Genomic DNA, 71,617 nt, shown 5'->3' on the forward strand with positions numbered 1-71,617 from the left:
TGCATCCACCATGCAGTGTCTACTGGGAACATAATGTTCTTTTTTGGAAACTGAAAAAGGCACCGATACGTGCATATGAGGAATGCACCCAATATGTGCCCTTAATGTCCTCACAGACATGAAACATGTCCGTTTTGTCTCCTACCTGACACCATGTACATAGACTACACTTTCTGAGACAAAATAATCAGCGCTGCAAGCCATACATTCTCTCTCATGACGCCAGTATTACTTTTACATGCTCGAATTAGACATCCTACAAATATTTGATCTTGTTCTAAGGAAACGTCACTTAATTACCTTCATATGAGTACCTTGCCACTGTGGCTTGGCCGGCAATGAGCTATATGATGTGCAAGCAAGAACTCTAAAGCTGTCGCCATAAAGTTTCCATGCTGTCAAAGCAATGCAAGTCAGTTGGCTGTGCTCACGTCAGTTGTTACACCACATTAATGCTGTCAATTAATGCTTGTAAATGGGCCCAAATAAAAATGAAATGAAATAAAATAGGCTCGACCAGATTATCGGTCGGTACAGGCACCAGCGGGAAATAGACTCTGGCAGGACTTTTCGTTTGGGCGTCGCCTTCACTCAATTCTGCGCACAGTTGATCGGCGGTGTGGAACGCCCAACTGTGAACGCAGCGAAGCGTCTCAGACGACATGTGTCTTGCGACTATGTGCTCTATGCACCACAGCAGAAGACACTGGCAGGCAAACATTGTCTGAAAGTATGACTTTGTCCGCAATGTGTGATCATACAGAATCATCAACAGCTGCGAGGGCTGCTCTGGACTGTTTGAAGATCATTGGACTATACGCAAGGCATTAAGAAAGCCACTGTGTTAGGGCATGTATGCACTCCTTCTTCCTGCACTCATCATCTTTCATCACTGTTGTCTGTCCCCTTTCCTTTTTCCACTGTGCACAGCAGCAGGCTTGAGCATGCTAGTCCAGGCCGACCTCTATGCCTTTCTAATAAATTACATATCTATCTCATGCACATGCAAGCCAAGCCTGCAGGATCGACTACAGTTGCATGTTGCGTTGTTGTTGATGTCAAAATATCTGAGTCTCTGGATGGGCAGTACTTACCAAGCACGATTTCTCCAGGTCTCAGGACAGTTTCAAGGCGGCTGCGCAGCGGGGTGTGCCGCCAGACAAAGGAGTCGTGGCATGACCCCCTGAAACGGGGGTCGATGTCCAAGATCTTCATGTCGCCATCACACACCTTCAGTGCCATATGTGAAGGAAAGTGGTGAAAAAGAAAGAACTCTGATAAAGTATTGCAAATCACGCAATGAATCTACCTGCGCCGCGATACTAACTGAAAAACCTAAGTGAAATAAATTGTTGCGGCAGTTTGTTACAATATAACATGCCCATCTAGAGTATGCAATCAGCTGCCTCAATCAAAGCTACTCACAACGGAAGGAAGACCAAAACAGCCTTACCGAAAAACAAACAACAGAAAACATGCACTTTGAAACGTAGCGCACATCACGTGACGCCTTCAATAAAAATTGCACTGAGAACACAAATGGACACTGGCAAAAAACAGTACATTTTCCTAGTCTACACACTGACATGTTCGTAGCTGTCTACATACATAAATAGCCGTGCTAGATGCCAAGGCTGGCCGGTTTGAGAAATTAAACGGGTAAGAAATGGTAAACACAATGAGTACTTACGACCATGGTGTTGGGCGCATAGTACCCTTTTCGGATCATGAAGCTCTGGGTCTCCCCTGGGTTGAGCCATTTCGGTTGTTGGATGACGATCAGCGCGCCATCCACGCAGGCGACAACACCCGGAATTCGCCCTCTGCTAGCGAACGTCGCCTGGGCGCTGGCTTTGGCAGCCGAGGTCATAGGAAAGCTGACCCATCCTTTCTGCTGGCCAACGACAGTGATAGCAAGAGCAACTTCGTGAATCGGGTCGCTTACAGAGGACTGGGCCATCCCGATGAACACTTCGGCACCCACACAATTCTGGAAGCTGCCGGTGGCAAGAAAACGGAGCGCACAGAGGACTTTCTGTGGAGAAGCCACTAGATCGGTGGCACCCTACAAGTCTCCTCCAGTTCGCCGCACAGCCATCGGACGGTTCGCTTCGAAAGACGATAGTGACGCCGAAACCCCTCCTCTGTGAGCTTCGAAAACGCGTTTCACACCTCCAGTCGTTGGCGGGACCGGGAGAGCAACCCGAGGCAAAGGACGAGAGGCGCCGCCATGTTTGACGTACGTTAGAGATAACCAACGCGCGCGCGCGCACCGCCCGCGAGTCCCCGAGGCGGCATGGCCGGCGCGCGCGGCAAGAGTCGCAAGCCAACAGCCAAGCCACACTAGCGGAACCCAAAGCGGACTACCCCTTCGCCGGTTCCTACGACCGGTTCGCTTTGAAGATGGTTGACATATGCGTGACCCAGTCATAAATTGCGGTACTGCCCCGCTGCCTCTGACGACCTGTGATGTAACCAAAATTTTGTCAAAGGAAAGGTCAAAGGAACGGTTCCCCAACCGAACCGTTATAAGATTCGGCTCCTGTATTGCGGTGAAGTGGGTTTCAAATTTGCATTGCCTCCGCAGAACGCCGATCGGAGAAACGTTTCTGAATAAACAAAAGACTGCTGAGAAGCCTATCAGCTGCTTTTATCCCGTCGCAGCAACCGTAGCAATGTTTCCTACGTGACTGGTGAAGTTGAAACACACAAGTGAGCATACCGTGGAGAAAATGCGCGCCGCGTAATATTCGAAGCTTTATACTACTGCTGCAGCACTAGGATCCGCCAATATGTTTAATTTTTGGCGTCTTGCTGAGTAGCTGGTATTAAGTGTTAGCAGACGACAGCTGCTGTCTGCAGAAATCTCGGCGCAACGAAAATTAATCGGAGCGGAATAGTAATAGTGGAGGTGGAGCTACATTTTCAGTCTCCTATTTTACCTTCATACAGATAGAAGTATACGGCCAGGTAGACTCAACAGCGTTTGAAAACAATCCCTAAGGTTTACGGGGACCTGTCTTCAGCTTTGCATGGGTTTAAGTAGTTGCTAACAGGATATTTATTAAGGCGATAGCGTTTAATCGTTCCTACTAGCGTCCGTCCGTTACATTTTAGGTCACGTGACCTTAATATCAAGTGACATCACGGTGCAGCGCGTCGTAATGTCACATGATCCCTCTGCCACGCTTGCGCCATCTGCTCTTCTCATCTGTCACGAAATGAATTCAAGCTCGGCAAATTCAACTCGGTGGAATGAGTCGCAAACGGCTTTGGCCTTCCCGCAGTTAATAAACATCTATGTGCCTCCAACGAATTTTACAGTTCACAGGTGGCCGTAGGAAAATATGCCGTACTGTGTTCCAGCTAAGTTCCAAGTATGTGCCTGGCGTATTGAAGCAGGACTTATTGAATTGGGTATGTGGACAATTTAGTCAGCCGCCTTTCAATCTGCCTCTAACATTTCCATGAGGGCTTTCGGATGAGCGCTAAAAGCATAACCTTTCCTTCGGTTTACCGTGACACTGCAACTTCCCGGTTGCGAAATTTCTATGACGAAGGTTATCTAAAGATGGAAACCGTCAAGTCACCCAACTTTCTGCCGCCGAGTGCAACTGCTTTCGCGAGTCATTCGGCGATTAAGACTAAAATAACGTTGCCGTATCACCACTGCGGCCCAAAATGTGATTCCCGCTTGTCTAGACCGAGAGCACAGGCGCGTCTGGTCGCTTCAATGTTTCTGCTGTGGGCCGCACTAAACCGATATGTCGAGAGTGCCGGAGGACGAAAGACCTGTAGATGTCTGTGTCAGAGAATGCTCACTGCGATAAAGAATACTCAGAGATGTGTAGTACTGCAGCTACGACTACTCTGCAACGAGTCTTCGACTCTACTCAACAACGACCCTTCCGCAACATTTTAAAACTTCGATCCTATTGTATGGGCAACTAGTATTCACCATTGGTAAACGAATGCTCTCATCTTGTGCGATCTCGGGGGACTGAATATTGACGCTGAATAGGCATGAAAAACTGCGGAGATATTGTCAGAGTCTAATATGAACACTGTAGCAAGGTACTCGCGCAATTACAAAACCAAGAAAGAGGCAAAGGTAAATACCAATATGCTTTACTTCGCAGATATGCAGAAAACGCAACAACATAAGAAGCTCATTCAGAACATGAAAACGAAACAAGTTCCCGAATACAGTTCTCTTGTTAGCTCAGAAGAAAAATGAATGGCAAAAAAAGAACAACATAAATAAGGCAGTCTGGAACCGACGGTCAAGCGAGGCGCGCAACCTTGCAGCCCGTCTCGACGCAAGCGCGATGCTAAGTCGTACCCTTCATGGCCTAGTGGCGCGTAACATCACCGCGGGCATCTACGACAGCTCTCATCCGGCCAGCAAGGGAGTTGTAGAGCGACGTGCAGAGGTCAACATTGGCCCTTAATGTTTCCCAATGCTATTGGACTGCTCTCCACAATTGGTCTGCCGACAAACCATGCAGGTTTTGTCCCGACAACGCAACTTTGATGTTCCCCCACAGGTTCTCGATGATGTTGAGGTCTGGTGATTGTGGAGGTAAATGCATCCCGGCAATTCCCCGCTTCTGCGAATACGAGGCAACCCTCTTGGATGTGTGTATTGGGGAGCGGTCGTGTTGAAGAACGAAGTCCATGTCAGGGAACGGGCCGTCGAACAGAAATGGCAAAACCACATCATCCAGTATAGCGCAGTAGCCCTCCGATGTGAATCGTCCGGGTATTCGGACTAGAGGTCCAAGGCCATCCTTCGTCACGGCGCCCCATACAGTCACAGAACTCCTTCCACTGGCGGCAACTCGTATGAATTCCGGCATGTACCTGCAAGAAAGATGGAATGCAGGTACTATATTTTCGTTTGCTTTGTTGCCGTGAAGAAAACACTGTGTTCTAGTGTCGTAGAAGAAGTAATTGTCTTTTGTTACAACGCACTTGTTTCATGTAATAGCATGCAAATTTGTTATAAGCATACATTTGTTCTAAGAATTATACACCAGCTATCCGAAACCGATTTTCAAGGAAGGAATGCTTCTGAAGGCATACTATGTATTAATTTTGTTGAGTCTGCAAACGGATCTTGTATTCCTACCAGCTAAGACAATTACACAAGCAACTGAAAAAAATAATGGCTTGGTTGCTTTTTTAGCGACACCGTCTTTGCGTCAATCGGCTGCGCTGTCAAGTGGCTGAGAAACAATGACAAAAATTGAGAATTGACGTGCATTGATAGTTATTTTATTGAAAGTGTCGTTAGGAAACATGGCACATATCAATTCTGAATGCTGCCTACACGCTTTAACCTGCACATATGCATTTTTGACCTCTAGTTTAGCGTGAGCACCTTGTGCACGGAAAAGCATTGCCCTCCAAGTAGTGCACAATGCACAACACAAATTTTTTACGCTGCCCGCAATCAACGCTTGTTGATAAGACAGTGGTCAAAATCGGAACGGGTTGCGCGCAACAGTATTCAAGCTTTAAGGTATGTATTCAAGCTTGTTTTTACTAGCTTTATACTCATACACCTAAGCCGGACGCATCGATCAGTCTTTGCCCGATGCGGTTACAAAAAATGAGCTGCGGCGCATTTGAAAACTGTATTACGCAAAGTATACACATTCATCAGAACGATAAATTGCAAGCTGAATAATGCTCCTAAAACGTTTTTCAAGGTTTCCACCTATTAATTTATAAGAAAGGTTTAGGAGCAAAGCCACATACTTCGTGTTGATGGGGCGCCAGACTCGAGCTCATTGGTCCCATCTAGTAGAAAAAGCAGACTCGTCTGTGAAGACGAAACTCTTCCAGTTCTCAACCGAGCAATCCGCATGGTCTTGGGCAAACTGCAGGCGTTTCGCCTTGTTTTGAGCACGCCGCAGCGGCTTCTGTGCAGCAGTTCTGCTCTTAAGGCAAGCTTCGTAAAGGCGGCGATTGATTGTAGTGGGAGAAACATGTTTTAAACCCAGCTCCACGTGCAGCTCCCGTACAGACGTCTTTGGGTTATCCACCACAGCAGCTACTAGCTGTCTTTCTTCATCTGTTGTCACTCTGTGACGAGGCTGCCGAGGGCCATCCTGAAGCCCGCCGTCATTCCGGTACAGGCACGTACCCAGGGGGGGGGGGGGGCCGGGGGGGCCCGGGCCCCCCCGAAATCAGGTGGCATACCCACACACCCCCACCCCCCCCCCCTCTCCACCCACGCCACCACTTCTCACATATTCCTAAAGCGCTGCCAGATCAATGTTGAGACTTGGCAGCATAATGCTGACCGATGAATAGCTGCTTTTCACTCCTTTTGGATGGCGGTAGTTATCAGCATCTCTTGGGATGTGAAGGCCAGTTTTCTCATAGATTCGGCGCCCGCGAGATCAACTCGAGATGCGTTCATTTGTAACCATCCATTCAACTGTCACGCGCATAGCTGTTGCTTTTGTTAGTTCAACCTTCTTTGTTTAGGCTCATCCTGGGACCAGGGAAGGGATGCGGCTGTTAGTCAGCTGGTCTGTACTCTCGTGGAACGAGTTGCGGGCGGAGAAAACGCGAATTGCGTTTAACGTTTCCTTTTGCTTCATTATTTCCTTGAATGACATCATATACACGTGATATGGGTTGAATGACATCAATCATATACACGTGATATGGGTTAGATAAGGTGGGAAATAAAATAATGTGAAACAGCATCCATCACGAAAACCTGCAATAACCCTCAAACCGATAATCAAGATGACTGTCACCCGTTACCTCGTCTGGTTTTTCCTTAATTGTCATGCAAAATTGGCAACTGGAAACAAAAATCGCAAGGAGTTGAGAAATCAAGCGGTCTACTAAGGGAGAGAGCCAAGGCAACAACCAAACTGCAAGGAAAAGCGAATTTAACAACAAATCTAACAACAAATCTAACAAATATAACCCTTGCTTCATAAAATATTTATGGATCAACATCTTTTTATTTAAATAGGAAGTAGAGAAAACGCCGTCGGAAGCGGAGAACAATTACGTGTTTTCAATGACGCTTCTACAGTTATCGGTCGAACTGCCTCCCGTAGCCACTTCTCTATTGTGCTTATGTGGGTGTTTTTCTAACCTTTCGCGGTGGGCGCAGTACGTCTACAATCGCAGTATCCTGCGCTCTACGCGGTTGTATGGGACTGGCGGCCACACAGCGGTACGCAACTTCCCAAATAACAACACGAGTCGTTTTCGCACTTGGAGCAGTAAACGAGGAATCCAAAAGAACTGTGATTGTTCCGCAAATATATATTTCGCTGTAATTCTTCCAGAGCTAACACAAGAACTGCTACTATAGTCGGAGACAACTTAAGTGTACAGTGAAGCCTCGCCCACGCCCTCGTTACAACCAGCCACTGTTCCTCCACGAGACTTCCAACAATCCGTACTTCAAACTTTTCCTGTTACCCAAATAAGGCGGTAACCACAAAATAGTAAAATTATTAGCGCTTAATTTTACACGTTTTCCCTCGCCTATTACGGTGGAGTGACGAAAGCCTAATTCTTTATTGAACTGAAATGCTTGCTTCACTGCAACTATTTATTGTCAAGCTTCACTTCAGTTGGCAGTGAAGTTTCATGAGTAAATCGGCTCAGCAGTGAAAAGAACTGTCCCGCACTGTAAAAAATTGCGTTTTTTTTTACGGCAAATATGCCGTAAGATATGCCAAATCTATACCGTAAATTAGAAAGCAGTGCCACCACTGTTAAAAAGCTTCGAGAGCCTGGAGAGGGACGCAGAGAGAGGAGTTTAGAGAGAAGAAGGACGAGCTGCGCGGATGCTCATTGGCGCGCCGGCCGTTCACGGCGCGCGAAACGCGCATGCGCAAAGGCATTAGCTCGCGCTGTAGAAGGCAAGACGCACGCTACAGCAACTTCGGCTTCCCGACGCCGCAGCTTTGGAGCCAAGTGGAAATCGTACAAGTGCACACAAAGAAGAACGGTTGGTCGCCTTGTAAGTGCAGGTAGGTCGAGTCATTATGCACGGGTCAATGGTGTTCTGCGAAGCGTATGCGATCTTGTTTGAGTGTTGAGCTAGCGGTTGAGCTTGCCAAGTCTGCGGTGTCACCTGCGGAACGCTTCCGCACCACTCTTCGGCTTCGCCATGTTTGCTTTCTCCCGCTTTTGATTTAAACGGGTTCAGGGTGTCTACCAAGTTGACATTTCCAAATTCCCTGAGTTTTCCAGGTTTTCCCTGAGCACCTTTGCGAAATTTCCTGAATGAGCCAGAACTTTGTTTTATGTCAAGACAGGCTGACACCACGTTGCCCGATGCTGTCACTCTCTAGTAAGCATGATGAAACAAAAAAATGACTTAATCCAGTTTGAATAGTAAGGAGTAATATCCATTTTATTTAAAAAGAAAACAGAAGGAAGGTGTTAGTAAAATGCACAGCGAAAGAAATGGTAAAGCCCATTCCAAACTGAGTCGAACATTTTCAAATACGAATGAAAAGGAGATGCATACATAAGTAAATATTTTTTAATATCAGCTATATCTATCAACTGATAGCAAGCTTATCTGTATGAGGTCCTGAACTTTGTCACAAATAAGGTTCTCTCTCAGCAGCTGGGAAGTCAACCTCAACTGTCCTGACATACTCTCAGCCCGTACACAACATCTCAGTGTTGGGTTTCACTGCTTAAACAATTTATTTTGGTTTGGATGAGGGACACCTGTGTCTCAGCGTCAGCCAACACTTAGTTTTTTTGCTCAAGCTCCTTCAAAAAGGCGGCGGCACCCTTCCTTTCCCGTTAATTCCTCAGTGCGTCGGTCCTTTCTCTTCTCATCCTCCTTCTACCACGCTTTCACCACATGGATCATCTGAAGCATCCTCTTGGTCAGTTGTACAGTCAACATTTGATTTTTCGGACTTCCGAGGGGCCGCAAAAAAAATTGAAAAAAAAAAGGGCAGTCTGAAATGAAAAAAATTAATGCATGTCTTTAACTGCCTTTAAGGGCTAAAATTACCACAGGCACGTCTGAAAAAGCTCTGAAGGCCTGCCAGTATGCTTATTAGGCATATCAGGGCTTGTACTGTGACAGGAGACGGGGTGCACGCATGTGTAATTAAGGAACACATACTGTGTCCCGTGACAATTGTCCCCTTCCCACGCTTGTTATGCTTCACCGCCTAACAGTAGTGTGCTGAGGCGAAGCCAACTTTCGGAGACTGGCATTACCCAATGCGCTGTGCTCTGCGAGCTTCAAAGCCAATCGCGAGGATTACAAAGGCGGAGTCGGTGCCATTGGTGATAGCGGCGAATTCTTTCAATGAAAAAAAAAACAGCACCGCACGGCAAGAAGCTTAATAGCGAACATAGAAGCAGCTAGGCCTAACGTTGCCGCGGTGGTGGTTACGGCTGCCAGCGGATCTGCCTGCGAGAGTGCCGGTTCGAGGCAGCGAGATAATCAAAATAGCGGCGGTGGCGGCTTTGATTAATGCCATTTCAGACCTGCAGTCAGGGCGATATACATTGGCTATATGGAGTACGTGGTGGTGCCGCAAAACCGTGCAAATTATCGGGCATGTCCGAAAAATCGGGCGTCTAGAAAATCGGTCGTTAACTACTCTGGCAATACATCGTGCCGATGACACGGCGTCAATGACGATTCTTTGCGATTCCTCTGTTACTGGAGCCAGCATTAACACGACTTTCATTCCCTTTCAATAAAGTTACAGCTAATTTTCCCTGATGGAAGCACAAATTCCCTGAGTTTTCCCTGAGTTTTTCCAGACTGTTCAAATTCCCTGAGAATTCCAGGTTTTCCCGGTTTTCCCGGTTGGTAGACACCCTGGGGTTTGGCACATTCATTGACTTGCCCACGTGGTAGTGCTGTTGCAAATTGTTCGCTATCCAGTCTGAGCACTACACGTGATGCAGTGCTCTTCGTCACTTTTGCATGCTTTCGTGAGCCCGCTGCCGCCTTTGTTGTGAGCGTTGTGGCCTTGTTCGCAGGTCGCGGCGCGGCGGCGGAAGCGGGCGTTGCAGCGCCATTGGGGAAGTCGAGGTGGTTCACGTTGCGGCTTCCTCAACTATGTTTCTCTTCTCCGCCCGTCACCGCAGGAACTCTGGACGTTCTCTCTTTGGGGTGCAGACATGCCACGGACTGTGTGCGACGCATTTGCAGCCATGTCTCATTGTAAGACAGGTTGATTTGATTTGAGGACACACCGCTTTCTCCCTGCATAATAGCAGCAGGTACGTGCATTCAACGTATATTTGGCATTTCGTTGGCGATAAATGGTGCCAAAAAGCTTCAATTTTAATTGGATAAAGAAGTTGTAATGTAGCAGCCGTATAGCCCCGAGTGTTTTGATGATTTACTTTAACGAATTACATGAGGCACTTGCAGTTATGGGCTGACCTATTACACTGCCATGCTACAGAAAGCAGGCAGTAGTGATGATTGCACCGTTGTACAGGCCTCTTTTATTTACGGAACGGCAGACCAATAAAATTTGGTGTTCACAGTCTAGTTATTCAAAAAAGAAGTCAATATAATGCGAAATGAACGTTAAGACGGTGTAATAAACTAAAATATGTAACTTTTGTTCTCTTTTTTATACCAAGTATAGTGATAGGAAAATTAGGGCTAGTTATTGTTTTAGACTGGCGCATTTTTGGAAATATCTAACGCAAGCACCTAGTTCGAAATATAAGGCTGGAAATGTTGGTGCCAAGTACATCAGCACTGCATATGGTTCTACAACTGAGACCTCCATATACAAGGGTTTACAAACCAATATGGAATGTTGGTATACTTGAAGCCGATATTTCAGGGCAAGTGTTTTAAACCGCATGATCTCTCTCTTGTATTTTACAAATATTGACTTGCAATAAATATTCACTGGGACCATTTCTATAATTTCCACATAAGCCGTGAAACCTGTGATGAAAAATAGAACTAATGACTTCCTGTGAATATCCTATGCTGCCAGTATGTTAGTCTCTCATTATGTTAACGACAGAGCTTACTACACAACAGCGAAAATTAATATTTAGTACTAGGTTTTCTCAGGACAGTTCAGCAACAAAATGCAGCCAATGTGTGTTATTATTCGCTTTAAACAGTGATCTTCGTGTGCACCATGTAGGGAAGTATGAGCATGCTATATAGTTAATTTGACTGAAAACAAGTGAAAGAGCATACATTTGATCACTGAGCCTGTTTTTTTTTTGCTATATGCAAAATTTTTGTTGCTGAATTGCAGTTTTAATGTTCGTCCACATATTTTATATAGCAGTTCCATGGGTTACGCAGTCTGCCAACTACATGGACATATCCTTAATATTCAGTTCATTTTCTGGTTGCTTTCTGTTATTCAGTATGCTGCCAGAGAGCCAGTATCTGCATTTTTTATGTGCCAGCAGTCTTCACAAGTAACTGTATAGCAATGGCTTGTAAACCGCTAACTGTATGCAAATGAGTCATAGTCAAGTATTAAAAAAATCGGGTCAAATTTGTCGCAAATTTATGTCTTTGAATGGGTATGCACATGGTACACGCTCTTTTTGTTCGAGGATGCCTATAGTTTCACTTCTCTTTATTTAAGTACTCTTGATAACTTTGCCCAAAATAGTTTTCAAAAGCCATTTATAGTTTCTTTCCTGCAACACTATTTTGTGGTTTAAAGAAAACTAAAGACCTGCTGGTTTAGGAACAAGTGGCACACAACACTCAGTGAAAATTAGAAAGTGCCCTAGAACGTAACTTTTGGAATGCATATACTTTGCATACGACTGGTAAAGAACAGTTGATGCAGCAGTCAGCCCTATCATGTAAAAGTGACAAGTACTCTTTTCATTTTGTTTAGGTGATGACATCTGGATGCCTGAAGAGTACCTATTACTTGTTGATGGCCATGTTGTGGCAGCAGCAAAGATGTTCAAGCAAGCATTCCGCATGCTGTTTGCAGCTTACTGCTGCTTCCACATTTGTTATGCAGAGAAGGCGTCATGTACACTTGAATTCATACAAAGGTACATTTGATTTTCTGTTTATGCTTGTACTTGTTTTACATCATGTGCATTAATAGCATATATTATACTGGCCTTAAAAGAACGAAACTGTATACAAGCAGCTTTAACAGTGCAGTGGATCTTGTAAATTCAGTGTCCTAGCTTGATAAAAGAAATTGACGGTAGTTGGCAGCAGGAACCAGCAGACATTGCTTCTGTGTAATCAAAAATAACACTGCACTATTTGAAGCTTAGTCCACTTTTTTCAGCTTCATAGTACACGTCTGTAAAGCTGAAAAATGTTGAGGCCTAAGTTTCAAATTACACAAAAGTAATGCGTTCCGGTTCCTGCTGCGAGCTACCATCAATTATTGGAGTTATTCGGAAGGTCAAGCTGCTCCCATATTTATAGCAGCGAGATTTATATTCAGTTTGCAAGCCCCCAAGGTAATAAGCAGGTCTAAAATATCCATAGGTAAGATGTGTTCACACTAAAGAATAAAAGCACTTTAGAGATTTATTGCATCTAAAAGCAAAACCCATCTGTGGCTTTTTTCTATGATGAAAGTCAGTCAGACCTCCCACGTGCACCTTACACCAGATGCACCTGTATGATAAAAGTCAAAAGTCACATCTCCTGGGTGTTAGGTGGAGAAACGGTGCACGAAAATCGGGAACAAGACGAGAAGTACACAGCAGGCGTTGTCGGTTACTAGATTTTTTTTTTGCGCTGTTTCCTATTCAACTTTCTCATAAAACAACTTGTCCAACTTTGAATCCTTTCGTAGGCTGGTGTTCTTTAAAACAAAAAAAAATTGCATTATTTGTATGTCATGCTTGAAATCAGCGTGAGCTGTGGCATTAAAAATATTCCAGATTATCCGAATAATTTCTTTAATGCCGTTATATATAGGCTTTATTGCAATTTTGCCTGCATTCTCTTTAATGGGGGAGGGGGGCGGCATTTAGGGCATTGTCGGCATAAACCCAGACCGTGGACCGAAGGGCAAAAAAGGAAATGTGGCGGTCAGCAAGAAAGTTCTTGCCTTGGTGCAGTGCATTACTGAGTGTGAATGGAATGTCCAGGTAAGTATGCCCCATATACCTGCCTTCTCTGTTTTGTGCTTCGAAAATATGTTAAAAGTCATTCTACCTTTCATAAAATGCAAACCACTCTTTTCAAGAGCACTCACATTCTGTGTAAGCAACTCTTTATAGCATTTGGAAGCCCACTGAATCATTCTTTTTACTTTGCCCCACAGCATGGACTAGTTGACCACACACAGGGATACTTTTTCGTCTGCCAAGCACCCCAGAACCTTGCAATGCGAACTACAGAAATGGTTCCCTTTCACCAAGTCATCTACACAAGAAATTATTTTAAAGCTACGTGAAGTGCAATAAAGTGTTTTGAAACATTTGTTGTTCATTATAAAACATCACTGGATGTTTCCCAGTGTAAAGTTTTCATTCTGTATCAGTGGTGCTTCAAAACGTGAGCTGGCCATTACAATAAGTTAAGCTCCTCGCTTACTTTATTTGTATTTGTTCCGTTGACAGCGCTGATATTTTGTAGCGATGCCTTTTCTGATTCTGTACTTTTTCGTGCGTGGCCATTGGTCAGAGCGACGGTGTGCCCTCATTATCAATAGGATCAGACAGCCATTTGTGGTGGATTATAAGAATAGCAAAGAATAAGGCATCGCTACAAAATAGTGGCCAGGAGTATGGTGCCCCTAATTACCTGCAAATTACTGGCAGCTGTCTCAGTATATTGCATATTTTCTCTGATGCGGTATTTGCACTGCATTGGTGCTTAGTTGTGTTGCAGCCTATTTCAGCTTCAGTCAGTAAGTGCGATATATCCTGTTGCAGGAAGGGGAGAGTTCCGCATCCCGATTACCCTGACTAGAACATTCAGATTTGGAACAGTCAGACCGCGTGAAACAAGCGATTAAAAGTACAGCACGCGAATATATTGTTTTTAAGGGACAGTATGTTCAATATTGAAATTAAAGATTCAGTTGTGCAGCGTCTAGCTTCATTTTCGCCGGCGGAATTGATGCCGTAACGGTGGTATTTAATAGCAAAGTAAAACAACTGACGAGTGATTTTCAGGAGGAACTGTAAAATTCACTGGCGGTACCCGTAAAAAAAAAATACGGGTCTGCGTTATTTTTACTGGAAAGGTGTGAATTTCACGAGCAAGGCCCGTGACTAAGAATAACTGAGATCCGTAATTTTTACAGGAACAAGTTGGCAGCCAAAACTGACGGTCGAATTCCCGTAAAAACAACGGACGATTTTTTACAGTGCGCAGAATTTTGAAGAGTGAAATATACTCAGACTCTGTACACTTTGTCCATGCCTGTTGCATACCTCATTGGTTCCGCCGATGGAAAAACTCTTCAAGAACAGCGGACGATCCGGAGCTATCAAGCACGACGCCATTTTGATAAGGCCGCATGACGATGATTTTGTTTGCTTCTGTGATTAGCTGGCGGAGTAATATTGCTACATGCGTGTGGTATTTGTTTGAACGTGGCGCGTAGGTGCCATCACTCCAGAAAAGAGGAGGAAGAACGAACTGGGCTCGCGCTGTGAATCTAACCAGTCAGCGCTGCAAGCGTTGGTGTAAATATAACCTATAAATAGTTTATCGTCTTACTGACTCGTCTTTCGCTTAAGAATATCTACAGAGGTTCTACAGCTACCTTAATTCTACACAAGAAAAGCAGGGAGATACCTTTAGAGAAAGGGGTCAGACAGGGAGACACAATTTCTCCAAAGCTATTCACTGCTTGCTCAGAAGAATTCAAGCTATTAAGCTGGGAAGGCTTAGGAGTAAAGATCGACGGCGAATATCTCAGCAACCTTCGGTTTGCCGATGACATTGTTCTATTGAACAACAATGCAGACGAGTTACAACAAATCATTGGAGACCTTAACAGAGAGAGTGTAACAGTGGGGTTGAATATTAATATGCAGAAGATAAAGATACTGAGAAATAGCTGGGCAAAGGAACAAGAGATCAGGATCACCAGTGGGCCTCTAGAGACTGTGAGATTGTGAAGGAGCACACTTAACTAGGCCAATTAATCACAGGGAACCCTGGTTATGAGAAGGAAATTCACAGAAGAATAAAAATGAGTTGGATCGCATACGGCAGACATTGCCAGCTCCTGACTGGAAGCCTGCCATTATCATTGAAAAGTAAGATGTGCAATCAGTGCATTTTGCCAATGCTGACATATGGACCCGGGCAGAGAGTCGGAGACTGACAGAGATATTTGAGAGCAAGGACCACGCAAAGAGCGATGGAACAAAGATTGCTAGGCATAACATTAAGATACAGGAAGACAGTTGTTTGGATCAGAGAGCAAACGGGTATAGACGATATTCTAATTGACATCAAGAGGAAAAAATAGAGCTGGGCAGGTCATGTAATGCGCTGGTTAGATAACTGTTGGACCATTAGGGTTGCAGAATGGGTACCAAGACAAGGAAAACGCAATCGAGAATGACAAAAGACTAGGTGGAGCGATGAAATTAGGAAATTCGCGGGCGCTAGTTGGAATCGGTTGGCGCAGGACAGGGGTAATTGGAGATCGCAGGGAGAGGCCTTCGTTCTGCAGTGGACTTAAAACAGGCTGATGATGATGACGACGACGACGACGACGATGATGCTGATGAAGGTGGTGGCCCCCCCCCCCCCCCCCGAAAAAAATCCTGGGTACGTGCCTGTTCCGGTATGCATTAATTATTGTATTCACTGTATGAATTGCACGATTGGTTTATGCTGCAATTCGTTTCTGCGAATAGCCCCTCAGACTTAAGTCCACAGTTAGGCGCCTTTCGTCCTTCGGCACTCTCGACGTTTCAGTTTAGTGCGGCTCACAAGCAGATAACATTGAAGCGACCAGACGCGCCTTCGCTCTCGGTCTAGACAGGCGGGAATCACATTTTGGGCCGCAGTGGTGATACGGCAACGTTATTTTAGTCTTAATCGCCGAATGACTCGCGAAAGCAGTTGCACTCGGCGGCAGACAGTTGGGTGACTTGACGGGTTACGTCTATAGATAAACTTCGTCATAGAAATTTCGCAACCGGGAAGTTGCAGTGTCACGGTAAACCCAAGAAAAGGTTATGCTTTTAGCGCTCATCCGAAAGCCCTGATGGAAGTGTTAGAGGCAGATTGAAAGGCGGCTGACTAAATTGTCCACATACCCGATTCAAGATGTCCTGCTTCAATACGGCAGCCACATACTTGGAACTTAGCGGGAACACAGTACGGCATATTTTCCTACGGCCGCCTGTGAACTGTAAAATTCGTTTGAGGCACATAGATGTTTATTAACTGCGGGAAGGCGAAAGCCGTTTGCAACTCATTCCACTGAGTTGAATTTGCCGCGCTTGAATTCATGTCGTGACAGATGAGAAGAGCAGATGGCGCAAGCGTAGTAGGAACGCAAACGCTAGTAGGAACAATTAAACGCTATCGCCTTAATAAATATTGTCACGTGATGGTGACGTTGAATAACACAGTAGCAATACTGTGAACGACAAAAATAACTTTTATTGGGCGAACCTGTGCCCACAAAACAGGCTACACTTATAGCACAACGACAGCGGCGAACACGGTCGGCGATCGTCGAAAATCTGATCAGCGGGTCAAGCGCGTCGGCTTTTATAGATCAGTCGTCGAATGTTCCAGATTAACCACTGGGACCCGCGTGCCTTCCACAAAGTTCTACACCATTCGCGTCAGGCGATTAAATCAGATAACATAAGGTTCGGCATCAACAGAGAGCGGATAGAAGCATCGATACCTTTCCAGAAACTTCGGATACATGCAGGCGCGTCCCACGCTGTGCGATAACATTTGTTAGGCGGCGAAACGTGGTCGCCCGATAAAGTACACGTATTAATACCAGGGGGGGGACACTCCTCGGTTCCGGTGGCGCAGGAAATTGGCGCCATCTGTGTACAGGGCGACGCAAAAATCCGTTTCCCTTGCATGGCCTCGTAGATCATCGCGCGCACGCGCGCCGATCCAGGTGGCCAAGCCCTTCCCCCCGCTAGGCTCCTCTCCCTACGCCCTCTCTCGTAATACACACTCAACTCCCTCACCTTCGACTGTCTACGCGCCGCGCCGCCGTGCCTTCCCCGCCGGCCCGGCTGCTGCTTAGTCCGCTACGTAACGCTTTATTTTTGTTATCTACTGTCATCGAGATACGTGCGCTGCTGTGCGTTTACCGACGTGGCTAGTTTAGTCAGTTCTGTGTTCCTCGGTAGCTGTGTGCTTGTGCTCCGCGATGTTTCACCCGTTTCACGACTCGTACCGCTCGTGCATCGTGCAGTGGTGCACAAATACCTCAAAAACAAGCCCTGCAAGGTTGTTCCGGGTGCCCAAAGACAACAGGTGAGCGCTCAGACCCAAGGACATCAGAAGGCGCATGTACACGAACACAGCCCTGTCCATTTGTGTACTCCATGAGGCTCCGGACGTCGTTGCGCCTTGATTGTGCTACACTTGCCTCTTCCCGGTAGAGAAAGCTGACAAATATATGTTCCTCCTCATTGTCACCTGGTCTGTGACTTGTGTTTTTCTGTGCCAAGTCTCATTCTGCAACTTCAGTAACTTGCCCAGCTTTCCATACCGCCCTCAGTGCTTTTTCTGTGTATCACGTTCTACAAACCAACTAACAGCTGAAAAATTACTGTTAGTGTTTGTGTACTATCTCAGTAACCCCCGATGGGAAAACCGCGCGAACAACCTTCATGTGTAGGCATGATACGCTTTTTTTTCCTCTGGAAAGCATGAGCATTGCAAGTGTCCTACATGCAGATTTTTGCAGTTCATGTTTATTATACAAGGGACAGCCCAGTAGGTACGACTTAGTGCCTTAAGTGACGTAATTTTACTGCTAAGCATTGCATTCGGGTAGAAAGAAGGGTCGTGTTGGCTTGTTTTACCTGGTCTTTGATTGAGGAATACGCCTTTCTGCGAATGTTTTCTATGTGCTGCTGCAAAAGCCGACTATCTCCTGTTCCCTTGCCACCTTTACTCAAGTTGTGACCAAGTGCGAAATAATGTGATAATGTTTGTTTCAGTTTTTAGTACGATGTTATTTTTTTCTGCCATGTTTTTTTCAATTTGTTCAGTAGTAATGAACATGTCAAGCATTTCATATATTTTCGTGCAGATCTATAAGTGAGCTTTCTTTTGGTATGGCTCTCAATCAAACAATGTTAGCATTTTATTCTATCTTTCAGGTGTTTTGCGTGTCCTTGTTTTTGCCATTACTAGTGAGTTTTCCCTTTTTATAGTTGTCATGACTACGTCATACACGTCGTCCAATTTTGTGCAATATCTTAGTGCACATATCAGGAGCTCGTCTACATTTAGGTCTTGAGGACGTTATATAAAAATGTTGTTTTTATATGTGTGTACATGGAATGGCCTTCGCGTTTTCTAGCGCTTTCACTGCACGCTTTCTTTTGTTATTCCACCATCTGTGAACTTTTGTCTTTAGTACTCTTGTATATGTCATGCACCTCTCACTTTTGCTCATTTTTGGAGCGTGTATCACACCACGTTGTAAGAAAAATCTCTTTTCGGAAACGAAGTCAATAAAGCGAGGCTAAACATCTGTTGTGTTGGAAGTAGAATTTTTTTTATGTCCCGCCACATGCTGGTATAATATAAGTATGGGCAAGACTGCGTGCGTGCCAATGCATAGCCCACGGCGCACCACGCGCCAGCTCGCAAGCAATGCCAATGCGCCGCGTAGCGCGCGCATTGCTTGCGAGCTGGCGCGTGGCGCGCGGTAACAAGCGCGCTATAAAAAAGAAAAACGCGCCGCTTACGGGTAAAAACAAAAAAAAGTGAGCGGCGCGCGCGACATGGGGGAAAGAGAGAAAGAGAGTGGAGCGGGTCGGCATAATAAAAACAAAAAGGAAAGAAAAACTTTTGGGAGAGGAGGCGCCGCGCGGCTGCTGTTGCTGTTGCCATGGCAACGTAAACAATCATGTGCGCCGCCATTTTGCCTAATGCGTCGCCCCTTGATTAGGGCCGTAACTGAAGGGGACCTTGGCGCTAGCGTCGAAAGAGCGTCTGCTCAAAACCGGCCAATGGGATGTATACGGAGTGTCCGCCCCCTGTTAATACCCCCTTCTTAAAGAGCATCGACCCGATGCTGCATACAAACGAAAGTAATAAAGAAAACACCCGTAGCAAAGAAAACAACAAAATAAGGAAGTTCGTCAGCGTGCGTAAAAGGGTTTCAGACGCACCACGCGGACCACTTCAGATCGTGCGCGGCGCCGCTGTGAATGCGAAATTCCGTCTGGCACGACCTCATAGTCCAGTGCGCCAATACGTCGGATGACTTTGTAGGGTCCGAAATAGCGTCGCAGTAGTTTCTCACTGAGTCGTCGTCGGCGTATCGGGGTCCATACCCAAACACGGTCGCCGGGCTGGTACTGGACGAAGCGTCGTCGGAGGTTGTAGTGTCGGCTGTCGGTCCTCTGCTGGTTCTTGATCCGTAGGCGGGCGAGCTGTCGGGCTTCTTCGGCGCGCTGGAGATAGGTAGCGACGTCAAGATTTTCCTCGTCAGTGACGTGCGGCAGCATGGCGTCGAGCGTCGTCGTCGGGTTCCTGCCGTAAACCAGCTTAAATGGCGTGATCTGGGTTGTTTCTTGCACCGCCGCGTTGGAAGCGAATATTACGTACGGCAGGACCGCATCCCACGTCTTGTGTTCGACGTCGACGTACATTGCTAGCATGTCGACGAAGGTCTTGTTCAGGCGCTCCGTGAGACCATTTGTCTGCGGGTGGTAAGCAGTTGTCCTCCTGTGGCTTGTCTGACTGTATTGCAGAATGGCTTGGGTGAGCTTTGCTGTAAAATCCATTCCTCTGTCGGTGATGAGGACTTCTGGAGCACCATGTCGTATCAGGATGTTCTCGACGAAAAATATCGCCACTTCGGCTGCGCTGCCTTTCGGTAGAGCTTTAGTTTCAGCGAAGCGGGTAAGATAGTCCGTCGCCACGACGATCCACTTATTTCCGGAACTTGATGTCGGAAACGGTCCTAGCAAGTCCATCCCGATCTGCTGAAAAGGTCGGTGAGGAGGCTTGATCGGCTGTAGTAATCCCGCTGGCCTTGTCGGTGGTGTCTTGCGTCGTTGAAAGTCTCGGCATGTCTTGACGTAACGGGTGACATCGGCGGTTAGGCGCGGCCAGTAATACCGTTCTTGTATCCTCGATAGCGTCCGAGGGAAACCGAGGTGCCTATCTGTCGGATCATCATGTAGGGCGCTGCGCCTGTCATGCGGCAGGCGCAGCGTCGCCGACTCGACCTATCCGACATAGAGAAAGAAATTTCAACAAGAGCGGACACTCCCATAGAGCCCAGCGGCCGAATTGACTGTAGCACACCAAGCGGATGTTGTTGACTCCTTCCGGTTTCGGTTTTGGGCGCACGCGTTTTGAAAACCAGTTGGTACACGCCGCGCCGGCTCCGCTGCTCGGCACGGCATTCATTTTTTTTTTCGCTTCTGCTGAACCTCGCGTGGCGTTCGCGTGCAATCGTTTTAAGTAGAAACGATTGCGATTGACCTTTACAAGACTGCGCCGAATCTGTCAGGTGCAATTTCATAAAGAAAACGAAAGACGTCTTCTGAATTGATGGAATGTTTATTTTGCTCTATATAAATGCTCGTTCCGGGCTTCTTCTGCATTCATCCAAAGTTGTGGCACCAGGTAAGCAACAGTCATTGCCGTATGATGCTCCACCGGATGCCATCAGCTGAAAGAAAGTAAATTACAAGCATGTATGATTTCCGTATATTGACCTAACAGGAGTATTGCGTGTAGAGGCGAAACGTGCCTAAGTGATGAATGAGCGGCATTACAGATAAATTCACTTTTACGTACATTTCGCAGCAAAGACTCCTCCGAATCAATGCCATAAAATCTGAACATCCGATTTTCAAGCAGCCCTCCTTTCCCGGGCATTATTTCCTGCACTTTAAGTGCACAAATGAGGGGCGTTTCCAGCGCTCGTTCCGCACGGACGTGTTTTTCCGTAGCTCCGGATTTTCGCCCCGTTTGCTGGTTTCTTTTCCCCGCTACTGGAAGTCTGTTGTTTATGGACCGCTTTGGCGGTTCGTAATTACTACTGGCGCCCATCTACAAGGTACGTCGTCATCTACACCCTCCTGCTGCGCCGTCGAACTCGAGTTCTTGTGCGGCTTCGCGAGTGCGAGTGCCCCCGCGGCACTCGCCGCGCCGGCGCGGAGCATCCAAGCTGCTGTCCGCTGCGTCGAGGGAGCGGAACATTACCGATGCAACTGCCATCCAAGCCAGGGACGTCTCCTCCGTGGGGACAAGTGCAACGGGTGAAGGCGGCACCCTGAGCATGGATACCACCAACATGGAGCAGAACAGCCCTGCTGTCGTGGCGCACACCTCAGCCAAGAGGACGAAGGAAGCTACTGGCCTTCCATCGGATGAAAATGTAGGTCCAGCAGCCCCGAAAAGACCTCGCTCATCGCAAGGCCTGCCTGCACGACCGACACGCATGTCTCCGGAGTCGCCAACGACATCGTGGTACAAAGTGGTTATCAAGCCTCGTGCTAGATATGACATGTCCACTCTGCACAACCGTATCATTCAAGCGGCCCTGGACGCCTGCCTCGAGACTTCCCGATTTCAAGGTTTTGCTCTACACAAACCCACTAATACGGTCTCAGTATGGGTGTCTGCTATGGCACTAGTTTATAAACTCGAAGAACTGCAACAAATACAAGTCTCAGAAGAGTGTGTCCTTCCAGTCCAGGCGTACCTCGCCAGTGGTACAGATTTAAGACGCTACGTGGTTAATGGCGTTGACCTTGACGAAGAACCCGAGAGGCTCCTGCAGGAACTATCGTGTCCCACACACAAGGTCGTGGCTGCTCGCTACCTAGGCAGCGGTCGTACGTGCCTAATCACGCTTCAAGGTCCCGATTCCCCACCTGAACGTATCCTGTATTACGGCTGTGTACTGCGCCCGCGTCCGTTCAAGCCTTCCGTTGTGTACTGCTACTCTTGCTTTAGACAGGGACACATGAAATCATCCTGCCCCTACCCACCTAAGGACGACACCATGGAGCCTGAACCGTCGGCATCGTTTAGATGCGGCCTATGCCAAACAAACGATCATGACATCACTTCCACGACGTGTCCTACGAAGTTGAAGGCCACTAAGAAGTCTCGACAACGCCATTCTCGACAGCCAGCAAGGACCCCTCGAGATTCATCAATGAAACAAGTCCCTGTGTACAACCGTTACGCCGTTCTGGCCTCGCTGGAAGAGGACGCTAGCCAGGTGACAGAAGCATGTACAGAGACAAGTGATGCTGCCACTCGTACCTATAGCGCAGCTGTTAGGTCGTCCACTTCACGGCCGCAACGGGCATCTCAATCGATAGAAGACACGCCGCTTCCTTTGGCAGACGAAGAGTTCGAGATCGACGCTCGCCTCGCCAACCTTGAAAGGGAGATCCAACGTCTCAAGGACCGCCGTACAGTGCTCCGGCGTCGTCATGACGGAGCGCGGCCGTCGCTTTCGCCGTCGCCGTCCAGTCCTGCTCATATGGCTAACCCGGCATCTGTGTCGAAGCCTCTTTCACCCCAAGAACTCCTGCGCTTCGTTGCGCAATAGCTCCAGCATCTCACCTCGGTTCTACTGGCCAATCTTAATCTATGATGGCTGCTACGTCTTCAAGAGTGCCAGAAGGCATCTTACAGTGGAACTGTCGCGGCATCGCGGGGAAGGTCGGAGAGCTGCGTCAGCGTCTCAGATATGGGAAGCTGCGTGCTTGGGCTCTACTGCTTCAAGAATCCAGCGGCCTGCCACCCATTCCAGGATTTGTGGCATACTCATCGCCTTCAATGTTGGATCGCAGGAGTGCTACGCCCGATGTCCCTCCAGGAAAGGTTGCAGCGTATGTAAGATGCACTCTTCATCAGACTCGTGTTGATCTTTCACGGTGGTGTACTCTATGGCAAGAAGTCGTGGCCGTATTGGTTCGTCTCCAACGCACGGACGTTATCATCGTTTCATACTATGCCCGCCCTTACAGCGGTCGTGCGGCTCGGTTGTCTCTCGGCTGGCTGGGGCACCTACGACAGAAACATCCTGGTTGCCCCATTATGGTCGCAGGAGATTTTAACGCGCCCCACACCACATGGGGATACGCTATTTCCAGTGCGCGTGGTACATGTGTGCTGGACACGTTTATGGGCGCCCAATTCACTCTCCTTAATAATGTGTCAGTGCCTACTCGTCGGCGAGACCACCCTTGCGCACCGCCACACTCACCGGACTTATCTTGGTGGCTAGGAAGGACGACCGTCTCGTGGTCATGTGAACCCGACTGCTGGGGTAGCGACCATCATCCGATTCACCTTGGCTTATCTTCGGGCGGAACAAGCCGCCTCCGCCGCCTATGTCGAGTGGTGGACTGGGATCGATACAGGGTGGTATCAGAAAGCAATGTATCCAACTTCATGGTGGACCCGTCCCATTGTCTTAAGGCGGCATTGGTTGAGGCGACACGTACGTCGTGGGTTGATGAATCCCGAACCGCTCCTGATTTGCAACTTCTGCGTCTCTGGGCGTCGCGCCGCCAAGCAGAACTTGCATCAGAACGTGACCCTGAGTCAAATACCCTTCGCTTAGAGGCCCAACGCCTTACTGCAGTAGCTCGGCGCCATGAACACCGCTTAGAACGTGGCCGCTGGATGGACTGGTGCTCTTCTCTCGGACCTTCGTCGTCCAATGCCTCCATTTGGCGCACCTTCCGAGTAATGGAACGTGGTCGGCGCCCTCCAGAGCCCGCAGCCTGCGCCCTGTTAGCATCGGGCCAGACACCAGCAGTATTCGCAGAAACTGTCGCCCACACCTTTTTTCCGGGTTTGGACACAGCACCGCCTCCCTTCGTTGTTCAAAACTGCCTTCCTGCGGACGCAGGCACGCCACCTACGCTCTCTGACATCGAGGGTATACAAGCTCCTTTCACTATGGCGGAATTTTTAGCGGCAATCGACCTGTCGAAGCCATGCAAGGCACCAGGACCGGATGGCATACCGTATGAACTTTATAAAAACACGGAAGGCAAGGTTCTCGAAGTGCTGTTGGGGGCCATAAACGAAGCTTGGGCTACAGGAGTCATTCCCGATTCTTGGCGGCATGCAGAAATGGTCCCTATTCCCAAACCCGGAAAACCCCAAGATAATATCGCTCATATGCGCCCAATAGCACTAACCTCAACGTTAGGCAAGCTGATGGAGCGTATGCTCGCGACACGTATTACATGGTGGCTCGAGCGGTACTCATGGTATCATCCTGGCCAACTCGGGTTCCGTGCTCATCTAGGCGCAGAGGATGGCCTTGCGTACCTATCTTCTATGGTTCTCATCGGAGGCCGCTCCCGAAGAATTCGCACGATTCTGGCAATGGATATTCGTAAAGCATACGACCATGTGAGTCACGAAGCAATCGTCGGAATTCTCCATTGGCTTCACTTCCCTAGCCGTGTCTGCACATTCGTCGAAGCCTTCCTGTGCGCTCGCACCTTCTCCATTCGCCTGGCTGGCCAAGCAGTAGGTCAGTTCGTCGCACATCGGGGTGTCCCACAAGGATCTGTGCTCGCACCAGTCCTTTTTAATATCGCTCTCCTTCCACTAGCCTGGAAGCTAGCCACGATACATAACGCACAGTACATAATGTACGCAGATGACATCACTGTCTGGTCAGTTGATCCTGAAATCTGCCACCAAGAACAAGCGCTCCAAGAGGCCCTGAACATGACGCACAACTGGTGTGCTCAGATAGGCCTTGGCATTTCCAAGGACAAGACGACGTACACGTCAGTAGCGAACAAGTATGGGCGCCGTCTACTGGCACTCCGGCCTCTTCAGTTAACTCTGAATCAGCAACCATTACACGAGGCTGCAACTCTCCGTGTACTCGGCCTTGAAATGGATTCCTCCGGATCTGCGGGACCATGGGTCAAGAATGCAAAGCAACAGGCCGCAGAAACGATACAGTTGATACGTCGGATTGCGAAGAAATCTGGCGGAGCGAGCACCAACATGGCTCGCCTTCTGGTCCGTTCTGTATTGCAACCACGACTCGTCTACAGAGCCCAGTTTCATCATCTCACGAAGGCACAATGGGCTCGCCTTGAGGCCATTAATAATGAAGCTATGCGGGCCATAACGGGATTACCACGTCTCACTCCGTTGCCAACTCTACAGGCTGAGTCCCAACTCAACACTATTGACGACCTCGTACACCAACGTCGGTGCGCGCGCGCCCTAAAGCCATCATATTTCGGCTCGGCTGCTTCACTGGCCCGGTACATGGGGCACGAAATAGACAATCCAGCATCTACGAGACCCGATGTAGCTCCTTGGGAAAGGGTACAATTGAGTGACAATAAGCCTCTTGGTCGTCTGTATAGCCCGGTTCCTCGTCAGGCGAATGCCCATGTTTCCCGCCTTCATCGCGCCGATGACAACCAAGACGATACGACTCTTGTAGCATACACTGATGCCAGTGTTAATGGCACCATGATTCACACAGCTCTCGTGTGTCCATTGATACCAGAGGCAGGCCAAACGTGCTCATATGTTGCCGATCCTGCACCACCGGCCTACCTTGCCGAGCTTGCTGCCATACGAGACGGCTTGGCCGCGTTGCTACCTACTGTTCAAGATGCTCGATACTCTCAACTCATCATTCGCACAGACTCGACTCAAGCCATCCACGACATACGTAGGGTATCTCGGTCCACCCTATTGTCAGATAGCATTCACCGTCTTGCTGCCACTACGAATATCCTCATACGCGTCCAGTGGGTGCCTCGAGCAGCCCTGCCGGGTCTCCTTGAAGCAGATATGGCAACCCACCCACGGATTACAACATACCCACTTCCACATTTTCCTGAAGACGCCTGTGGACGACTGATCCGGGAAAAGGAAAACCTCCGACGTACCACACGAGCTCTCATACCTCCGTGTGGGTCAGACCTCCCTGGCGGGTTAACCCGCCGAGAGGAGGTTACGTTAAGGAGGCTACGTGTCGGGGTCGCGCTCACCCCGTCTGTGACCGCTCTCTGGCCACAACAATACCATGGTCCTTACGGCTCATCGTGCCCATTTTGCAACACAGGAATCCAAAATGTGACAGCGACACACCTATTATGGACGTGCCCAGGGCTTCATCTAAGCCGTCTCCGCCATCTCCGGGCAACAGGCCTTCGGCCTGGCCGCCCACCCGACCTTGAACGTTGGATTCATGGACCCCATCATCGTCCACTTCTAGATTTTTTGCACGAGTCGAATCTGTTCGTGTATTTCTAACATCTTTTGTATTATGCCTAAGGGCATGCTTTCGAATTAAAAAAAAAAGTGCACAAATACAAGGGTGACTGCGCGTTTCCAAATCAACTTGGCCTCGGCCGACACGATGGTACGCCAAGTACACAAAGGTAGCTACAACACAGGCTAGCCCAGACTATGTTACACGCTCGCAGAATGCCTTCTAATCGCACTCAAGTCAAACTCGTCGGTGCAATGCCTGTTTTCAGTCGCTCAGAATACATAAATATCATGTTCTTGAGCTCCTCCGTGTTATCTTCTACGCGTTCTGCCGGCGCACCCAACACTCCCGTGTTATCACTCTCGGCAATCGCTCGTCGCATTTTCGAGAAGCGTGAGTACCGCAATAATGTATATGTTGTTGCAGGGCTATAAAATGCGTCACAAACTTGTCCCACTAAAATTCAGTACACGCAAAACTAACTCACTGTGGCCGCGGCTTGCTTTTTTCGCTAACAGCTTCACAACCCCAGGCGCGGCGAGGTATCCAAAAAAGGTATCCCAAAAAGTTACCAAATAATTTACAATACCTTTTTCAGGTCAGAGAATGCGTCACGAACTTCTACCCGTAAGATTCAGTACACGCGAAACCGCGGCACACAGCCGAGCTGCTTTTCCCTAACTGCGTCAATAAGCCGGGCGCGGCAACCGTGCTTCTAAACTACCCCAAATATAACGACGTTAGTTACAATAATGTTGGGGGCCACAGAATGCGCGAAAACTTGTCTGTCTCAGGCGTTACGACGTAGTGCACGCATGCACACGCGCAAATGCGTCACACGGCCGAGCCTGTTTTCGCTTACTGCGTCAATAAGCCGGGCGCGGCAAGCGTACCCAAATACTGCCGAAATAAGTTACAGTAATGTTGCGGCTCATAGAAGTCGCAAACATCTCCCAGGACGAGGCATTAACTCAAATTAACTGCGCCAGGATGGCGGTGCTGTTTTTCGCTAACTGCGCCACTCGAACTAAGCCTAAATGTGATTAAAATGCGCCGCACACTGTCAAACACAATTTCTCACCTTGCCGTTGTCCAGTAGTGCAGTGGTGCCGTGTGGAAATGCAGACGACACGCAAGAGAAGCATACAGAAGGCCGGGAGCCCCCAAAAAATGTGCTATATCCAAAACAGACGGGTCGCCGAGCACGCGAGCTTCGCACGTACGACCATCCTCGCTCCCTCCTGCGGCTTGTCTGGCGCATGACGTATGCACGCGCGTCTGGCGTGCCGCTAGCTTGTTGCTAGGCAACGCAACAAAAAGTTGCAAAGTATAACTTCATTTACACGCGAAACTTTTTCACTTTTAGTGGGAAGGAATAAAAAAAATAAAACGTTGTCTGGAAGTTTATTTCACATTCTTTTTTTCTGATGCTCGCGTCAACTAACGGACGTTGTTGAAACTAGGCGTGACGTGTTTCCTGTTGCCAGTTTTTGAAGAGTGACCCCTCTTGTTGAATTTCTTTCTCTACGTATCCGACTTCAGCCGGCGCTCACCCGCGCACCTATTGGCGGCGAGGAGTTACGGAGTCGCCATCTATCGGAAGCGCCTCGCTGGCGTAGTATGGGGGATCACGCTGCGCGCTCCTCATAGACTTTGCTGTCAACGCTCACTGAAAACACCCCGCGCGAGCTCTCCCAGACATTTCTGTAAGTACTTTCGAAACGAGATAAGTTTCTTTACTGTCTAAATAATAATCTTGGGCAAACTGAAAGCACCGAATCGTTTACAGACGCAATCTATTTACCGAATACGTACAGTGAATGCCACTGAGCGCGGTCGCCGCGATGGAGTCTCCCGAACCGGCTTCTTGCGTGAAAGGTAGCCAAACGCTGAGAGAGTTTTAATAGTATGTGAAATATGTTGTTAGAGTGGGCTGGCTGTATAACCAAATGGGACATAACAGCATGAAGCCTGAATGCAGCGATCGCACGTGTTCGTAGCGACCGACTGCGCGTCTGCATGCATATCCGCGCACAATGTTTTGCTTTCGCTGTGAGCGCGTTTTCGCACCGTGCCATGAGCTTTAGGTCGCAGAATATGAGCATTTCACAGTATACAAGCAACCATTCTTGCATGGGCGCTATCAGAGCTGTTCAAAATAATTTCATTCTAGAGACTTCGACGCCTACGGGGACTGTGATATGCCGTCGCGACGTTTCAATCGTTTCTTCTAAATTCTTGGACGTTTCCATATTATTTATCGAGTTGCGTCGCACTGTATGTTTATCGGTGTTCTCAGGGTGTGATTCCCGCTGTTTCGTTTTTTGTAATCCAGTGCATTAATTCATAACACGTACAAACTGTTGTGTCGGCGATAGCGCGCCTGATAAGCAGACTGCTGTTAGTGCGCATGTGCGCACAAGTATTTATAATATCTTGCTATGTGCGTGAACCGTTGATTGTAGATGTAACCAGGAGCCCGTAAGCTGCGGGCAATAAACACCGTTTTCCTGTTGATCCCTTGCCTGGTCACCCACTGACATGAGATACAACACTGGCGACGAGGGTGGGACCCGAAGGCCGCTGTCAGTTTGGTGAAGAAGGCAAGTCTTTTCAAAGTCAGCCTCTGTTCCAAGTTGGACTTTGAAGAATGCTGTTTTTGCGGCTGTGTTAGCATGGATAACAAAGAAGCGACAATGCAGTCGACTGGACAGCTTGGCCAGATGGAGTCATTTGATGTTACCGCAAGTGACTGGACGGCATACAAGGAGAGGTTGACATCTTTTCTGATTGTCAACAAGGTTCCTGACAGCGACAAGGTGCACGCATTCCTCAGCATCATCGGCCCGCGAACGTATGGGCTGCTGAAGTCGTTGACGGCGCCTGACCTGCCGTCGGCTAAAAGTTTCAAACAGCTGAAGAGCATCTTGGACGCCCACCTGGCCCCAGTGCCGTCCATAATCGGTGAACGAGCCAAGTTTTACCGCAGAACACAGCAGGAAGGTGAGCCCCTCCCGGAATATGTTGCCGAACTTCGCAAGTTGTCTCAGACCTGCCAGTTTGGAGCCAGTTTAGACGAAGCGCTGCGGGATCGTTTCGTGTGCGGACTGCTCCGTGAGGACGTGCAGCGAGTACTTTTTACCGAGGGCGACACATTGACGTTCTCGAGAGCAGTGGACCGCGCGCTGGCCATGGAAGCAGCCCGGAAGAATGTCGCCGAGACTCGAGTCGTGGAATCATTGGCCACACAGCTGCACAAAGTTGAAGACGACAATAGAGAGGCACATGCTGATCTGTACGAGGTGCAAGCGAGAGCTGGTAAGCCGCTACCAGTTTGTTACCGCTGCGGTTCCCCGAGCCACACTCACGCAGTATGCCCTCACATTAACGATACCTGTTTTAAGTGTTCGAAGAAAGGACACATTCAAAGAGCCTGTCGGAGCAGCAACAGGCAATCTCATGACGGGTATAAGAAAAACGGAGCCTGAAAACGCTAAAAGTTGTGGCACAGGAGCCGACTATCAGCATTTCCAAACAAGGGGCTGCCAGCCGCGCTCCCATTTTTGTTAAACTAAATATAAATGATGCACCGGTAGAAATGGAACTCGACACGGGAGCTGCAGTGTCAATCATGCCTTTCAAGCAGTTCAAGAAGCGGCTTCCTTCTACCAGCTGCCGATCAACTGACGTCACCCTACGCACCTATACCGGAGCTCTCGTCCGACCTTGTGGCGTCGCGGTTGTCAACGTGCAGCATAGTGGACGGACGGCGCAGCTGCCGCTCTACCTCGTCGACCAAGCAGGACCACCACTGCTAGGACGAGAATGGCTACACACACTGCGTCTGGACTGGGACAGTATTTGGGGTCTGAACTACATCTCAAGGTCAGTGTTTGACTCGTCTTCTCGAACGAAGGAAAGGCTCGATTCTTTGCTAGCCAAGTACGAAACTCTGTTCAATGATGAGTTAGGTGCTATCACAGACGAACGGGCCGAGCTGTTTTTCAAACCAGACCACCGGCCGAAGTTCCTGAAAGCAAGGAATGTGCCGTTCGCATTGCAGTCAGCTGTAGAAGCCGAGATAGCAAAATTGGTTGAACTAGGAATTCTCACGCCACTGAATACAGCGGAGTATGCCACGCCCGTAGTGCCCGTGATAAAGAAAGATGGCAGCATACGCCTATGTGGGGATTATAAGACGACGATAAACCCCTCACTTGACATCACACACTACCCGCTGCCTAAGATAGATGATCTACTGGCAGCGCTGGCCGGGGGGCTACATTTTACGAAGATCGATCTGAACAGGGCATACCAGCAGGTATTCATGGCGGAAGAGTAAAAGAAGTACTTGACATTAAACACGCAGAAAGGTCTGTTTACAGTTAACAGGCTACCTTTCGGAATTGCGTCAGCACCAGGTATTTTTCAGAAAATAATGGACACGATGCTGAAGGGCCTGAGCGGAGTGTGCTGTTATCTCGATGACATTCTAGTCACGGGAAAAACCACTGAAGAGCATTTGATAAACCTAGAAGCTCTCCTGAAACGTCTGTCAGAGCGAGGTGTCAGGGTGAAAAAAGAAAAATGTGCGTTTTTTCAAAACGAGCTCTGCTACCTGGGGCACAAAATAGGTGCGGAAGGAATCGCTGCGTCACCGGACAAAATTGAGGCAGTTATTAAGGCTGCTGCACCGACAACAAAGCAGCAACTGCAGTCCTTCCTAGGTGTCGTCAACTATTACGGGAAGTTCGTACCTAATTTGTCAACTGTTGCTAACCCCTTGTACCGGCTTTTGCAGAAAGACACTTCGTGGTGCTGGGACGACCGCTGCCACGCAGCGTTCGAGCAAATCAAAACAATGTTATCATCACCACAGGTGCTGGCCCATTACGACCCGGATAGACCGTTGAAGCTGGCCTGTGACGCATCGCAGTACGGAGTAGGTGCCGTACTTTCCCACGTTTTCGAGGACTGTAGGTCTCGACCGGTTGCTTTCGCATCGCGCACGTTGTCCGAGTCTGAGAAGAAATACAGCCAGCTTGAAAAAGAGGCATTGGCCATAATTTTTGGCATAAAGAAGTTTCACTACTTCATTTATGGTCGATCATTCACTCTAATCACGGACCATAAGCCGTTACAGCAAATTTTGGGACCAACAACTGGGATCCCGCCTATTGCAGCTGCGCGATTACAGCGTTGGGCAGTGACGTTATCGGCGTACAGCTACAACCTTCTCTTTAAGAAGTCAGCCGATAACGCCGAAGCTGATTTTTGCGCCCGGTTGCCGCTTCCCTATGTCAAGGACGAGACGCAAGAAAGCGAAGAAACTTTTTATACATTGCGACTGGCCTCCCTGCCAGTGTCGAGTAAAGAAATCGCGCGTGCCACGCAACGCGACAACGAGCTGGTACAAGTAAAAGAATTCATAAGTACAGGTTGGCCAAGAACCATTGGTGAAGACAGGCTGAAACATTACGTCACCAGGTGCAATGAATTAACCTTGCATCAAGGATGCATATTGCTCGGAACACGAGTAGTCATCCCTGCAAAACTGCAGAGTGCAGTTTTGGAAAAGTTACACGAGGGTCACCCAGGTATAGTTCGCAGCAAGGCGCTCGCGCGAAGTTATGTCTGGTGGCCGTGTATAGAAGCGGATCTTGAGCGTATGGTTCAATCATGTGCAAAGTGCCAAGAACAACGCAGTGCCCCTGGCAAAGCACCACTGCACCCGTGGTCCTGGCCCACAGCGCCGTGGCAACGCACACACATTGATTTTGCAGGACCTTTTCAACAATCTATGTTTCTCTTAGTGGTCGATGCCCACTCCAAGTGGCCGGAAGTTTTTGTGATGCCGTCGACTACTACAGAGGCCACAATTCAGTGTTTAAGAGATGTTTTTGCACGTTTCGGTTTCCCGGAGACAATTGTGTCTGATAACGGGCCACAATTCACGTCACAGGACTTCAAACAGTTCGTCCGAGAGATGGGCTGCCGACACGTGCAAACAGCACCCTACAATCCTAGCGCAAATGGGCTCGCGGAACGTTTCGTGCAAACTCTGAAGAATGCGCTGCGAAAGGATGACACGCGCCAACCACTGAAGGTAAAGTTAAACAAGTTTCTGCTCGCCTATCGGAACACTCCTCACGCTACAACGCACGAGGCGCCGGCCAACTTGTTGTTGGGTCGACGTTTGCGTACGCGCCTTGACGTGCTCAAACCTGTGGTGGGGGAGAGGGTGGCTTACGAACAGTTCACACAGACGGTGAACCGACCATGTCGAGTGCGCGAAGTCACTCTTGGTGATCATGTTCTCGCACGCAATTACAGGGGACAGCCAAAATGGATGCCAGCAGTAGTAATGGCCCAGACTGGACCAGTGTCTTTCAAGGTTCGTGTATCAACCCCTTCAGGATGCTTGGAGTGGCGGCGTCACAAGAACCAGTTGCTTCAAAGCACGACCGTGCCTGCGGAAAACGGCGTTCAAGACGACGAGTTCTCCGTGGGGCCACACAGCGACCTCGGATCGGGATCAGCTGCGGAAAACTCCGTGGAAGGCGGTGGGTTCGCCGTGGGGCCACACAGCGACCCCGGATCGGGACAAGCCTTTTCGGTACCACCAGCTAGTGTTTCTCTCTCACCACCGACGTTACAGGCTGACACTGCACGGGGTGACGATGATCGACGCTACCCAATTCGAAATCGTCGACCACCTGATAGGTTCCAAGCAGGAACGTGAACTTTGTTTCATAATAAAAGCGGAGGAAGTGTTGTGTCGGCGATAGCGCGCCTGATAAGCAGACTGCTGTTAGTGCGCATGTGCGCACAAGTACTTATAATATCTTGCTATGTGCGTGAACCGTTGATTGTAGATGTAACCAGGAGCCCGTAAGCTGCGGGCAATAAACACCGTTTTCCTGTTGATCCCTTGCCTGGTCACCCACTGACATGAGATACAACACAAACACGACCATATGCCATGCTTTTTTTTTATGTGCTTCTTACCGTACCCTTTCCATCCCAGTGAACTTGCCAGTATCTATAGCATCGACAAGTTCATAGACCAAACCGTCATGACATTAGTCGGGCAGTGGACTCAGGCGAGCGTCTCAGCGCGCGTTTTCCGAACATCGCAGACACGGCGCCGTAGCAGAAATCTTCCTCGCGTCTGTGCTTGCTGCATACCCGAGATGTATCCGATGACTGTTTGCCGGTTTTATGTTTCGCGAGCCAAGCTTCACGCAGCTTCTTGTCCTGCGGCTACGTGTGAATAAGGCTGACATCGGGCTCCGTTGCGCACGTCCGGCACTGCGGCACCGAGCAGTAGCCTACCATGTTGCGCGCCTTCAAAGGCAGCAACTACCTATTCTAGTGCTTTCAAGCGTTGTAAAGGAGACACTCGAAGCGGGAAAATCCCGCCACTAATTGAGGACCGCAGCATACGAGGGAATTTTAACTCTCGTTTCCAGCTCGCTTCGGCGCTCTCGAAGCAGCCGACGCGGCCGCTATGTCCACGCGATTCCTAATAGCACGTCACGGCGACGGTGGCGCCAGATTTTGCTGTGGTGGAGCTCGAGGCCAATAACGTCGGGGTAGAAGTTCGCCTTACACCGTACCAGCGAGTGCAGCAAGAAGGCGCCTAGCCAGTAACGCCGTCCGAGCGGGCGCCCATGGTGCATGCACATCGGTGGCAAACTCTGACCTCGGATGATGTCGCGTTTGACGTTTAGCATTTAAAAAAATTACCGACGATTACGTTACTTCCTAATGCGAAATTTGAGCGCAGCAAATAAGCTGTTTCACCTTTTCGATAGATTGAGGCAAAGAAATCGAGCAACACATGTATGGGCTATCACAGAATTTTTTTTTTATTTTTCACACGTATTCCTTTAACAAAGACTCCACTAACAGTTCTTGACAGTCATGAAGGAAGCTTTGTGGTCGGAGAAATAGACTGATATATGTTCGACTTGGTACACCAATGCTTGATTCTCAAAGACGAGATCTATACAAGTGCCTCGCGAGGTTGTCACAGCCGTGGGACGCGTTACGAGCGAGAGGAACGGGATGTTCTCCCGCATAAGTGTTAGGAAATTGCTGTTTGTCTTTATGTCAACATTAAAGTCCCCCACTACTAACATCGGTGTGGATCGATGGACGGTTAAAGCAGCGACTGACTGATGCCGCTGACGCCGATAGTGAGTCAACCCCAGCTGCGGAGTTGGTTTCAGGGACAACGCCGCCCATGCCGACACAAACAATATGATACCCTCGCTTCCGCAGCGCTAAGAACCAGGTCTAGCCGTGGGAAGGTGGTCACGTATTCGTCGACGTGCCGGGGCCTACGTGAAATAACCGGCGCGTCGGCAACTGAAGAGCACCCTATCCGCCACACAAGAACGGGGGGGGGGGGGGGACCCTTTCCTCCTCTTTCTGCATGGCGGCGACGGTGTTCTATGCAGTCATGTTATCTTGACTCTCTAGCGGCGTCAGCGGCATCCAGCGGTATCAGTCGATCGCTGCTAGCGCTGGGGGGATGAAAGGGGGGCGGAGCTGGTTACGAGGCCGACGACAACGCCGACGACGACGCGAAACCCAGGAACGGACGCCAAAGAGCTGCGCTCTAAAAAGAAGCACCGCCCGCGAACCCCGTACAGATGCTAAACAAGCGAAGCTGAAATGTGCGGCCCGGATGTGTACTTGAGGTCGACGTTGTAGCTGTTCTGCCTCACAGGCACGAACCGCCGGATCCTCTACCCGACGTCATCCCTGGCGATCTCGCTCAGTCGCGGCGTTGGCGGCGTAACGTTGCCGCTTTAGCTCCGCTTCATGAATTTGCTCGGCCGCATGAGCCGCATCGCAGGCCCGATGTTCTGCCGAGGTGTTAACGCGACGCCAACGAGATCCCTCCCGCTCCTGCTGTGGGCGCTGTTGCTCGTAGGCCAGCTGCTCCTCCGCAGAGCGAACGATGCGTGGCCGTTCACTGCGAAGTCAGAGGGAGACTGGTGCCCCGCGGCCTGGTGCGAGAGAGAAACGACGTCAATATTGGCGTAGCCAATAGCGAGCCACACCTTCCGCCTGTGAGCTTCTGTGATCAGATGGCGAGCCTTTCGTCTTGGCTGCATTAATTTATACAGCCTTGCTATAAAAATTGTCCGTGCCAACCGCGGAAACGCGTTAGTGCCACTGCTCGCGCGTTCGTTGTAGTAGTCGTCGTCATGTTCTACAGCTCGCTCTGTTGTGAAAAAAACTATCATCGTCAGCAATGACTTGAGCGTCGTCGTTTTCCACAGCTGGCTCCGTTGCCGCTCATCAATTACAGCGTAGAAGTTCACTTCTGTCGTCGTAATGGGGAGGCCACGTTTACGGATTTATGATCGATTGCGTAAGGGGGCATGAACTTAAGGGGATTTCTGTGGTCGGACCGAGAGCGTTTCGCCTAGGTATATCCTTCTTAGCTGTAAAAAAAAAGGAAAAAGAAGCCAGACTCAACCACAGTTTACATCTACGTAAAGCGTAGAATTCTTCGTGTGGTTGGCTCATGAACCATGTTACTGGGTATATAAAGTGTGGTTTTCGTGCGAGAATTATTATCATTAAATATGAGCATATTATTCGAAAAAATTATATTTTATTGCAGTGAATTATATGCAGGATGCATATTATATACACATATCTGAGATTCCTGATAGTCTCAGTAACCGCTTCAGTGTTTGTGAGGGTAACGATATGCCCCGTGGAAATCTTGAATCTTAATTACTTGACAGCCATGTACTGCTCCAGGGTGAGCACAACTCCGCGTCAGTTGGTGCGGCTAATCCCGCTGGTGGTGTGGTCAAAGATAGTGGTATGCACTTCAGAGTGAATACACCTAGGATGCCCCACGTAGATTTCAGGAAATGACACCTTGTCGATGTGCTATTCAGAGGATATGCTTAGGAGCGTCGCATTCTCTCGGGGGTAAGTCGAGTTATATAACCTGGTCCCCGACTTCAGTCTCCTCATTTATAGTGAAAATCATACTGGCCTGAACGGGATCTTCCACAGAAAGGGTGCTGTGTTCGTCGGCGTTCTCGGCCTCTTCCTGGTACGTGAAACCTTTCAAACTAGGGAGGCGAGGAAATTTGTACTTGTTCAAGCTCGATCGGAAGCTCGCACATACCACAATGTCTCCAACGTTTTTGTTAGGAAATGTGGTTGTACGATCGGCACGAACGTCCCTTAGACGCAATGTCCGTCCGAGGTAAACCGAAGGCGAACGCAGACTCTACAAGAGCTACCAAAGGACTCCTCGACATAAACGCTTTTCAGTATAATGTTTAGCGACGGCTTACGGGCGAGAAATGGCTCGAGCCGCCTTCGTTAACGCTCGCCGTCGAGTACCGGCGGTTCGGCTCTGCACCAAGATGGCCGACCTGCGTTGGTTCGTTTGGGTGGCACTTCATTGGCGAACGGCTAACTTAACCTGCTCTAAGCGAGCGGCTCGAGCTTCCGCTCTCTTGGCGGTGTGCCGAAGACGCGTCGCTTCAGCCCGCTTGCGTTCCGCAAGCTCAGCGGCAGTGACCACCTTGTTCAGTCAAGGCATCGATGTAACATGGAGATGGAAGAGGACTGTAGCGATACTCTGTTACACGCACCTGCAGAAGCCAGCGGAGGCGTACGTAGGGTGTGCGTACAATTGATTTTTTGGAGGCAGTTTACGTGAGCCAGACGCACCTGGCGGCGTTTGTAATTGTTTCGGCACTTGCGGCGACGGGACCATAGAGTTTCCTAAAATTAATGCTAGAAGTAACTCTGGCGCGGCGATCGATAAGCCACCATGGGAACGATGCTAAGTACAAAGATTGGTGTGATCTTACTGCTTTTCGATTCAGACGTTCTTGTGGCTTTGTTTATTACTCTTCATCTACCTTCATTGACCTAAATTTCAAAGCAATCTATACTTTGCTATATGCAAAAGATCCTGAGAACACGCACAATCGCTTCGAATTTCCATGGTTCAGCCAGCATGTTGAGGTGGCCAAATCGAAAAAGTGATGGCTTGTCATCGAGAAATTCATACGGGCGTTCCATGCCGCTTGTCAATGCTTGCGTGCGTGACGTACTTATTCCTTCATCGGATCTCGTACGCGTCGGACGCTGGTATCATGCTGTCTCTCCGAGCGGTGTCAGCGGCCGCAGGCCGTCGCTCTTCTGTCTCTGCTGAGGACCACAAGGTTATTCTGCCAACTGCAATCCAACATTCAATGATTGCCAGCAATCCAATGATTGCCAACTGCAATCGCTTCCCTGAACACTGCTTTGCTGCACTGTGATGTACCTGCCAGGCCATACCGAATCAATGATTTGGAAAAAGAAATTGAGCGCCTACAAGTAGTCAAGGATGTAGCGTTGATAGGTGCCTACTAGATGAATCATGTCTGGGCGCTAACGACATATTCAGTGGCCGCAAAGCAAGTGCTCGTGGAAGCAAACGAACTGCGCATCAAAGGTAAAAGATGTCATCGATCCCAACGACACTCAGGCGAGTGTAAAACTCATCGGCTTCCGTACCATAACAGTGACGACGCCGTACGAAAAGCATAGGAACCATATGGAGAAATTGAGGAAATTGGTAGGGAAACGTGGCTGATCGGAAAATTCAAGGGAGCCCAAAGCCATCTAGGTCGGTGATTTTGAGACTGAAACACGGAGTTACTGTCGAAAAGCTCCCGCATCAGATTCGTATTCAGAGTAGCAAGAGTTTTTCTGCCTGAAAGGCCATTCCTGTGTCTGAGATGCGAGAGCTGGGGCCGTATAAAAAAGGGTTGTATCCCGCAGTGTTCTGCACGCCGCAAGTTCGGCCACGAAGCCGACGACTGTAACATTGGAAGATGGCGAAAACAACGACACATATTTACTCATGGACGAGGATAAAGCTGTAGCAACATTGCAGCTTAATAACATAAATGTTTCCTCGTGGGTGCCTGAACCTGAAACACCAGCCACGCAAAAAGAAACTGAGAATGCCGACTCTCCAGTGGAGGCTGTGACAAATGTTTTGCCGGCCGTCTCTGTAATAACGGATAAAACCTCGGAGGAGCCGGAAGAAGAATGAAGTGTAGTGTTTCAAGCTCCGTCCGCTTCAGTGCCGATGTAGTCGCCGACGGTGTCTGAAGTGATCTACCCAATAGCGGGACCAGAACGCCCGGAGACGCTCGTGGCGCCTGAAAACGCGGTCTCTGCGATTGAAGCAGAGGTTATGGACAATGCCTACTTCGTGGAAAAGGAGCGAAGACGCCAGCGGCTGTCAGAAGCGCCGAACTTGCCCATGGAAGCGGGGACACCGGACGTGTACCATTCCCTGGAGTCTCAGCCGGAGGTCACTAGCAATAGGGCTACAAGGATATCTGGCCTTTGTTCGGACGAGAATTAAGGCACGTCAAGGAGTATCGCAGAGATGAGAAGCACGGTGCCAAAAGGAAAATTATTATTAGGAACCGTATTAACGCGGGTCTTCGGGTACCATCCGTGGAAAGATGTCACAAGCGCTCCTTGTGACTTGTGAAGATGACGCATCAGTGGTATGCATCCTTGGTCGGAGTAACGGCAACTTTAACAACGGAGCTGTCAAAGTTTTAGTTCCGCCTTGGAGCGTTACCAGACTCAGCCCAGCTGTGCGCCGCCTCGCGTTGCCTAGCGCCCACCTGCTAGAGCACTGAGCCACGTAACCTCCTCGCACCCCACGTAATCTCCTCCCGCACCTCTCGCCTCCTCTACTCCGTGCTTACTGGTACTGCCAAATATGGACGAGAAAACCATGGCCAGGCGGCGCTACTGCGCCTCCCCCAATGTGGAAACGCCAAGCAGCGCGGTCGCGTCATGGCGTAGTCTCCGCTTTGTTTGCATTGCGCCGTCCGCGCTTTTCTTCGCTGCTCGTTCTCACGGCGCTCCGTTTTCGACGGCGGCAGATCGCCTGCTTGCGCAACAGCGATGCAAAGATTGTCGTGCGGTTTCAAGAAGGTTGCCGACACCGACAGCTTTTTTTCGTGGCGGCAACCTCACAATAGGGGAGCGTCTGCTTCCGAACGTGTACGGCGTTGAACAAATTGTGGACGGTGATGTGAGAGTGAAAGCCAAGTGCGTGTCACAGGTGTCCGACAAGATCGTATATGACGTCGAGTTAGGGTACGCACCATGTTCAGAAATTTATCCACTTTTATTTCAATTACAACATAAGTCACACTGGCAGCAGGAACTTCTGTTGTCATACCACTCGATGACTGCAGATCCATTGGGCTGCTTCTTGACGGTTCCGTCACTTCACAAAGGCATGTTCTGGAGTCTGTTTCACACGTGTCTTGCTGCTGCTCAAGAGCTGTGTCGCTGCTGTACCAAAGCACATGTCCCGGTAGTGCTGACTGCTGAGAAGACTGTTGTGATTGCCATTGGTCTGTTTGGCGCCGCTTCCATCTGCATCGCATGTAAGTTAAATTAAAGTTAAATTATGGGGTTTTACGTGCCAAAACCACTTTCTGATTATGAGGCACGCCGTAATGGAGGACTCCGGAAATTTCAACAACCTGGGGTTCTTTAACATGCAGCTAAATCTAAGCACACGGGTGTTTTCGCATTTCGCCTCCATCGAAATGCGGCCCGCATATAAATGAAGCAGTGTGTGTACCTATTTGTTGTGGGGATTAAATTCCAATAATATGTTTGCAAAGGTAACGTTCCTGTGATTGTGTGCATATATTATTCTACAAGAGTGGTTCCACTACAAGTTATGATACGTGCACACTTAGATACTTAGAAAGCATGGACAAACAACAAACATAACGCGCACGTCTCGAGCGGCTGCTTTCCGATCTGCCGCTTCCCGACGCACGCGACGACCGCGGCTTGCAATAAATACGGTCTGCTACCACACAAAAGTGGCGCGCGGCCCCTTTCGTTACCTGCACAACTAGTAATTTCAGTTGCAGCGTTTGGAAAAGGGAAATAATTATCTTGAGCTCGTCCATGCCGATCGCGAGGGAAGGCACAGTGCAATCAAATAAATTCGGGGGTTCTAAGTGCCAAAACCATGCCGAAACCACGAAATCATTATGAGGCCCGCTGTAATGGGGAGTCTCAGGAGTAATTTTAACCTCTGGGGGTTCTTTAACGTGCACAAAAATCAAAGCACACGGTAACAAGGGTGTTCTTGCATTTTGCCCCTTTCGAAATGCGGCCGCCGTGGCTGGGAATCGAGCACGCGTCGTAGAACTTAGCGGCGCAACACGCATGCATTTACCGCTAACAAACGGCGGATGCCACCACAATTCAACAACGCGACACGACTAAACAAACGGCCGTGCACTAAAAACAGGCATATGACTATTCCGCTTTCAAGATATTACACGCGAATGCGAAAGTATGAGACTTACTTGACTCGGCCGCGCACTGCAGTTATCCATGCTTGTCGTCTGTCCTTCTCGTACCACTTCCCAGGAAATCTGTAGAACATCACGGGCGGCGTAGGACCTTTCGTGTTTTCGAGGCTGCTGTGGCAATCGACAACACATCAGTATTGCGTGCCACCTTTCCTGGCTGATGAGGTCGCACTCGGCATCGCAAAAACCACGCGCACGAGCGCTCCCGCCGTACAGAACACGGGCGCGCGCCAGCGCAGCGACGACCCTCGAAACTTCCATCGGTCTGCTAGGGGAGCATTCGGCGCTGGTGCCGCGCGGGCAAACTTGAAGGTTTCCTCGTCTATAATGCCACCGCATCACCTCCTCTCCTTGTGAATACGTCACGAGAGTTGGATGGTAGCGGCAGATGGGGGAGCGCTGCGTTTTCGTAACGCGGCGCGCGTTGTGAAAACAAATTTTCTCCATGACTGCAACGCTAGAATGACATCACGTGGAGCTTTTTCTAGGTGGCTTTGGTGGAGCATGCTGCACCGTAAACGCGATTGCGTTTCTTCGATTGTGCGTGGTTCGTCGTACACGGAAGCGCAACGATGCCTGGCTGTTGTTGCGCACCAAACTGCAAGTCCAGTTATGAAGGAGGACCAAGTGTACGAGTGCACAACTTCCCATGTGACCGAGCGATTCGTGCAGCATGGACAAAAGCTGTTCCAAGGAAGGACTACTCGCCAATGAAGTACCCAATGGTAAGCATTTCTTCTCTCTATTTTCGTCAGCATAGTGCGCAATGTATTCGTGCACGCGTGCACAATAGATGGGTATCTGCACCTGTCGACGCGCTTCTGAATTCTACATTTTGTCGAGTTCCCCGCAGGGGCGTCCGCGTCAGCAGGCGTTTGGTGTGTTGCGACACCACGGACCCGAGCACACGAGGGTTGGACCCTCCCGCGTGTAGTCGTGCGCGGCTTAGCCGTGTCCGGGGAAAGGGGGATCCTGGAGGTTGAGCCGATGCTGGGCGATCGGACCTTTAAGGCCTCCCGGCGGAGGCAACACACCTCTTTGGCCTCTGCTTCACGTAGACGGCACCCCCGGACTGACCCACCCGGGGGAAATCGGTAGTCGCCTCTTCCTGTCTCTCTCTCTCCTCAAAACTTCGACTTTATCTCTCACTTTTTGAACTTTCCTGTCTTCTTCTCTCTTCCAGTTACTTCCTTTCTCCACGGCGGCAAGGGTTAACCTTGTGTGGATATCCTACCTTGGGTACACCATATTTGGTTATAGTGACGGCGTACGGCTGGCGTCGTGCAGGCTTGGACACAAGCCCTGCCGCGTCCCCTCGTTGGGCTCCGTGGTGGGCGGTCGGCGCTGTTGCCGAACACACACACTTTCCTATGGCAGCTCAAATCTCTCTTGTCCATGATCGGCGTCTCAAAAGATGCCGCACCGAAGTACCATTTCAATTCTCCTTTCGAAGCAACGCTCCATCTTTCCCCAAATACTATGTAGTCCACAGTGAAAGTAACACACCTATTAGAAAGCTTTCTCCATTCCTGGTCGCCAAATGCCTGAAAGATAAAATCGGACAGACATACAAAGCCTCCAAAATGTCTAGCGGGGACCTCCTCCTAGAATTAAATAGTAAAGACCAAGCAGATAAGCTGTCTGAACTTACCAGTATTGGCGAGGCGACAGTGACTGTTTCAGCTCACAGAACACTCAATACAAGTAGGGGAGTAATATCTGAAGAAGACTTTATTGGCTTAAGTGACGAGGAACTGCTGGAAGGTTTCCAGGAACAAAATGTGACAAAGGTACAAAGAATAGTAATCCGTAGAAACGACCAAGAAATCCCCACCAAACATGTCATACTTACATTTGGTACAAGCGTAATGCCTACCTCTCTGGATGCAGGGTACGTTAACGTAAACGTCAGACCATATATCCCGAACCCAAGACGGTGTTTCAAGTGTCCAAGGTTCGGACATGCTTCACATGCATGCCGAGGCCAAACAACCTGTGCTAAATGCAGCTCAACTGATCATCAATCTGAAAACTGCACTTCTTCCCCACATTGTACTAAGTGCAAAGGAGACCATCCAGCCTACTCGCGGTCTTGCCCATGCTGGAAAAAAGAAAAAGAAGTAATAGCACTAACTGTCAAAGAAAAAATATCGTTCTTTGAAGCCCGAAAACGACTGTCGTACCTTCCGCGACGCAGTTATGCCGATGTGACGCAGGCGGGGGCAGCGTCACAGAGGCTTCCGGAGTCCTCCGAGCCCACGCGCAGTGGTGCCGCAGTGACTCCTCCCGCCCCCGTGGTGGAAGCAGTCAGTACTGCTCCGCCCTCTTCAACGGCCCTGCAGACACCAGTCCCGCAGGGTCCTAAGATCAAGCGAACTCCAAGGCCCGAGACACGTGTCTCGGCGCCAAACTCTCGGTCCTCCAGCGCCTCAGAGAGAGCAATGGAGGTCGAAACAAAAACCCCGGTGTCCTCGACACCGAAGGACAAGCGCTCCCTGGAGCGCGGTAAGAGGGATAAAATCCCAATAACAACTCTAAATAAGAAGGCGATAACCTAAGGGTTATCGCTCTGTTTGTATCTGCCTTCTTCAGATCCATGTCACCTAACATCTTTCTTATCTCCCATTCACTCGTTAATATCAATTTTCGCCTTTCAATTTCATAATGGCTTTCATGATCCATTGGAATTGTAGAGGTCTCATTCATAACTTAGGTGACATAAAAGACCTTTTAATAAACTTCTCTCCTGTGGCCCTGTGCTTACAGGAAACTAACCTAGGCGAAAAACACGAACTTTTTAAAAGGTTTCACTGTTGTACGGCGCGACCGTACTCAGACGAACCGGCTGTCAGGTGGTGTAGCCATTGTTCTGCCAGTTGGTATACCAGCCAGAGAAATTCCCATTAACACTCACATAGAAGCGGTTGCTGTCACCGTTTTAGCTCACAAAACCATCACCATTTGTTCAATGTACATTCCGCCACATTCACATTTTACCGTAAGAGACCTAGAGATAATTTTAGAGCAGCTACCTGAACGATTTTTAATAGGTGGTGATTTTTATTCACATAACACGTTATGGGGTAGTAACACTACTGACACCAGGGGCCAAACACTTGAAGATTTTATTCTAACCAACGACATATGCCTATTAAACTCTGGTGCGGCAACTTACTGTTGCCCAAGCACAGGAGCTATGAGTTGCCTAGATCTGTCACTGTGCTCTCCATCACTTTTTACAGATTTTAAATGGGATGTCGTTGACAACCCCTATGGAAGTGATCACCTTCCTGTAAAAATTAACTTATCATCCCCACCACAAATCATCCCAAGCAAACCACGTCGTTGGAAGCTACACTTAGCAAACTGGGCACTGTTTCAAGAACAGGCCAGCCTGGAAAAAGTTTTCTCGAAAGATTTAAAAGTCGACAACCAAAACAAATTGTACACAACCTGTATTATTAATGCCGTGCGGCTAGCGATTCCTCAGTCCTCAGGAGTGGTTCGACATAATCATAAAATCTGGTACACGCAAGAATGTAGGGAAGCAGAAAAGAAACAAAACAAAGCGTGGGGCATATTTCGTAGATACCCAACCCATGATAATCTTGTAAATTTTAAAAAGGCGAAAGCCAACGCACGCCGCATCCGTCGAGACGCTGAGAAAACTTCCTGGAAGAACTACATATCATCTATTAACAGCTCAACCACATCCAAAAAAATGTGGGAACAAGTCCATAAATTAAATGGCAGCTTCTCCCCTTTCACAATTCCGTTATTAACAGCTCCTGGCACACAAACAAGTATAGGGGAACAGGCAGACGTACTAGGGGAAGATTTTTCTCATGTTTCAAGTTCCTCACACTACACTCCATCATTCCTGAAGCACAAACATACAACCGAAAAACAAAAAACTTCCTACAAGTGGCTCTACAAATGAACCCTATAATGCATTAATCACATTTCACGAAATCCAAAAAGTACTGTCGGCAGGTAAACAGACGGCACCCTGCCCTGATGAGATACATTATGAAATGCTCGCTCACCTCTCAGACGCTGCTGTAAACGCACTTCTGAAATTCTTCAATAAAATATGGGTATCGGGTAAAATTCCGGAAGCTTGGAAAAAAGCCGTGATTATACCGTTCCTGAAACCTGCAAAACCACCAACCGCCCCTAGTAGTTATAGGCCTATAGCCCTCACAATTGCCTGGCAAAATCATTCGAAAGTATCCTGAACGTTAGGCTGACGTTCACTCTTCAGTCACGTGAACTCCTTGACATCCACCAGCGCGGATTTAAAAAAAACGTGTTCAACGACTGATCATCTCGTCCGCCTAGAAAATACAGTGCGAGAAGCATTCGTACACAAGCAACACTGTTTAGCAATCTTTTTCGATATCGATAAGGCTTACGATACCGCCTGGAGGTTCGGTATTCTTCGCAACCTAGCAGAACTTGGTATTCGTGGTAGGATGCTGAACTGCTTGAAAGATTTCATCTCCGACCGTTCATTTCATGCACGCCTTGGTGCAACTCTGTCGAAGAAATTCGTCCAAGAGAATGGAGTGCCGCAGGGCTGTATTTTAAGTACGACACTTTTCATAGTAAAAATGAACTCCATAGCAAAAATAATTCCTAGGTCCATTATGTATTCTGTATATCTTGATGACCTTCAAATAGCATGCACATCCTCCAGCTTACCAACATGCGAGAGACAAATACAACTCACATTGAACAAACTCGCGATTTGGGCAGACAAAAACGGGTTTAAATTTTCACCCCAAAAAACAGTTGCTGTCCTCTTTTCACTCAAAAGAGGCCTACAGGTTGACCCCACCCTACACCTAAATGAAACCGTACTTCCAGTAAAGAATGAACACAAATTTTTAGGCATAATTTTTGACAAAAAGCTCACATTCCTACCACACATAACCACCCTGAAAAAGAAAGCTTCCCAGTCACTAAATATACTCAAAGTACTGTCTTATAAACATTAGGGTTCTGACAGAACATGTCTTCTACGCATTTATCGTTACTTAGTGCGTTCCTCCTTAGATTATGGCTGCATAGTGTATGGCTCAGCAAGACCGACATACCTTAAAAAATTAGATCCAGTACATAACTCAGGCTTGCGTATTTCATGTGGTGCATACCGAACGTCTCCTATAACCAGACTTCACGTAGAAACAAACGAACCCCCACTAGAAACTAGAAGAGCCGCTCTAACCTGTGCATATATTCTCAAGATACAATCTCTACCAAAACACATTTGCTACCCACTTGTAACAAAATGCCTTTCCCGAGTACTTTTCAACAACAAACTACAAGACCACTGCTCCTGCGATTTGAAGAGATGTGCCGGAATCTTAGCATATTGGACACTTTACCTGGCATTACCCACAGACAAAATCCACTACCCCCATGGTTCATCTTTCCCACAGCTTGCGATCTCACTTTAACACCGTTCCGTAAAACACAAACTCCGCCACAACACATAATTCAGGAATTCCTAGCACTGAAGGAAAAATACAGCAGTTTCACAGATTTTTACACAGATGGTTCGAAAACAAAGGACCATGTTGGAAGTGCAGTCGTCCAAGGGAACTGGGAAGAAACTGTAAGACTTCCGCAGTGCACATCCATTTTCACTGCCGAATGTTACGCCATTTCTATAGCAATAGAGAAAATAGTAAAGGAGAACCTCGCAAATAGTATCATATACACAGACTCCCTAAGTGCACTCACAGCTCTTCATCCCAAAAATGCAGTCAGAAGACCATTATTTGGAGACATTATACACAATTTAATAAAAGCCACCACACAAGGACTGAACATTAAATTATGCTGGGTTCCGAGCCACGTCGGAATTAGTGGCAATGAGAAAGCAGACGCATGTGCGGCACAGGCCCGGCACAAAGAAATAACAAAAGTAAAGATACCTCCTAACGACTGCATGAAGTTAATTCATCATAAACTAAGGACAAAATGGCAGTCTGCTTGGAACAATGAAGCAAACAAGAAATTACACCTGCTAAAACCTGCGTTAGGCGAATGGAAATCTTGTACACACCAGGAACGTTTCAAGGAAGTGGTTCTGTGCCGTCTTCGCATAGGACACACACACCTAACACACAACTTCATTCTAACAAAGCAAGACAAACCCCACTGTGAACTATGTGGAGATGAACTAACAGTTAACCATATCCTATTTTCATGCAGAAAACTTGAACCACTGAGGAAGAAGTCTTTTACCATATTCTACAAAGAACATATCCCTTTTCACCCAGCTTTGATTTTAGGAGAAGATGGGCTTGTTGAAGTATCATGTGTTTTTAGCTTTTTAAAAGAAGCTGGAGTTCTCTTAGAACTTTAAAACGTAACTTAACTACATATTAACTACATATTACAGAGCACCTCATCCACCTTCTCATCCCTGAGAAGAAGGCCGAAGTCCTTAGTTAACTTGTTGGGACTTTCCGGGCTCTTGCCCAGACAAGGACTCACTGAGGTGTCCCAACTTATTGAAAGAATCCATACCTAGTGTTTGGCGCATGATAGCCTAAGCTGCTTATGTGCCATTAACCCCAACTCAACTCAACTCAATTTTGTCGAGTTTCATATCTGTCACGGCTTTTTTAAATTTCAGGTCTGTGAAAAGCATTTCTTGCCATCGCATTACTTGAAGACGACATCTTACACGGACGTCAAGACAGGAAAAGTTGTCGAAGTTGCCGTGAACAAACTGGCAGTGAGTTATTAGCTCGGCTATGCCAGGATATACGTAGCGAAAGCTAAGGCATAGCATAGTCAGCCTTGGGTAATCTTGATTGCAAGTCCAGGTTAGTCTGGTTGTCTTGCTGTGTTGCGGGGTTTAGCCAGTCGTACGGCGCGCTGTTCGTCTGTTTCCTGGGCGATTTGCTTCCTCTTTATCTCGTTCCGATGTCGATTCCAGGCCTCCTCCCGCTTGTCAGAATTGTCGCCGTCCATACTGCCGCCTCAAATGTGGTTGGGACGCAAGCGAGCTCTTCTTTTCAATCCACTGACATGTTATCACGCATGCGACGCAGCTGGCGAAGCGAGCGCAGGCCTACGCAACGACGAGGAACGCGATGTGACGTCATGTGCCTCCTCGAAGCACGGCCACGGCGAAATCGCAAGTTCGCGGCCAGTAAAGCTTTCGCCTTAAAACATTCGTCTCAAGAGAGCTGAAGTTACGAGCTTGTTTCCCAATTTCCCTAGTTGTCCGCAAGCGTGCGTTCGAGAAGCGCGGGGTGCGAAAAGAGCTCGCTTGGAGGCCGCATCTTCGCAAAAAGCAATAATGCTTTCACAGCAGACCCAAGCAGAAGAGGACGCCAAAAATGTGGTTGGTAGTTTTGCGGACTTGCTGAAGGCCTTGCCAAGCTTTCAGAGTTTGGACTTCTGGACAGCAATGAACAAGGGCTGCCAGGTTTTCTTTTTGGATTTGTCACTTCAATGGGGGGGGGGGCTATTCTGCAAGAGTCCACTGTTAAGAATGGCGAGCTGCAAGGCAGGATTGCCACCCAATTACTAATAGGGGACAAGACGCGCATCCCCCACTCTCCGTCGCTGCAGCTAGGAGGCGTTCGAAGAAGCGGCCTTTGTGCTGAAAACCGCCTCCATCCACCAGCCCCATCGGCATTGTGACGGAACGAGTTCGGTGGGCGAACAATGGTTCCGGAGCTCTCCAGCGCGGACCTGATCTGATACGCATGAACAAGCTGCCGCGGGAAAGCAGTTTTTTGGTGCTTCCCAGGCCTCGATCAGGCACAAGACAACGAGCTACCCACGATTGGCGCCGATACTTCCCGGAACGGCACCCCTCCAACGCCGGCGTCGGGCATCGGATTGTGTGTGCCTTTGTGTACGTAAACTGTTCTGCGGAGCGGCGGCAAGTTGGCGATGAGTAAACGAACAGTCGCCGCCTCGTATGGCCGGCGGACCGAGTGTATAAAAACTGTTGTTGTGCGAATGCTGGACACACTTCTCTCGTGCAGTCATGTTGGACTGACACTCTTTTTCTCAAGCAGTCATGTTAGACTGATTTAATTTCTGTAAATAAACCCATATTCCTCGTTTTCGATGAGAAGCAGCTCTTCGCTTCATCAACGTCCTCAGCGTGGATAAGTTGGACGACGGCATGGGCCAGCTACCTTCGAATTCATGCCGGACTCCAGTCTTGACAAAGGACCACGAGCGACGGGATTGAGCCCCCAATCCTGACAACTCAATCCTGACACCACCTAGTGGACTGTCCATTTCGGCCGCCGCTGATTGGCTGTAAGCCTACGAATGACGATGACGACGGGCGCATCTAGCTTCCGGTTCCTTTCTGAAACATGAGATTGACATCAGTGGCGTTGCACTTACTCTTCGCGTTTCGCGAGATGACTGAACATGCCTAGGCGCGTACACGTGATTTAAACAGCCACAGCGCATCAACGGTCGGACGGACGGAAAAAAACTTTAATGGGAAACGGACCTGCGAGGTTGCGAGACCGGGCTCAGGCCATCCGGGCATTATGTGCGGTGAGGCATAGCCTTTCCACCGCTGCCCGGGCCCGCTGGATAGCCTGTAATTGGTCGTGTAGTTCCGAGCTAGTCAGAGCGCTTAGCCATGGCTCCTCGAGAAAGTCCGGTTCTATCTTGTCCTCTACATATAGTGATCTGATCTGTGTGCACTTCCATAAGATCCGAAAGGTCCGTGGATGCGATTCCTTTGTTTTGAGTAGACCGCAGTACTACGATGGATGCGAGCCTGCTTTTCTTTCTTTTCGAAAACTGAGGAGAGAGGCGACTTCGAGAGCTACGGGACCCGTTCGCCATGTCAGACGAGTTTTTTCGGAGGCACTTTCGCCTTTCGAAAATGACGGCGATGTGGCTGTGCGACCAGTTATCCGACGACCTGGCGCGCGAGAGTGAAGGGCTCACCGTTCAAGATCAGGTGATTTTCGCTCTTCGGTTTTATGCTACCTGTGGCTTCCAAACGGCTGTCGGTAGCGAAGCCACCGTATCGCTTTCCCAGCCCTCTGTCAACCACTGCGTTCGCCCCGTATCGGAAGCGATCGTCCGCGTCGGCACCGAACAGCGCTGGGTGTCGCTTCCGCGTACAAGATCGGAGATGGCTCTCGTCAAGCAAGGTTTCTTCCGGAGCGACAACGTCTCTGACGTCGTCGGATGCGTCGACGGCACCTACATCGCGATAACCGGCCCGCACCTGCCCCCAGCCGAGAAGCAGACCTACTGGTGCCGGAAGGGATACTACGTGCTGAACACCATGGTGGTAAGCACGCTCTACCTATTAACGCGATAGCGTTAAGGAGCTCGTGTCGCAGAAAAGCCGGTGTCGTCGGCGTCGGGTGTCGGCGTTTTGCGGCGTTGACCGTGAGCGATAAATCACGGCAGGCACTCCATAAATAAAAAGCAACTTCCAAGATGGGCTGGGTGGGAATCGAACCAGGGTCTCCGGAGTGTGAGACGGAGACGCTACCACTCCGCCACGATTTCGATGCTTCCAAAAGGTACAAACGCGCCTCTAGTGAATGCGGTGTTGCCTTCGAAACGAGCCGTGGAAAGTTATACTGTGGTGTATATCGGTAATTATGAACATGTAACTTACAGAAGTCGCAATTACACGAGTAGCGAAGTGCGTTTCGCTGCATTTCTTCTGCGCTTTCCGCACACGGAGAGCCATCTTGCGGCAAACACAGAAGACCCCCTCCTCTCCATGTACGGCGCTGCCCCGACAGATGGCGCGCCACGCGCGCATTGGAGCTGTCGCGGCTCGGACTCTCTCCCCTGACTCTCTCCCCTTCGCCTTGCTCCCTCTGTAGAATCAAGCGTCCTTCCTTTCTTTAGATCACTATCTCTCTATCTCTCTGCCCGTGCCGATCACGGCGTTTGGCTGGCGTGCATCATTTCCCCCTCCGGGATACCGAGTTCTTTGGTTCGCTCCGCTTGCTCAGGCGCACGTTTCGTTGCTGCGCCGAACGCCGCATTGCTCGACCATATGGCTCGACGCTCACCGCGTCTGATGCGGGGCGCCTCGTAAGTGATGGCTGTTCTGTAGCCCATTGTCTTACACCCATTGGCGGGTCGACGGGAACGCTATCGCGTTCCACTCTTGAAGGCGAAGCTTAAGCGTCCTCCAATTTTTATACTCATGATATATATAAAATTCCAATTCGCGACAGCGACTTATTTTACTGATATACTATTCACGCGGGTGCGACTCTAACATGCGAGTGCTGGCCATCGACCCTCGCTTCGCGGGCTCGTGTCACGACGCGTACGTGTGGTGTGGCTCAGCCCGGCGCAGCATTTTCGCCGACAACCACATCGTCTACAGAGGAGAGTTTCTCCTTGGTGAGTACAGAAATGCATATAAACGCGCTTATGAACCACAGCCAATGTCTGTATTGAATTCGGCGCAATTCCTGCGCTACATTTATTCTGCAGGCGACAGTGCATACCCACTGGACCCTTGGCTTATCACGCCGGTTCCGGGGCATCCGGCGCTATCGCCTCCGCAGGGCCATTTCAACCAGGCTCACGCGTCGATGAGGTCTGTAGTGGAGCGCTGCATCGGCCTCATGAAGAGCCGCTTCCACTGCTTGCGGCGTTATCGTGCGCTGCAGTACTGCCCCGCTGTAGCCAAAAAGATTGTCGCGGCTTGTGCAGCGCTGCATAACCCATGTCTCGACGCCAGCAAGCCGCTTTTTGACGACGACAGTAACATTGCCGGTAAGGATGACGACGACAACCAGGAAGCCGTCTTGCCGAGTGATGACGGCGGTCCGACCCGTGGCGACAGAACGCTGTACGCAAGGGGAAAGGCCACACGAGACAGGCAAATAGCACTTAATGGCATCGGTCGCAGTGCACATTTGCTACACATTCACCGAGCTCGTCGTCGCGCGCAACCTCACGCACTGGACAACTAAAAAGTTATGCACAGCGAGCTTACTTCCGGCACGGCGCGACATGTGCGTCACTGTGCTCCATGCGGTGGGACTAGTTACTCCCAGTTTTGCTTGTGTCCTGTGTTTTGGGCTGCAGCTAGCAGTTTACTGCCTCTGAGAAGTAACACCTGTGTGGCCGTGTGCCGTGAAGTGTGGGTATACACACTCGCAGTTTTGCTAGTTTGCTGTGTTTTGACTGCAGCTAGCAGTTTGCCGCCTCTGAGACGGAACACCTGTGTGGCTGTGTGTCGTGCAGTGTGGGTACACGTACTCGCAGTTTGCTGGTTTGCTGTGTTTTGGGCTGCAGCTAGCAGTTTGCCGCCTCTGAGACGGAACACCTGTGTGGCTGTGTGTCGTGCAGTGTAAGTACACGTACAGCCGCGGCCACGTCTGTGTAGAGCGCGCGAGCAGGCGGCCTTGCTCTGCGGGGCGACACCGTGCGGCAGTTTCGGGATCTGACGCACTGTGCCCCGGAGCATGCGCGGCCTAATAGACATGCAGGTCGGCGCAACGTTACTAGACTAGCTTCAGTTGTAAAACTCTCCGCCCGCGCGCTTACAGCCGTTGTCGCCACTTCTGTGACAGCCGCCAGATGGCCACGCTGTTCCATCGGGCTCCACTGCAGACGCCTCGTCACAGCCTTGAGCTCGTGCGGGCGGGCAGTGTGCGCGTGTTTCACGCTCGCTGGCGTTCTCCCTTGTCCGAATTAGCGATACCACGAGAAGGCGGTATCCACCTACTGCAATAAGATTTATCGCGCGAGTTCGTTAATACTGAGAGAAGGGTAAACTGCACGAAAGGAAGAAACGCATACAGCGAAGCGCAGAAGCTGCGTTTCTAGATTCCGTGTGTTTCTTCCTGTCGTCTTAACGTTTCGCGCAGTTTAGGCTCACAAGCCTGAATATCTGGCCAAGGTGCGTGATTGTAGGATGAACTTCATCCCCACCGAAGCTTCTCACGACGCCAAAGAAGCACTACAAAAAGAAAGATGAGGTTGGTCTTTGTACACACTAGCCACAAAAAAAAAGAAGTCGGGTTTTTCATTCCGTGAAGATGGTAAATCAGCGAAGCTCAAACGTGCGGCCCCTGTGTTTATCAATGGGTTAATCCCGAGTGTTCATTAAAGTATTTCTCAGTTATGAGGTTACACGCACAAGCGGCTGCGACGGAGACAACGACGTCACTGACGGTATGCCCGCAGTCCGCTGTTGTCGCTTGCGTTCGATGTCTCGAGTTTGCTCAGTGGCGTGGTTAGCAGCCTTCGCCTGCGATTTGCCGCTTGTACATTCTTCGATATAAATTTCTTCAAAATTAAATATTTCCGTTGCGTAAGACCATGAGTGGCTCATACTCCCTTAAGCAATGGCTCATACCCCCGTAAACGCGGCCTCCCCATTACGACGACAGAAGTGAAGTGAAATTCTACGCTGGAAAGATGAACGGCCACGCAGCCCGCTGTGGAAGACGAGGACGAACGCGGGAGCAGTGGCACGAGCGCGTGCCGTCGATTTCGCAGAGTCCCCGGTCGGCACGAGGAATAGCTCTGTTTCACGCCGAGCAAAGCGTCGCATTGCTGGGAGCACAGAAAAAGTGGTGCGCCGAACTGTCGACATCGTTCCGATAGCAGCTCTGAAGCCAGGTACGCTGCACGTCGGCATCGTCTGAAACTCGGCGAAGGCTACAGTTCCACGGATGACGCGCTTGCTGAAATTCGCCGTCAACAACTCACCACAGAATACACCAACGCTGCACCGCGTGCTTAGTCCGGCGCGACTGCAGCGCCACGAAGGCGCGGGCGGGTGGCGGTTCCGCGCAACGGCGCCGAGTTTTAAAACTGAAGCTAGTCTAGTAACGTTGGGTCGGCGCACGCTGTTTTAAACCAGAGATTATATTGGAAAGCGCACGTGTTTTGCCGGTTGTGCGCATTACCCGAGGGCGCCATCTTACTACGCGCGATCACAAGGGAATTGCGCATGTGAGTGATAGCGTGTGCAATGCTGTTAGGGCACTTGATATGAAAAACTCTTCACCAATCCTAGATAATGTTATCGGCCAATGAAATGACATCACATGCGTGCTGCCTATATTAGACATAGAAGTCAAACCTTTTCGCAGAATTTATTCGCAATGGCTCCCTGACTCGCAGCGGATGAGCGACGCGCAATTTCTATTATGGGGCGCACAATGTCCCAAACAGCGATATGCGCAGCTACCTGGCGCCCTATGTGCACAGTTAACAGGGTCCTTCAGGCTGCTTATTATGAAGGACGAATTAGTGATGGTCATCCTGCAAGTCGGCAGCGGGTGACATCAGAAGATGAGGACCGCTTATTCGTGGCAGCAGCTGTGACCGATCCTTACCTCAGCGCCAGAGAAATAAGGGACGAAGTTGGGCTCGGAAACATGAGCCTTAGGTCAATCAAGAGACGGCTTCACAAAGCCGGTGTAAGAAGCAGAGTGTCAGCGCAAAAAGTGATGCTGGATGAAAGACACCGCAATGAGCGACTTCAATTTGCGTCTGCGGTGGAGTCTTGGTGCCCGAACAACTGGCGCGCTGTTGTGTTCACGGATGAGGCCTCGATCTGCACCCGTTGGGACCAGCAGAGAAGGGTGTGGCGTCCGCGCAACTGCCGGTGTGACACGTATTGCTATACCGTTGTTACTGGCTACGAGCGCTGGGTAGTTCCCTACTTCTTTCAGGAACAGCGTTGCATGAAAATGATAACGCCTTTTGTGTAGTCTCAAGCTTCTAAGCAGTTACGACATGTAATACGATAATATTTACCTTCAGCATTGCAACTAATAATTTTTTTCTTCCTGCGTTGTTTCGGAGTTAGCCTTACTCAGCGAAGTTTTAATTGACATCAAGCACTTTCATTTCGTTTTTTTTTTGTAACGTGGTCCATGCTGGTTTACCAAAAAATGTCAACGTAATAGCTGTTAGTTTAATTCATATGTCGATGAAACATCTCCTGCAGGTACGAGGAGCGCTATGTCTTGGGTACTCGCTCAAGCGGGCGCACCACTGTTCACGTGTGGGGCGCGCTCAGCCACACAGGTTTGGGACCATTGCATCGATTTTCAGGGAAGATGACCTCTGAAACGTACATGGACGTTTTGGAGACAGTGCTTATTTCGCATGTTCTCGATGGCCCCTTCCCGTATGGATTTACTGGCTACAACAGGACAACGCACACATCCACACATCAAAGGCAGTGCAGAAGACGCTGGACAATTTGGGTGTGACAAGGCTAAAATGACCTGCGAGAAGCCCCGATTTAAATATCATAGAAAATGTATGGGGAATTACGAAGTCAAATCTAGCCAAAAAAGCAGGTCTAGCCGCAGCCACCACTGAGGAGCTTTGGTTAGCTATTCAAGAGGAGTGGGACCGTCTCCGACAGCTGCCAGACCTTGTGAATCAGCTGTACGACTCGCTTCCCAAGAGGATCGAAACTGTGAAACAGAATCGTGGAGTACCTATTTTCTATTAGAATATACCCGCCATTTCCCGTTGCATATTTTCGCATAAATAAATGTTGTTCTTTAGTGTTTCCTTGTTTATTTTTAAAAAGTGGAAGTCGTCGTGTAACCTAATGATCTAACGAAGCGGTCATTGCTGCTCTAATGGCTATGATATTGAGCATAATGCAATTTTCTCAAAGGAACGACAAGGAAGCCACAGAAAGACAGGGATTCGAAGTAGTCCGCAGCGGCCTAACAGGGGAACATCAGGAAGGAGGCAAAGTTTTAACCACAAGACCCCTTGTGGAAACGCTGTCCGTAGGCTAAGCCTTCTCTTCTTCGGCAATGGCTGAACACGCCACGTCCTGTAATAAATAATGTTGAGCCAAAATACAAAATAACGCATTATCTAAAAGCGCCAAGGCAGGCAGAAGACGGAGGAGGAGGAGGAATGAACGTTTATTGTAAGAAACAGCGAGAAAGTGTCCTTTCTTCGCCCTAGGTGGGCGGCTCTCTTAGTCCATAAAGCCGTTGTCTAATGCTGCAGCCCGGGCCCGGTCCATCAGACTTCGCTGATCTTCCAGGCTCTGTGCCTTTAACATTTCCTCCCACGTTTCTTCGATGTCTTGTAGTGGTTCAGGGGCATCATCTGGAGTGTTGTTCTCGCGGTGTGGGCTCACCAGCACCATGTGCTGTAGGGTGTCAGGTACCTCACAATATCGGCATTGGTATGAGAATTCGGTGGGGTGCATTCGGTGCATGATAATTCCATGGACATAAGTATTCGTTTGTAGTCTGCGGAGGGCGGTGGCTTCTTCCTTGCTTAATTTTGGATGTGGTAGAGGATATTGTCTTTTTTCCAGTCGGTAATGTTGCAATATTACGGCGTAGTTGATGGGAATGTCCTCCACCCTCGTCGCTTTTCGGAGACCGTGCGGCAGGAAATCCCGGCTGGTATGCTCTCGGGCAATAGCATGTGCTGCTTCGTTTCCTGCCAGGTGTTCGTGGCCTGGGGTCCATGCGACGTAGGTGTCGGGTAGTTCTTGGCGTCTTGTTATTTCTTTTAGAATCTTCACTGCTGCGGCACAAATTCGGCCTTTTCGTAGGTTTCTACATGCCGTTTGCGAGTCGCTCAAGATGATTGCGGTGTCTTTGCATGTGGCAATTCCGAGGACGATGGCCACTTCCTCCGGCGTTTCTGGATTTCTGGCCGGTATGGTGGCAGCGATTAGCTCCTTCCCTTGGTTGTTGGTCACGGTAATTGCGTATGCTCTTCTACCTGGGTATTTTGCCGTATCTGTACATCTCGTGTTGGGGTTCTTTGAGTATTTCTTGCTCAGCGCTGTAACTCTTGCTTGTGTTCTGTCTTTGTGGTATGTTGCATGCATCTTGCGAGGTATTGGAGCGACTGAGATAGAGTCACGAAAAGTGGCGGCAATCGGGCTTTCGCGTCTGAGTCTGCTATGAAGTTTTCGCTGTATGCGAGCTTGCGAAGTACTGCTCTGTATGTTTGAGTGAGCTTAAGGCGTTCCAGCTGGCTGGCTCTGTGCGCTTCGCTCATTTCTTGCCAGGTGTAATGGAGGCCAAGTTTGAGGAGTGTCGTGGTTGAGGTCGTACTGGGGAGTCCCAGTGCGCTCGATTGCTTTTCTGATGATGATGTTGAGTTCTTCAATTTCAGCTTTCTTGAGGAGTAGATCAAATCAAATCAAATCAAAAATTTGATTCATCTTCATTTGGTACATAGGTTTTCATTTCCTGTCCAACCTAAGCACAGCGTGCTTGTTGGTTGTTCAGGCAGCACAGTGAATCATCGAACGTGTACCACAAAACAATGAAGTAAGGCATACTAGTACAGACTAACCATATTATACAAAACTATAGAGACATAATGACTACAACTCGAGCCAAAATTAAAACTAAGTAAAAAATAAATAAAGGACATCATAATAGCTTCACAATGAGCCATACGACAACTCACAGAATATCCAAGGAGCAAATCTAGGAAAGCAACCTTCCACATGCAAGAGGCTATCAGTGATTTATCTGCAATGACGAGCACCATTTCCTTATTGATTGTCATTTTTCGTTTAGTTTTTAAATTTCCAAGAGCTTCTCCAAGTTCATTAAATATCTGTGGCACGTAATATCCCCTTACTTTTTTCCCGTAATGTGTAAAGCATCGTGGCTTAATGTATGTTTCTGTCTTTCTTAGAGCAACGTTTTTCTTGACAGGTACTTTGAAATCCTTTGCATAGTAATGACGTGTGACCACAGTGTAATAAAATAGTTCACGCATTTCCAGTATGCCAAGCCTATTGTATTGTTCCTCCTTGTCAGCTTGCTGCAGCATAGTTCCGTAGGTTACACTGTTTACTATTCTTTTAATTATGCTGTTTATGGCTCCCATTTTGTGATCAGAACAAGTTCCATACAATGTAATACCGTAGGTCATAATAGATTCAGCCAGCGCCATGTATATGGTGCGCCTAAAGTGCATCGAAGTTTTACCTCTTAGGTTGTACATCATAGCACAGTATAGCATAGTATAGTATAGCATAGTATAGTATAGTATAAGCATAGTACGTATAGTCTTTGGTGTGTCTTCTTCTCAGGTAGCGCTTCCACTAGGGTTTGTTCCACGGTTGTTCCCTGAATTGTGTGATCCTGCGTGGTGAGATTTTTCTTCGTCAGGATGGCTGTTCTCTGAGATCCGGTGTGCGTTTCATATCCCTGTATGCGGAGATTGGTGAAATAAGTTTCTTGGATAGCGATGATATCTGGTTGTTGTAGTTTGGTCAGTTCTTGGAGGTTTGTTCTTTTGGTTCGGATAGAAGGACAGTTCCATTGCCACAGCTTCATAGGGAGTTGTGGTAATCTCTTATTGGTATTACTCGCCCCGGGCCATGGATTCCGGTCTGGCTGCATTGTGGAGGTCTTTACGTGCTTTCTTGCGAGCCGTGTCGGTGTTGTTGAGTAGCTTTTCTACTGTGGCTTTCGTTACGTGGTTCTGCTTGGCATAGGACATGAAGTTGCTGAGGCCTTGGAGGGTAGCATGGATAGCGTCGAGCTGAGCGGTGATGTGTTAGCTGTTGTGTTATCTCCTTTGCAAAAGTGGCCATGGCCTCCTGTATCTGCTTCCGCACCTCCATTGTTACGATTTCCTTGATTCTTTCTTCCGTAAGGGGCGGTGGGATGTTTGGCATTCCTTGAGGTTTCGAGGTTTGATTGGCGGTGTTTTGTTCTTTGCACCTTTGTATGAGCTTGTCAATGAGGGCTTGCTGATTTTGGAGTTGTGCTCGCAGGTCTCGTTCAGTTTCCGTAGGTTCTTGTGCTCGTGTGTTTCCTCCTGCAGCGTCTGCATACGTGACTCGCTTTTGTGGGTTGCGTGCACGGGATCCAGATCGTGATCTTGACCGGGGTCCATCGTTTGCTTGACCACTTGTTGATTTGCAGTCACTTCTGGATCTGCGTGTACTCTGTAGTGAGGTACTGCTTGATTCGGATAGTGCCGGAAAGTCTGAGTCTGAATTTGAGTTCCATCTGCGTTGCTGCTCTTGGATCTTGTTTTCCCATTGCAGTGGGATCTTGTACGGTGGTGGATTTGGCTTCAGTTTATGTGGGCACCCCTTCCCTGCTGTCTCATGGGGTTGTTGACAGATTTTAGAACTGGATTGGCAGTCATGTTCTTCCGGTTGATTTTCCATCCCGCACATGTAGCAGAAGTTGATAAGGGGTTTCGGGCAGTTATCTTGCCGGTGCCCTAGTTCTCCGCAGGTTCTGCAGTACTGCACAGATTTCCTGTATCGTTTGCAGCGGTAGTCACAGCATTTATATATGATGTTGTATGGGACGTGCGGTCCGTCGAAGTAGATGAGTGCTGTTGACGATCTTCCCAGCATGCGTGCTGCGAGAACCGTGTATCTTGCGGATACTCGTAGCCCCTGTAATGGTTCTTCGCTCGTGCCTGGCGGGATGTTGTAGATTACGCCTTTGCTGATGCCCTCTGGGGTCCTGACATGTGCTTTGACTTCGTAAATGGACCCTCCAAGCTGGATGCTGGTGATCTTGAGGAGCATGTCGTACGCTATGTCTTTGTTTGGTGTACTTGCGATTATTATATTCTCGGCATTGTCACTTAAATCCGGATGTTGTCGTAGAAGTCTTTCCGGGACAACTTGCTAGCTCGGCCGATGGCATGTGTCACTGCCGCCAGTGTCCATTTGGAGAGTTGTAATCCCGCCTTAGGTCTGTAGATGATCTTCGTGTCGTCCACTGGCAAAGGCGGAAGTCTCGGTTTTCTGTAATGTGGCATATTTCTGTAATGTGGAAACTGTGGCATATATGCCACAGTTTCGATGAATAAAAGCAGGTGTCCGGAAAATTGCCGAAAAATGCAGGAGCCCATGCGAAGTGCGTCAGCACTGCTTAGCCCCCTAGCGGGTTTTTTTCAGGCAGAAGACGGCATCGAAAAATTAACGCCTCGATTTTCTTCTTACGCTGTTGGCGTTATCATTTTTTCGTATCACCGCGTAATCGGAACGGCCAGAAAGCACGCAAAGATTGTTGTGTTGTTGGGCGCATGTTATCAGCTGAGACGCGTAATCTTTTGGCATGGCGATTCCGAGAGCGCCCTGAGGAAGCGTAGATATTCGGTTAAACAACTGCCCGTTTCAACGTGGCCACTCGTGCAATGCAGTTCTGCATGTTTATTAGGCGCGCATGCTCCTGGGCACAGTGCGTCTGATCCCGCAACTGCCGCACGGTGTCGCCCCGCAGAGCAAGGCCATCTGCTCGCGCGCTCTACACAGACGTGGCCACGGCTGTACTCGCGGTTTTGCTAGTTTGCCGTGTTTTGTCTGCAGCTAGCAGTTTGCCGCCTCTGAGACGCAACACCTGTGTGGCTGTGTCTCGTCCAGTGTGGGTATACGTACTCGCAGTTTTGCTAGCTTGCCGTGTTTTGGCTGCAGCCGGTAGTTTGCCGCCTCTGAGACGGAACACCTGTGTGGCTGTGTGTCGTGCAGTGTGGGTACACGTACTAGCCGTTTTCTGGTTTGCTGTGTTTTGGGTTGCAGCTAGCAGTTTGCCGCCTTTGAGACACAACACCTGTGTGGCTTTGTGTCTGTGCAATGTGGGTATACGTACTCGCAATTTTGCTAGTTTGCCGCCTCTGAGATGGAACACCTGTGTGTCTGTGTGTCGTGCAGTGTGGGTACACATACTCGCAGTTTTGCTGGTTTGCTGTGTTTTCGGCTGCAGTTACTAGTTTACTGCCTCTGAGACGCAACACCTGTGTGTCGTGCTGTGTGGGTACACGTACTCGCAGTGTTGCTGGTTTGCCGTGTTTTCAGCTGCAGCTAGCAGTTTGCCGTTTCTGAGGCGCAACACCTCTGTGGCTGTGTGTCGTGCAGTGTGGGTATGTGTAGCTGTAGTGTTCTCGCTTTCTGTTGGCAGTAGATGAATGTAACGCACCGTGCCTCTTGCATGAATAGTGACAAAAGAAGAGCAGTAAGAATGGTGTCACATCTTTACAAGATTCCAGCATCATAGCGTAATGACATTATAGCCTGCCGTTGCGATGTTGTCATTACTTCATCCCCGTAATAGTGTTGTAATTTCTTTCTTGTCATTTCATCGTATTTGTGTCATTTTCAGTATCACTCTCACCGCCTTGCCATTACATATCGTGCTGCTGTCCGTGCCGTTGTTGTCGTACCGTGAAATCAGCTATCATTAATTTATCAGTCATGCCGTTGCACTCATTGTGGCAGCATCGCCGAGTCAGAATTGCAACATACCATCTCCATCATTGGCTTTGATCTCATGATGAACCCACTGCCATCTTGATTCTGTGAGCATACCAGGATTACGATTCCATCATCATGTCATCTTGCTGTGTGTGTTACGCCATTTCTCATGATAGTATTTCCTACATAGCATCAACATCTCATGATTGGCGTGCAGTGGCCATAATGCCGGCATCACCACACCATCGTGTACATCCCATGGTGTCTTTGTTGTCATTAATGCTTCATTTAGAACTGTCATTCAGTGGTTGCTGTGCTGTCGGCATCGTGACATTATTGCATCGTAAGTATCAGCAGTGATGTTGGGGTAGTGGTTCCAGTGTCACATTTCCCTTGACAGCGTCTTCTCAACTTCGTATCAACTTTGTTGCACCACTGTAGAACAAGGTGGTCTATTGCAAGCGTTTGTGTGAGTCATTTAGTGTGCAGTTCCTAATTTTCGAGGAACAACAGCTTCCTTCAAAAACATTGCCGAAAGGTTTGCATGAAGCGATTTTAACAATGCATGAGACTGTAAGGATAATTTTTGCTAAATAAAAGTGGGACTCATACGTTCACTGTACGTGGAGGAGCACTAGTCTTTTATGCATTTATTCTCACATGATTGCTGCTTTCTAACACAGAAGCGTTACTTCAACCTGAATGTGTAATATTTTCGTAACCCTAAACGTTGCAGAACTTTCTAAATATGTGAAAGTGTTGCGTACTTCCTTTTCTTCAAATAGTTGAAGCATTTTGTAGCCTCCACCATATATCTAAGTGGAAGCTCCTCCTCACGGCCAACTGAAAATTTTCACTGAAAGGGCAACTTCGGCAATTTTTCGATGTCCACTGAGCTTGAAATTCAAATTATGAGTATACATTCCATTTTGCACTCTAATTGTTCATGCCAAACGATGTGAATAAACATCTATCAGTTTTCCTTATCACGAACTTCAAATGTTGTGTGCATGCTCCCGGGCCATGCCCACGGATGTATAAACTCTACACTGGGCGCCCCGTGTTGGTGATGTCATATACTACACGACCACTTGGGCCATAAACGACGAAGCTAAGTCCGTTTCGCATGAGTCGATGGCCAGCAATCATCATTTTGAGAGACATCAAAACCGGTGCTTGTCTTCGTCTGCCTGCAGCACACTGCGTTGAACTTGGGCATGTCAGCTGCCTTGCAGAGTGGCAAAAAATATATATATATATAACGATCCTGCAGTGCTAACTCCATTTGAGCAATCGATGAAAGCTCGTTCGAATTACGTGCAAAAGTTCCCCATGTAATCAGGACACATCATTAGCTTGGATTTTTTTGAGCGTGTGCACCGTATGCGGCGTGTTAAGAATAAGAAGCGTTGCAAGTATGTACGTTTAGTTAGCGTAGGATGTGACATCTCCGAGTCATAGCGACTTCCTATGAAGCAGCTACCTGTTTCGGTTTCGGTATCTTGTTTATTCGTAATTTAAAATGAGCGATGAGCTTCTAAGCCAATTACGCGATCCCTTATAAAAAGTTCTAGCAACATTATTTTGACAGTCTTTAGACTTTTGTTACTAGAACCTACCAACGCTCTAGTAACACCCTAGAAACAATTGGCCACCATCTCCCTATGGAAACATGTTCATGGGATGTCTTTAGACTTCCTACCAATTTCCTAAGAACATTTGTCTTAATACACTGTAGCAACATTCTTTCAAAAGAGAAATGTTTATATATTTTCTTTTAACGTCCTACCAATGCCCTATTAACAAACTTTCTTTATACACCATATTAACATTCTTTTAAAAGAAAAATGTTTATATATGTTCTGTTAACTTCCTACCAATCCCCTGTTAGCAAGCTTTCTTTACACCATATTAACATTATTTTAAAGGAAAAATGATGATATATTTTCTGTTAACTTCCTACCAATCCCCTATTGACAAGCTCTCTTTATACACCATATTAACATTCTTTAAAAAAATATGTTCATTTTCTGTTAACTTCCTACCAATCCACTATTAACAAGCCTTCTTTACGCACCATATTGACATTCTTCCAATTGAAGAATGTTTGTAAATGTTCTGCCACCTTCCTACCAATTCCCTATTACCAGGTCTTCTTTATACACCATGTTAAGATTCTTCCAATAGAAGACTGCTTGCAGACGTCGTCGACTTACCAATCGCCTATTAACATTGGCCACTGCTCTTCAATTGAAGCATGTTCATAGATGGTCCGTAAACATTCTATGTAGTGACCGTCAACCAACACAAGTCTTAAGGCTCCGTAGCAACATTGTGGCGACATTTTACTTACATGTGCTTATGTACTTGCTACTGACGTTTTATGAGACCTCCTTGTAACATTTGTATGTGTGAACATGTTGGTAAAAGGCAATATGCAACCTAGAAGGTGCATGTTCATGGAAACCAGATGCATGTTTGCACTAAAGGAAGTGTATTCACAGAATGGAGAAAGAAAATAGTGATAAATAAATAAATATAATAAATACCTTGATTTGTTATTGCAGCCTTGTAGTCACGGGCAAGCAGGGAAAAGAGAGTATTCTTCACACTCAGTGCCGATGTGGCTGGAAATGTTTGTATAGTGAACCCTGCACAGAAGCAGTATGGTCAGTGTTAACATGTTCAGGTTAGTCGATCACATATTTAGAACTTTTTAATGAGGTTCGCATGCAAATTCACGTGAATGCTGAAATTGTAGCCATCATTACTGTATATTTGCAGAGAAAATGGCAAGGATGGGGCACATTTTGCAATGTATATCCTTTGCTGTGTGGCGTGTACTACGTTTTATTAAAATTAGGAAAGTGTGCAAGGTCGTTTCTGCAAGAGAGGGAACAGCCTACAACTGTTGTTATAGCCCCTAAAGTTGTGGCCTGAAAATTGTTTCCCAAAATGTTTTCTTAACCAATTTTCTGCATAAATAATTTACCCACTCAAAAAGTCAATTACATGGTTCATTCATAGTGAAATTTGTAGCGATCACAATAGACAAGGATGTAGAGAAGGTGGACACACGAGTACTTACAGCTGTTTATTTTTGGAAAGAGAACATAAAAGTGCCAGCTAGCCGCACGGAGCATGTGCTAGTCATCAATTTTTATATAAGCGGATGGCAAAGCTTGAAGCAGTATTTAAGAGTAGGATAGGATAGGAATAACTTTAATGAAGTGCCGGCAAACGACGATTTAACGTGTCGTGACGCTGGCCAAGCGTCGACCCGGGGTTATGCCCTACTCTGCACTAGCCCAGTTGGGCCCGTTTGTAGTGGGTCATGAGGCTTGTGCTTCTCGAGCGCACCCCGGGCCTGCTGGACGGCCCATAGTTGTGATTCCTTGTCTGCAGACTGCAGTGCACCTTGTAGTTCTGGCGGATAAGTCCTGGAGGTAGCTGCCGTCGGGAACCTGGCACAGTCCCACATGATATGCCATTGGTCCGCCGGACCCGCTGCACAAACACCGCACAGCCCACTCGGATAGAGCTCTGGGTGAAGCACGTGCAGCATTGCGGGGGCGAGGAGTGACGCGGTCTGTAGTTGTCTTAGGATTACTGCCTCCTCCCGACTGAGTGCCGGGTGGGGAGGCGGCATTGTCCGTCGAGCTAAGCGGTAACACTTAGTTACTTCGGCATAACTGGTCACTCTGTCCTTGGTTTCGAACCACCACACGGAACGGTCACTCTCGGGGGCACGGAAAGTAAGCGCTCGTGCCGCCGAATGAGCCGTCTCGTTGTGGTTCGGTGAGGATGCACACTCGCCAGCGTGCGCCGGGAACCACTTGATACGGACGGTGCTGCCGCGGTCTTGAAATTGGAGCTTGCCGATGATGGCGGCCGCCGGCGCGCATATTCACCCCTTGGCAAAGTTGCGCACGGCATTCCTCGAGTCGCTGAGCACGGTGCGACACTCGGCCTCGGTGATCGCCAGAGCGATGGCAACCTCCTCAGCGTCTGTGGCGTTCGTGCACCGCACGCTCGCCGCCGTTGTCTTGGTGCCGGTAGCCGCCGCAACGACCACCGCCGCGAAGCCTTCCCGCTTGTATTCCGCGGCGTCCACATACCGGGCGTGCGGGTCTTGGGCGTGTTGTTCAGTGAGGGCCTTGGCCCGCGCCTGCCGCCGTTCTTGGTTGTATTCTGGGTGCATGTTCTTTGGGATGGGGTCCACGTAAATGTGGGCCCGCGCCTCATCTGTAATCTCGCACGGTTGCCGGCTGGGAGCTTGGGGGCTGTAACCCAGGGACGTCAGTATACTGCGGCCCGTCTTGGTGGTAGAGAGGCGCTCGAATTGCGCGCTGAGCTGCGCCTCGGCTATTTCTTCTAGGGTATTATGGACGCCGAGCTGCAAGAGCCGAGCCGTACTCGTGGTCTCCATTAAACCCAGCGCCGCCTTGTAAGCCCGTCTGATCAGCGTGTTGATCTTGGTCCTGTCAGTGACGTGCCAATTAAGGTAGGCCGCAACGTAGGCGATGTGACTAATCACGAACGACTGGACAAGGCGCACGAGACTGTCCTCACGCATGCCTGCCCGTCGTGCAGAGACTCGATGTATGAGCCGGATGGCGTCCATTGCCTTGGTGGTAAGCTTGTTGATGGTCTCGTCGTTGCGGCCGCTCTTGTTGAGCAGCAGGCCCAGGACCCTGATCTTGGGAACTTCGGGGATGCGTTGCCCCGATGCAGTCACAATTTTGATGTGATCACACTCGCGAAGAGGAGCGCGCTTCCGTCCCGGTCGAAGCGGTGTGAGGACGAACAGCTCGGATTTGGCGGGCGAGCACATGAGGCCTGTGCCATCAAGGTGCTGCTCGATGGCGGTAACCGCCGCTTGCAGCTGTTGCTCGATGCTGGCGTCGGTGCCGCCGGCCGCCCACAGGGTAATGTCGTCGGCGTAGATCGTATGCCGGACGCCGGTCCCCGCTACTGCCCTCGCTACCCCGATCATGACGAGGTTAAAGAGCAACGGCGATATAACCGAACCCTGTGGAGTACCCGTACTGCCGAGCTTGTGTTCGGGGAGCTTGAGGTCTCCGGCGTGCAGTTCCACCGTGCGATTGGTCAAGAAGTCTTGAATGTAATTGTAGCTCGTTACCCCCATGTTGAGCCTTGATACTTGTCCTAATATGGCTGAGTGTTTGACTTTGTCGAATGCACTTTGTAAATCGAGACCCAGAATTACTTTGCTGTCTTGTGTCTTGTTGTCGACGATTTCTTGTTTGAGCTGTAACATGGCATCTTGTGTGCTGAGTCTGCGCCGGAAGCCGATCATCGTGTCAGGATAGAGGCCTTCCTTCTCTAGGTATTCCTGCCAACGGTTGGCGACCACGTGCTCCAGCACCTTGCCCACGCAGTACGTCAGCGAGATGGGACGCGGGTTGCCGATGTCCAGTGGTTTGCCCGGTTTCGGAATCAGGATCGTTCTAGCCGTTTTCCACTGTCGAGGGAGCTTGCCCGAATGCCAGCATTCATTGAAGTAGTCTGTTAGGGCCTCTATCGAAGCGTCGTCCAGGTTGCGTAGCATCTTGTTTGTAACGAGATCTGGGCCGGCTGCTGAGCGGGTGTTGAGCTCGTGCAGCGCTACCCGTACCTCTGATATGGTAATGTCTCGGTCTATCCACGCGTTGGGCAGCCCCCCGTACGGCGGGTGGGTTTCTGTTGGCGTGTCTGGCAGATACTTGGCTTCCAGGCTCCTGATAACAGCGTCTTTTCCTTGTTGTTGTGTGATGGTGTGCATGAGGCGGGCCAGGCGGTCTCGCTGGGTTGACTTGGTCTTTGTTTCGTCTAGGAGGTGCCGAAATAGATTCCATGTACAACTGCGGTGCAATTCCCTGTCAGCTCGGTTGCAGATCTCGTTCCACTGTTGACGGCACAGGAGCATGCAGTGTTCTTCAATGGCCCTATTTAAGTCAGCCACCTTCTTCCTCAATTTGCGATTCAGCCGGTGCTGCTTCCAACGCGCCTGTATCGAACGTTTGGCCTCTATCAGATGGGCCAGGCGGCTGTCCATGATGATGACGTCTTCGTCTGTTTCTATGGTCTTTGTGGCTGAGCGCACTGCATCGCGGAGTTCCGCAGTCCAGGTTTCGATCTCTGTGATGTTTTGTGCTGTGGTGAGGCGCCCTTTACGGAATTCGTCCGAGTCCGTCCACTTATGTATAATGGTATTGCTCCGTAATTGGTTGGGTATCGTAATTTCGAGGATGTAGTGGTCACTGCCCAGGTCGACGCCCGTGTTGTGCCATGTTACTTTGCCCGTGTGGTCATTTTTTATGAACGTAAGGTCTGGTGTGGTGTCTCGTGCTACGGAGTTGCCGATGCGCGTAGGATGCGCGGGGTCCGTGATTAGGACACATTTGTGGTCCAGGGTATCCTGTAATAAGTCCCGTCCCTTGGCCGTGTCCTTCACATAACCCCACGCTCGATGGGCGGCGTTGAAGTCCCCTCCGATCAGCAACGTGTTGTCTCTGGCTTGGGTGCTGGCTGTGTGTAGTAGGGTCTTGAATTTCTGTGTTTGGTGCTTGGGGTTACTGTAGATGTTGGCGATGAACAGGCTGCCTTTCGGTTGTTTGCTTGGGATGATTTCGGTGAAGGCGTATTCCACCCTGCTGCGGCCTTGTTTGAGTTGGTGCTCGATGAACGTGAGCCCTTTGCGGACGAACGTGCAGACGCCCCGTCCCTCCGCTTGGCTGACGTGAGCGCGATAGATTCTTTGACAATGATAGCAACCAATGGCTGACTGGCGCGTATTTCAGCACGCCTTATTTTATGGAATGCTTCTGTAATTTCACATGTTTGTTTATTTTTATGCGAAAACTAAATATCAGTGTCAACAAATACCGGTTCACAATGACATAGGTTGCAGTGGTTAGACAAGTGCGAATGTGAAAGAAAATCATTTGCAGTTGTCTAACCGTTGCAACCTAGAGCATTGTGAACTGGTATTTTTTGACCCCGATATTTTGTTTTCGAATAAAAATAAACGAACACATGAAATTACAGAAGCGTTCCATATATTAAGGTGTACTGCAAGATGCATCAGTCAACCATAGGTTGCAATCATTGACAAAGAATTTGTATTCTTGAATACTGCTTGAAGCTTTGTAATCTGTTTATATAAAAAAATGACTCGTTTTGCACATGCTCAGTTCAGATAGCTGGCGCTTTTATGTTCTGTCTCTTTCCAAAAATAAACAGTTGAGTGTAAGCGCTCATGTATCCACTTCTCTGCATCCCTGTCTATTGAGCGCACTACCAATTTGACCGTGAATGCTTACCAACTCGCCCAATTATTAGTTCTCCTGCGTGGTTTATCCGAAATATATAATGCAAACAATAATATGACAGCAATGAGTTTTGCCTAAAGTACAATAATATTCTCTATAATGAAAACTACAATTTGATTGCAAGAGTACTTGAGCTAACACGCATGACTCATTACTGCTAGTCGAGGAAAACGCCGGATGAAGTAGGATTCATTGCTGGCAGTATTGGTACAAACAGGCAAGAGAACAGCTCGCACTTGAGGTTACAACATATGTCCTTCAAAGCACAGAAGGATTTTGCATACATACCCAGCACAGCGTTCACCCGCCGAGGGTCCAATGCCTCTTTTGCCACAAAGTCCTTGTGCGCGTTTGATTTTTGCCGAAGAGGGACATGCTTTTGAATTCCTCTGGGGCAAAGGTGGCCCGGAGGAGACCCCTGACAAATCGGCACGCCGACCCGTTACTGTCATATTTAATACGGGCCAGGGTCCCCTCCTCTATCAGCACACCGTCACCGATGTCGACCTGCAAAGTGGAGAAAACAAATAAGAAGAATGAGTGAACATTTCACAGATTAGACAAACTGACAGACAACGGCCCATAATGGGTCATGTGATGTTGGTCGAAATAAGACCATGAATTATAGTAACATAATGGAGCATCCTGTTCAAGACTAAAGTGAGAATTAACTTGAAATTGGCACAGAAATTTGCAAGAACAGTATTTCATGCTAACTTCCCGAGAAGCCTTGATATTACAATATGAATTCAGGTTACCGTACATTACCTGGCTGTCATTCGTGCAATAGCAATCAATCATAAAGATTTCTCTCATGAGCGCACAAGTATTTTGACATACTGGTTGATGTATACGGTTTCCTTGCAATACATTCTTCGAATACACAGTATGTGTGCAGAGTTGGTGGGCTATCTCGTGTGAATAATGCAACAAGGCAGTGCGTGCTCAAGATACTATTGTTGCCCTAGACCAGCAGTCTGGCAAAATACAGCACTAACACTTTAAGCAGTTCTGCACACAGAACCCAAAGGCAGAATATATCTTTTTTGTTCAATTGTGTATGTCAGCATCGCATCAGCCTGGCAGTTGTGCTGGATTTCGGCCTGAGAACAAACTGCCTGTCAGAAGCACTTGTCCATGCAAGTCTGTCCGTGTCTTCTCGTGTGCAACTTCGCACTTCAACGCGTTATGGGCCTCTTGGCCCGTACACGGGGAAACAAAAGCAAAGAAAGCCTTAACATGCGGCTAAAGGGGCAGGCGATACCGGAAAGCCAACAAATCGGGATCCTTGGAATGTGGGTGCAATCCAACCAGCGCTGCACCCACACGCTGAAAACACTCAAGCAGTAAATAACCCAAATAGCACGCATGATCACGTGGGTGTCACGAAGGTATGGGATGAAAGAAGGCGACACACTTAATCTGGTTGGGAACCTGGTGGTCAGCAGGGTCGCATACTCACTCCCGTACTTCGACTGCACCAAACAGGAAATACAAGAAGCAGACACAATTTTACGCAAAGCGTACAATACAGCACTTCAACTGCCGAACAATACATCGACAGAGAAACTAATGGCACTTGGTTTAAGCAACGCCATCGAAGAACTAAAAGAAGCCCAAAGTATCGCACAGCTCATGAGACTACAGCAGACCAAAACGGGAAGGCAACTGCTAATAAGACTAGGCTTCGCGGAATCAATCAAAGAAGAGAGGGGATTCCTGAAGAATATCGGAAAACATACACTGTTAGCCCCCTACCCAAAAACATGGACCCAAACCTCCACACGGCGCGAAGGGACGCAAGGGCGAAATACGTCGAAAAGTACCTGGCCACAAAAAACGCAACAGTATACACAGATGCTGCAGTATACGCCAAGCAAAGAGGTACAGACATAGTAAAGACAGCTGCGATAGTAATAAGCCCGGACTACAAAGAGATCAGCAGCGCGTCAATGAAGGACTGCTCGATAACGGAAGCTGAGGAAATAACCGTAGCTCTAGCGGCAGTGGAGGGCTACCGATCCGAAAGGTCCTTAACAATACTCACCGACTCGCAAGCTACGTGTCGGAATTACATGAACGTCAGACTACGTCGCAGAGCGCTTCACATCCTCCGCTCCTGCAGGGCTAACAACAAAGTCAGGCATGCAATTTTCTGGGTACCGGGAGACGCTGGAATAAAAGGGAACCTAAGGGCGGAGAACGCAGCTCGAGAGCATACAAACCGAGCGGCCACAAGCACCGACCCTGAGTAACCCATACCAGTCAACCCAAGCTACTCAGGCATTCTGAATTACTATAAGGGAGTCCGAATCAAATAGCCTCCACCCCACAACAGCCTAAGTCAGCATGAAGCAACCTCTTGGAGGAGGCTGCAAACAGGAACATACCCAAACCTAAACACACTAAGCAAGATGTTTCCCACCCAGTACAGAGACATTTGCCCCTGGTGCGGCGCCAAGCCCACCTTATATCACATTACATGGGGTGGCGTTCACAATCAACAATTCCTTCAAATAAATGACCGGAGAGCGGAGCAGTGGGAGAGGGTGCTCTCCAGCAGCGACCCGAAAGTCTAGCATGGACTAGTAAGGCACGCTCACCGAGTAGCCACCCTCAGTGGTGCCCTGGTATAGGGGCGTCGACCCTGCGCAGATGGGGAAGAAGACCGTGAAGACGGCCGACCACATCTGCCCCGCTAATTTCTAACCAATTAGAACAGATAATGTTTTTCCTCCTCCTCTTACCCTTTGGCCACTGCATCGGTGATGACCACAATAAACAGACATTTAGATTCAACAGTGGCTCTCAGCTTGTATAACGTCCAAGCCCATTCCTACTCGCACTTAAAGCTATGGCCATGAACATTATGTGCTCCACAGGCTCAGCACAAATTGTGGTCTCATGAGTCGTGCTGTAACGAGTCTTGCGCACTGTCGCAGTGGTCTTCCTATGAAATACGAATATGGCGTGTAAATTGCTTTTGTTCAATCCAAATTGCAGTGTAAAAATCTTTTGGAAGTGGGGGGCGCGGTTCAAATGGTTTTGGCCGTAAACAGGACACTTGAATGCTGTCATAGAAACTCCTTGTCCACAAGACAAACATGGCGGTGCAGACATCTCGTTCGAAATCCCATGCCTGGAGCAAGTCAGTAAAACCATAGCTTGTCATCCGTGAATTGTTGTGGAATGCATATCGGCAATCTTAAAGCAGTGGCAATTTGCTTTAGCTCATAACCACAGTGTGCATGAGCCTTATGCCCAGCGTGCAAGACAAGTGCCCTG

General features: G+C 48.8%; 4 protein-coding genes across 4 annotated transcripts in view; 3 read left to right on the top strand and 1 right to left on the bottom strand.

Annotated features, from left to right (window-relative positions):
• LOC139054540 (putative nuclease HARBI1) overlaps positions 1-1,960 on the bottom strand; it is a 2,604-nt gene extending 644 nt beyond the window's left edge. Inside the window, exons 1-2 of the mRNA XM_070531643.1 lie at positions 1,691-1,960; positions 1,095-1,230 (exon numbers count right to left, since the gene is read on the bottom strand). Of these exons, the coding sequence (XP_070387744.1) occupies positions 1,095-1,230; positions 1,691-1,960 (406 nt within the window). The remainder of the gene's footprint in view (positions 1-1,094; positions 1,231-1,690) is intronic.
• Positions 1,961-28,763: 26,803 nt separating this feature from the next.
• Positions 28,764-33,317, top strand: LOC135901428 (uncharacterized). The gene is made up of 2 exons (XM_065431222.2): positions 28,764-30,275; positions 32,724-33,317. Exons 1-2 carry the CDS (start codon positions 29,989-29,991, stop codon positions 33,130-33,132), a joined length of 696 nt encoding a protein of 231 aa, XP_065287294.2. The 5' UTR covers positions 28,764-29,988; the 3' UTR covers positions 33,133-33,317.
• Positions 29,066-29,853, top strand: LOC139054542 (uncharacterized). The gene is made up of 2 exons (XM_070531647.1): positions 29,066-29,708; positions 29,795-29,853. The coding sequence occupies exons 1-2, from the start codon at positions 29,066-29,068 to the stop codon at positions 29,851-29,853; spliced, it is 702 nt and encodes a 233-aa protein (XP_070387748.1).
• Positions 33,318-49,703: 16,386 nt separating the features above from the next.
• LOC139054543 (putative nuclease HARBI1) lies at positions 49,704-50,141 on the top strand. Its single transcript, XM_070531657.1, has one exon. The coding sequence runs from the start codon at positions 49,704-49,706 to the stop codon at positions 50,139-50,141; it is 438 nt and encodes a 145-aa protein (XP_070387758.1).
• Positions 50,142-71,617: the final 21,476 nt, after the last annotated feature.

The sequence above is a fragment of the Dermacentor albipictus genome, chromosome 1, assembly GCF_038994185.2.
Source record: "Dermacentor albipictus isolate Rhodes 1998 colony chromosome 1, USDA_Dalb.pri_finalv2, whole genome shotgun sequence".
Classification (NCBI taxonomy): domain Eukaryota; kingdom Metazoa; phylum Arthropoda; class Arachnida; order Ixodida; family Ixodidae; genus Dermacentor; species Dermacentor albipictus.

Coding starts and splice junctions, on each gene's coding strand:
- LOC139054542 (XM_070531647.1), top strand. CDS start 29,066: ATGGATAACAAAGAAGCGACAATGCAGTCGACTGGACAGCTTGGCCAG. Junction 29,709..29,794: donor CGAGGTGCAAGCGAGAGCTG/GTAAGCCGCTAC, acceptor ACCTGTTTTAAG/TGTTCGAAGAAAGGACACAT.
- LOC135901428 (XM_065431222.2), top strand. CDS start 29,989: ATGGAACTCGACACGGGAGCTGCAGTGTCAATCATGCCTTTCAAGCAG. Junction 30,276..32,723: donor GGTCTGAACTACATCTCAAG/GTCAGTGTTTGA, acceptor ACGCAATTACAG/GGGACAGCCAAAATGGATGC.
- LOC139054543 (XM_070531657.1), top strand. CDS start 49,704: ATGTGGCTGTGCGACCAGTTATCCGACGACCTGGCGCGCGAGAGTGAA.